Source organism: Hevea brasiliensis, chromosome 14 (genome assembly GCF_030052815.1).
Source record: "Hevea brasiliensis isolate MT/VB/25A 57/8 chromosome 14, ASM3005281v1, whole genome shotgun sequence".
NCBI lineage: Eukaryota > Viridiplantae > Streptophyta > Magnoliopsida > Malpighiales > Euphorbiaceae > Hevea > Hevea brasiliensis.
This window is the reverse complement of record NC_079506.1, coordinates 41993159-42065247: the sequence shown is the minus strand read 5'-3', so window position 1 is coordinate 42065247 and position 72089 is coordinate 41993159.

The following is a 72089-nucleotide window of genomic DNA, read 5'->3' as shown; positions in this document are numbered from 1 at the left end:
ATGGGTATGAAAAGAGATATGACAGAATTTCTTTCCAAATGCCTAATTTGTCAGCAAGTGAAGGCAGAACACCAAGTACCAACTGGACTGTTACATCCACTACCAGTACCAGAATGGAAATGGGAGAGAATAACAATGGATTTTGTGATGGGACTTCCGAGGACACAGAAGAGTCATGATGCAGTATGGGTCATTGTTGACAGACTGACCAAGTCTGCTCATTTTCTGCCAGTTCGGATGGACTACAGTTTAGAAAGATTGGCCTAGTTATATACAGATGAGATTATGAGATTGCATGGAGTGCCAGTATCCATCGTATCAGACAGAGATCCTAGATTCACTTCTAGATTTTGGGGTAGTCTTCAGAGAGCCCTAGAAACTACATTGAACTTTAGTACGGCATTCCACCCACAGATAGATGGCCAATCTAAGAGGGTAATTCAGATATTGGAGGACATGCTACTGGCTTGTGTGATTGAGTTTGGGGGCAGTTGGGACACATACTTGCCTTTGATTGAGTTTGCTTACAACAATAGCTACCAATCAAGCATTGGGATGCCTCCATATGAAGCTTTGTATGGCAGAAAATGTAGAACCCCATTGTGTTGGGATGATGGTGAAAGAAAGATGATTGGGCCCGAAATTGTTCAGCAGACTGAAGAGAAGATCAGGGTGATCAGAGATCGACTTAAGACTGCATCAGACGGTTAAAAGTCCTATATTGATATGAAGATAAGGGATATTGAATATGCGGTGGGTGATAAAGTATTTCTCAAGATTTCCCATTAGAAGAAAATTATGAGATTAGCGAAGGGGAAAGCGAGTCCTCGTTTCATTGGGCCTTATGAGGTTCTGGAAAGAGTGGGTCCTTTGGCATATCGATTGGCACTACCTCCAGAGTTAGAGAAGATACATAATGTCTTCCATGTTTCCATGTTGAGGAGGTATAGATTAGACCCATCTCATGTACTACCGGTAGAAGAAATTGAAGTGAATCGGACCTCACATATGAGGAGAACCCATAGAGATTACGGCATGAGGTGAAGCGACTGAACAAGCAAATACCATTGGTGAAAGTGCTATGGAACCATCATTCGGGCTAAGACGCTTGTAACGCCCCTAAGTTCGGTAGTGCATTCTACTGTCCTGGACAAAGGAAAAATAATAGCAAAGAAATGTAACCAAGTTAAACGAGCTGAGAACCCTAGCGATGGGTGACTGCACTGGGAAGTCGCGGTGGGGAACCCTAGAAAATATTTTTAGGACTTAAATAGAAACCTATTGAAGTATAAATACCATTAGAAATATCAAGGAAAAATTAATTAATTAGTACAAGGAAAAGTGAGAAATCGAAAAATGGACAAAACCCAGTGTTACCGAAAAATCGAGAATGCAACCCGAACATGGGCATTATAGTCATTTGACACCTCGAGTTGTCTTTTGACCTAAATGTCCATTAAAAATACATGATATTACACTTGGAAAATATAATGAAAAATTAAATTAGTGGTACCTAATGTAAATAGCAAAAATAGGGAGTTAAATGCGGGAATAAGGAAAGTTAAGGTTAAACTAATATTAAATTAAGCTTAGTGCGCCACTCACCCATCAAAGTAGACCACTAACTCACCATTTGGACAGATTTCATCTTCTTCCTCACATTGCCAAGGAACCAGCCGAAATGCTCTCAAGGGAAACCACCATTGCCGTCCACCTTGGAGCTCCATGCATGTGAGATTTAAGCTCCTTTCTTAGCACTTCCCTTCATTAAAAGTTGTCCATACACCTTGGGCAGTAGATAGGCAACAAGAAGACCAAGTTTTGGAGAGATTTTAAAGAGTTTCCAAAGTGGTAAGTTTGTGTTTTTGAGTTATGGCTTCATTGAAGTTAGTAAGAATGTTATGGGTACTTGAATTATGGAGAGATTTTTGAGGTTTGATGTTTAAAGGGAGAGGTGTATTTTTTACAGCCATGGAAACTCCTTAAGGACAGTTTATTCTTGCTTGTAAATGGTTGATTGAAGGGTTGATTAAGTGTTTATGTGTAGGAATTTATTTGGGTGATGTATATTAAGTATATGTAAATGTGTACTTGAATTTGAAGCTTGAAATTAATGGAGTGTGATATATGAATCGGCAGCTTGATTTGGTGAACCATAAAAATGTTATTTCATATTTGGTTTATGGAATATTAATGTTGAATTGTGGTACTTGTTATGGCAGCTTGTGTATATGTATGATGGTGTGAGGTTGGACATGTAAATGAGCTAGGTTAGATGATTGAATTATTGTAATTTGAGCTTGAAAAATTTTGTACTAAATGGTGCATATTGAGTGTGATTATAAGCTGCTAAAATGACCAACAACATGTTGTGAATTGTGTTTAGGTTATGGTACAAACCAGAATTGGCATGAATGTTTTGTTTAGTAAATGTTAAAAGTGTCCTTTGATGAGTAATGAATAAAATACAATAGGGCAGTTTATGTTTAGGGCCTAGAACCATAAGTGTGTGGCTCCAATTGGTATGAGACCAATTGGAGGTAAAACTAGGCACGAAATGTGCCAACTTTCATGAAGGAAGCTTACCAAAATTCTGCTTGTAAGGTAACTTGAAAAGTGACCAAATCCGGATGAGTGCAATTAAGGCCTGAAAATTGACCATTTGGGCAGCAGTTAGTGTTTACGCCATAACTCACTCAAAACAGGTCCAATTGACCTGAAATTTTGATCATGAATAGTTAAGACCTATATCTACAAGTCTTATGAAGACACCAAAGCCCAGAAATGACCATAGGCAAGTCAAAAAGCTTGCACAAGTTCGGATCCAAAAACTAGCCGAACCTAAATTGACCTAAAATGACCTAAAGCGACCAATTTTAATGCATTTTGACCAGCAATAGTAAAATCACCATAACTTGGTTTAGTAAACTCAGAATGACCTGAAATTTTGCCCTGCGTGCAATAAGACATAGATCTACAAGTTTGTAGTTTCGACCAAAACCCGAAAACTGAGAGAACTAGGTCGTCCGGCTAGGTCAAACTAGTATCCCAGAATCCAGCAAATTGCAATAAAACGCAATATACATGGAAATGAATTGGGTAACATGTACCAAGCCTAAAAGGCTACAAATGTGATATATTAGTAACATTAAAACCTAATTTACCTAAAATGCATCGAAGGTCGACATATTAGGTTGACTAAGCAAATAATAGAATTCAGTGAATTAATTATCAAGCATTATCGTTAGAGACAGCTTAAATGAGTACTGAAACACTTCAGATTGTGTTTCTCAGTTAGCAAGGACTCAGGGAAAGGGAAGGAAACACTGAGTCAAGGCCAGGAGACAGTTATCAGAGGGTTGTGCACAATAAACCTTATTTGAGCCTTTTGTCATTGAAAAATTGATTTAGTGTGATTTATGGAAATTTGAAGTTAATTATGAATTGTGTTGCCATCTTGTGAATGAAATTATGACTTTAGAAATTATTGGATTTCTCAAGAATCATTTGAATAAAATGTTTGGAATTGATTTTGTGTTCACACTTAGCATGATAGTATCACGTTATTCCTCCTCTATTTATGGGGTTGAGATCGTTTATTTTCCTCCCTCTCTGGTTTACCAGTTGAGGTTGTAGATCAGATGAGTACTCATTAGCTAGCTAGCCACCTCCCTCATTGATTTCGATTAGTCGGGTTGTAGATTGCTTTGTCGTGGTATACAACGCGGCATTGATCGGAAACTTTGTGTCATGGCTTAAGTTGTGTATGAATTGGCAACACTGTGTTCTTAATTTATTTGACTAAAATGTGCTATTATGAGCTTTAGTAATTTGTAAAATGGAGTTTAAATTCTTATTGACATTCACTGTCTTTTGAATTTAACCATGTTTTGACTATTGAGATTTATTGTGATAATGTGGAATGGAGTTCAAATTCTTTATGACATTCATTGTCTTGAATTTAACTATGGTTTAAGTATCAACTATTTATATAACTTATGATTTGTGATTTAAAGTTGTATTTGGTTAATATTGTGCACCACTGAGACATTGTCTCAGCGATAGCTTTTCATTGCTATCGCAGTAGATGACGAATAGAGGCGTGAGACTAAATTGCTAGTACATTCAGCGAGAGATCATCGGGTATATTGAGTATACCACATTTTGCATTTTGTACTGTAATGTATGTTCACTGTATATATATATTGTTCTTGGTTTTGAGCAGTTATGAACTAAAATGGTACATTGAAGTGTAAAATAAATTGTTAGTTATTTTTGCTTGCAAAATTTGTACTGTATTTCTTTTATCTCAGCCTTTGAAAAATTATTGTGGATTTGAGTTGAGAAATATACTGTGTTGATTAAATGTTAGAGTTTGAGATTGAGAAATATATTTGAAGTGCTTTTTATAGGTTTTCTGAAGAACTGTTTTGTTCAAAATACAGAGGGCACTCTGCCAAAATTTTTACAAAAATTCCTAACAATTCAAATGTGTTAACTCTTTCACTTAAGTTCCAAAAGTGTTTAACACCTATAAATAGTGCTCACCACTGTAAAAAGAAGTAAGAAAAGTTTTAACTAATCCGGATTTGGTCATTTTTCAAGTCACCTTCTAGGCAGAATTTTGGTAAGCTTCCTTCATGAAAGTTGGCACATTTTGTGCCTAGTTTTGCCTCCAATTGGTCTCATACCAATTGGAGTCATTACTAAGGTTCTAAGCTAAAAAACACACTGCCCTACTACACACTTCTCATCACTTACCAATTACATATTCAACACTTACCAAACTACTTCCTTCATGCCAATTCTGATTTGTACCTTACCATTAACACATTTAACAACACATTTTTGGTCATTTTGGATAGCTTGTAACTATTCTCAATATGTACACTATAATACAGAATTTTCCAAGGTCCATTTACATCATTTAACCACATGAACATACCCTATTTACATACCCTATTCCAAACCATTATACACATATCTATGCTGCCATCAATAACAACATCTTAAACAACCATGAACAAGTAAAAACAAGCTACATATACTGAATTTTCATGGCTGCTAAAATGTACATCTCTATTAAAACATCAAACTTCAAAAATTCTTCCATAAATCAACTACTCACAACCTTGGTTACACTTTTAATGAAACAAGAATTGAAAACACTCATTTACCACTTTTGAAGTTCTTCAAAACCTTACCCAAACTTCTTCTTTTTGCTGCCAATGTTTTCCCCAAGCTGAGTATGCAAGGTTTAGTGAAGAATTTATGGTGAAAGGAAGCTTGAATCATGGATGCATGGATATGGATATGAGTTTGGCCATGGAGTCTCCCATGGAGTTCATTTCGGCAACTCTTACAAAGGTTGAAGATGATAGAATTTTCTGTCCCAAAGGTTGATTAAAGGTCCACTTAAGTGATGTTAGTGAAGCACTAATTGATTAAAAATATATTTTAATGTTAAACTTTCCATTTTTTGCAATTTGGCCACCACACTTTCACTATTTACATAATGTATCTCATTTTAATTTTTCATGGTATTTTCAAATTTTAATATCATTTATTTTTAATGGGCATTTAGGTCAAAAGACAACTCAGGGTGTCAAATGACTACAATGCCCCTATTCGGGTTGCATTCCTAATTTTTGGATAACACTGAGTTTTGTCATTTTCTCGATTTCTCGTTTTTCTTTGTACTAATTAATTAATTTTTCTTTGTTATTTTTAATGATATTTATACTTCAATAGATGTTTATTTAAGTCTTAAAAATATTTTCTAGGGTTCCCCGCAGTCCAGGGCTAGTCAACGGTCTACACCATAACTTCCCGGTGCGGTCACCCATCGCTATGGTTCTCGGCTCGTTTAACTTGGTTACATTTCATTGCTATTATTTTTCAATTGTTTTTCTTGTATTTTCTTTTCTTGTATTTCATTATTTTATGTCTCCTCACTAATATTTAAGTGTAGATTTAGGCATCCTAGCTGTCTGGACCACACTGGTCATCGGAACACTAGAGCACTCTAGAACATAGGGTGTTCTGAGAAAAGCTATCATTGAGCCAATGTCTCAGTGGTGCACAACATTAACAAAATGCAACTTTAAATCATAAATCATAAATCATTATAAATAGTGGATTCTTAAAATCATAGTTAAATTCAAAGGCGATGAATGTCATAAAGAATTTAAACTCTATTTCAAAATATCACAATAAATATCAATAAATCACACATACAGCTTAATCATGGTTCCATAGTCCAATTCGTCCCAAAAGCCGATGGCTAGTGAGGAATAATATAGCTAGCTAGCAAAAATATGAGTACTCATTCCATTCGTCCTCAACAGGCACACACCTCAACACTTGACGGAGAATTCAAAGTCAATTCATCCCACTAGACAAGCTAGCGAATTCAATCAATATACATGATATGTGGTTTCAAACCACTTGCAATATTTTCAAACAATAAGTATCCATCAAATTTCCATTCAAACAAATTTTCACAATTCAAAACAATAACATATAAAATTCTCATAATTTATTTCAATTGAAAAGTCAAAAGAAATAACTGTTGTGCACAAACCTCTGATAAATGTCTCTTAGCCCTGACTCAGTGTTTCCTTCCGCTTTCCTTAGTCTTTGCTAACTGAAACGCACAATTTGAAGTGTTTCAGTACTCATTTAATGTCTCTAACAATAAGGCTTAATAATTAATTTATTGAATTCTATTATTTTCCTTAGTCAACCTAAAATGTTGACCCTCGATGCACTCTAGGTGAATTAGGTTTAATGTTACCAATATGTCACATTTTATAGCCCTTTAGTGTTGGTATATGTTACCAATTTCATTTCCAAGTGTATTTCATTTTATTGCAATTTACCGAATTTCGGTGTACTATTTTCACTTAGTCAGACGACCTAGTTCGCTCAGTTTTCGGGTTTCGGTCCAAACTACAAACTTGTAAGTCTATGTCTTATTGCACAGGGGCAAAATTTTAGGTCATTTTGAGTTGTGTAGACCAAGTTATGGTCAATTTACCAATGCTGGACAGAATGCACCAAAATGGTAACTTTAGGTCATTTTTAGGTCACTTTTGGTTCGGCCAGTTTTGGTACCTGAACTTGTGCAAGCTATTTGGCTTAGTTCTGGCCATTTCTGGGCTTTTGTGTCTTCATAAGAATTGTAGATCTATGTCTGAAATATTCATGGTAAGAATTTCAGGTCATTTAGACCTGTTTTGAGTGAGTTATGGTTAAAACACTAACTACTGCCCAAATGGTCAATTTTCAGGCTTTCAAGTCACTAATCCGGATTTGGTCATTTTTCAAGTCACCTTTTAGGTAGAATTTAAGTAAGCTTCCTTCATGGAAATTGGCACATTTTGTGCCTAGTTTCACCTCCAATTGGTCTCATACCAATTGGAGTCACACACTTAAGGTTCTAAGCTAAAACATACACTGCCCTGCTACACATTCTTCATCACATACCAATTACACATTCTATACTTACCAAGCTAATCCTTTCATGCCAATTCTGGTTTGTACCATAACATTAACACACTTTACATTACATTTTGGTCACTTTGGGCAGCTTGTATCCACTCTCAACGTACACATTATAACTCAGAATTTTCAAAGTCCAATTATAATAATTTAACCACATGAACATACCTCATTTACATGTCCAAATCCAAACAATTATTCACATACACATGCTGCCACCATAAGCAACATAATTCAACAAACCAAACCATGAAACAACACATTTCTAACTAAACTTTAAGGTTGCTAAAACACCTCATGAACACATCTCCTTTAAATTTGCCTTTAAGCTTCTAAAAACTAGTGCACTATCACACATACACTTAGTACACATTGTCTAAATCATTTCTATACACATAAACACTTACATCAACATCTTAACAACCATTTACATGGAAGGACAAGCTGTTCATGGTGAATTCCATAGCTACGAAATGGTGTACCACCATTAAAACATCAAACTTAAAAAATTCTACCTTTAATCAACTACCCTCAGCATTCACTCAAAGTTTTATGAAGCAAGATTGAAAAATACTCACTTACCACTTTTGAAGCTTGATCAAAACCTCACCAAACTTATCCTTCTTGCTCTAGTATGCTGCCAAAGGTGTGTACTTTAACTCTAATGAAGGAACTTAAGGCTTCTATGGCTAGATCATGGTGTACTTGAGCTTGGAGTGTGGACGGTAATGGAGTTTACTGTCAAGTTGATTTCGTCTAGATGTCCCAAGGTTGAAGATGATAGAATTTTCTATCCAAAGGCTGATTAAAAGTCCACTTAGGTGATGTTAGTGGAGCACTAATGAGGTTTATGATTTATTTAATCCAAGTTTTCAATAATTCCCACATTTAACCTCTTTTCTTTCACTATTTAAATTATGGACCACCATTTTAATTTTCATGATATTTTCAAAGTTTAATATCATTTATTTTAATGTACATTTAGGTCAAAAGGCAACTCGGGATGTCAAATGACCACAATGCTCCTATTCGGGTTACATTCCCGATTTTTCGGTAACACCGAGTTTTGTCATTTTCTCTATTTCTAGTTTTTCTTTGTACTAATTAATTAATTTTTCTTTGATATTTCTAATGTCATTTATACTTCAATAGATGTTTATTTAAGTCTTAAAAATATTTTCCAGGGTTTCTCGTGGTCCAGGGCAAGTCAACGGTCCACACCGCAACTTCCCAGTGCGGTCACCCATCGCTATGGTTCTCGGCTCGTTTAACTTGGTTACATTTCATTGCTATTATTTTTCCTTTGTTTTTCTTGTATTTTCTTTTCTTGTATTTCATTATTTTATGTCTCCTGACTAACTTTTAAATGTAGTTCTAGGCATTCTAGCTGTCCGCACAAACACTGGTCACCGGAACAGTAGAATGCACTACCGAACATATGGGTATTACAACACAACTATAATTTAAAATATAATACCATATATATGTTGACAAAATTATAACAAATAATTTGAAAATCTTGAACTTCATAAAAATTCCAAAGGTCAAAATAATCTTTGCCAATAATATAATCATTTGTTAAAATAACCTTGATGAAGAATTTCAATTTGTCAAATCACAACTAAACAATTGAAGTAATTCCAGCAATTTATGGAAATAAATATTAATTTCAATAAAATCAAGTATGCATAAATCCTATTTGAAATCTAAATTCTTTACTATTCAAAAATCATTCTTTATCTCACTAACTATGCAAGACTAATCCGAAAGGGCCATCTCCGGGGTGATTCTAACTGGCTATGATCGGGGAGATCGAATCGGGATTCTAACTCCTTATGGTCGGGGAGGTCGAATCATTGTGCACAGTACACACCACAATAATGAAACTTCTGAAAGGGCCATAACAAAAAACTTTGATCTATCCTCTAATAAGAGGAGAATCTAAGCCTGTGCATGTACCATGGTAATCAAAACAAAGCTAACTCCATTATCTCCTCAACAAATGAGAGAGATGGGTAATAACCTAGTCAAGCATCTATAGTGAGATATAAAACAATATCATAAATCTCTTCGTACGTTTTGTGAGCATAAATCACAACATAATTCAATTCAAAGTCAATTCCAATATCCAATAATTTTTATGCTCATCATAATTCAAAACATAAATTTGTATTTTTCCATGCAAATTGCCCATTACAATTCAAAACATATTCTAGCACAATTTTCTAAAACATAATTTATTCAATCTACAACAATACTTAATACTTGTTGAAATACCATCTCACAAAGCTAAATTCATACATACTATGACAATTTCAATAACCATTGAATTAAATCCAATACTTGATAACCATAATACATAAGGAAAATACGTCATTTAGTCATAGGAAATTTTCAGAACAAAATTAATTAAAAACTAATTGTGCACAAACCTCTGATGAGTCGCCTCTTGGCCTTGACTCAGAGGGTCTTTTCCCTTCCCAGTGTCTCTTCTAACTGAAACACACAATTTAAAATGTTTCAGTACTCATTTAAATTGTTTCTAGTAATAAGGTTCAATAATTAAATTTTATTGATACTATTCCTTTCATTAGTCAATCAATAATGTTGACCTTTAATGCATACTAGGTGAATTAGTTTTAATGTTACTAATATGTTCCATTTTATATTCCTCACATGTTGACATATGTTGCCAATTTCATTTCAAAGCTTATTACATTTTATTGCAATTATTCAGATTTCATAGCCAATGTTTACTGTCTATTGGACCAAGCTACAATGTAAATTTAGCAGATTTCTCTTCATTAAATTGTTTTTCATTGTGTCTTCTTTAATTTCCTTCTTGAATCACTCCATTTGGAGTTGTATAGCTCAAGTTATGGTCAATTAACCATAACTAGGTCAAATCTAAATTTTAGTTTCCTATTTATGCATTTTCAGTTCTGAATTTACTAATTTATTTGGACTCTTTGTAATCACATTGAGGTCTTTCATTCTTCATAAGTATTGTTGCTCTATGTCTTAGGGATAACTAGAAATTTTGTTTACCATTTTTCAACTCTTATAGAATTCTTTACAGATAAATTGTTAACTTAAACTCAAAGGTCCTATATTAGCATGGTCCTTAATTAGGTTATGGCTTTGACCTTAAATTTTGACCTTATACATTTATAATTTGAGGAAGTCATCTAAAAAAAAGTTTTAGGTCTCTTTCTTAGCTTTCCAAATTCGTATGGCTCATTTAAATTGGACACTTCTTGTGGGAGATATGCTTATTTGAATTTTCTAGATTTTATGGTCAAATGTGCCAATTCCAGATTTAGTATGCCAAATTAATCAAGTTAATTGATCTAGTTCCCTTGATTTTTGGGTTTTGGTGAAATTACCAATATTGTATATCTATGTCTTATTGAAATTTTGGGACTAATTTCATGTCATTTGAAGTTTTATGGACTAAGTTATGGTCATTTCTTTATTCTTTGGTCAAGTTGCACTTATATTGCAAAGTTTAGGTCATTTTTAGGTCAAAGTCAATTCGGCTAGTTTTTGTAATCCAACTTTGGCGATCATTTTGACTTGGTAATTGGCATTTCTAGGCTTGGTGGTCTTCACCAAAGTTGTAGCCCTATGTCTATGCTTTCCAACGGTATAAATTTCAGTCATTTGGACTGTTTTGTATGATTATGGCCAAAAGACTGATTACTGTTGATATAGTCAAATTCTGGGTTCTTATGTTATGCTAATCCGGATTCGGTCATTCTTTTAGATCACTTCTAGGCAGAATTTCGGCATGAACTATGCATGAAAGTTGGCCAATTTTATGTCTACTTTTTCTTTCAATTGGCCTCACACGAATTGGGGTCACACAATTAGGTTTATAAGCTCAATTACATACTACCCTTAAACACATTGCTCAAACACCAACCACATGCATTTTTACTTGCTAAATCTCATACCAATTCTGATTTGGTATAGTACCAAATCCATTCCTCACTTCTCATTATAGTTAATTTGGGCAGTATATAACTAATTGACAATACACTAATCACAATTCCAATTCTCCAAATCCAATTCTAACAATATATATACATAATCACTCCTACCCATAACATATAACTTCACCACTAATTTACATACACATTTAGCAATCTTTAAGACCACAATTCATCAAACAACTTCATGAATTCTAGCATTCTTCAAGAAGTTAACAAGCTACCGAATTGTAAAACCTCCCATAATTGCTTTCAAGTTCTAATTTTCACTTGGTCGATCATCACATAGACATAAAGTTAACTTACTAACACCTTAAATCACATTAATCAACATTAATTCTCCACAATACATGTAAGAATAGTTCATTTAATATAAAATTCCATGGCTGTCCATTTAAGCAATTACATAGAAAATTTCAAACTCAAAATCAATTTCCAATTCAAGTACTCAACTTCAACATACACCAATAATTAACCTACTAGAACTTTTATTTACTTCAATCAACATCAATACCCATCAAATTCATATGAAAACAATTCAAAGCTCTTTAATCACCATGGCTGCTGAAAATAGTACAAAATAATAACTCATCAAAACCTCAAAATTTCCGATCAATTTACTTATCTCAAGCTTCCACAAACTTTACTTAAGAAGGAAGGGAATTTAAACACTTACCTATTGTTGGAGCTTGTTAAATCTTCACCAAAATCTTATAAATTTAGTATCAACTTCTTCCTTGAAAAGTGAGGATTAAATTTGATGAAGACCATTTATGCAAATCATGGCTTGAACATTGACCTTAGAAGCTTCCAAAAAGGGGCAATGGTGATTTTGGGAGAGAAATAATTTAGGTAAAATAGAATGAAGAATATGAAGATGATGGATGAAGTGGCTGGTTCATTGTCCTTAGTGCTTATATATCCCACTAAATCCTCCACTAACTCTTTAAACATTATAATAAGTTAAAGTTTTCATAATTGCACTAATGCCCTCATAATTCTTTTAATTGCATTATGTGTAATATTTCTTATTTTCATGGCATTTTCAAAATTTAATACTACTTATTTTTAATGGACATTTAGGTCAAAAGTCAACTTTAGGTATCAAATGACCAAAATGCTCTTCTTCAGGTTGTATTTCCAATTTTTCGGTACTCTGGATTAATTCCTTTACCCAATTTCTTCAATTTTTGTTTTCATTTATACTAATTCATTATTTTTTTTTTGACATTTCTAATGTCAATTACATCTCCATAGTCCTTTAATTATGTCCCAAAAATTATTTCCTAGGGTTCCCCGTGGTCTTGGGGTCGACAATTGCCTTTGCCTTAACTTCCCGGTGCGGTCACCCATCGCTATGGTGCCAGCTCATTTAACCTAGTTTCATTTCCTCTTTTTTATTTTTTCTTAATTTTTCTTGTATTTTCTTTTTATTTATTTCATCATTTTATGCCTGTTTATTATCACTGAAGTGTAGTTCCAGACATCCTAACTTGTTTGGACTGACATTAGGTCACTAGAGTAGTCGAATGTAAAAGTTAAGTTGTGGAATGAAAAAAGAAACAAATATAACAGTAAAAAATGAGAAAAACACTAGATGAGGAATTGCCACCAGGGCAAACAACCTACTTAAGATGCGTAACGATATACCAAACTATTTTATCAAGAAAGAAATAAGTTAAACAAAAGCAAACAAGATAGTGCAAAATGGCACATAGGCCTTAGTCATAAATGGAGATGGTAAGATAATGGTTATGGACCTATAGCCAATAAAGAGATAAGCAGTTCATATATGACCAACAAGGTCATTTAAAAAAAAAAAAAAAACTACAAAGGAAAATAATTGTTAAAACAACAAGAAAAGGCTAAAATATTCCAAACTAAACTGAAGGTTGCATCAAATGATCAAGAGATTTGATAAGAAAAGAGTAAAACTAAGTTCTCACCCATAGGGTCATACGAGGTCCTAGAAAAAAGTGGATCCACTAGCACACAAATTTGCTTACCTCTAAAATTAAAATGATATTGAATCTAACTTATGACAGAAGCTCATAAGAAATTTGGCACACGAGGTGAGCAATCGATGAGTAAATATTATTGGTTAAAGTGCTGTGGAACCATCGTTCAGGCTAGGAAGCTACTTGGGAGGATGAAGAGGACATGAGGAGACAGCACCCATAGCTGCTCAGAGACTGATACCGGGTAAAATTTCAACACGAAATTTATTTTAAGGAGGGGGGGAGAATTGTAACACCCTTATTTGCATAGCCTGGTATATTTTACTGTTCTAGTGATCGGTATCGGTCCGGGTAATTAAGAGAATTAGAACCACATCTAAGATACCTAGATAAGCCTTGAATACAAATAATTAGTAATTGCCAAATAGTTAAGTTTAAAGAAGAAAAATAAAGTATAAAAAGTTAAATGAGCCAGGAGTCATAGCGATGGATGACCTTCTCTGGAAATGACTGTGAGGTCAGTATTAACTCAAATTTCAAATCGAAAAATGTGATGCCGCGGTCCTTAGGACTATTGCAAACACAGTGAAAAAGAGAAAATCATGAAAAAGAGTTGTTAAGTAGGTCAAATAATTAGGTCAGGTATCCGGAAGAAATATCGAACAACTTACAAACCGGATTAAACAAGCGAGGAGTAATTTGGTCAATTCACCCCTAGAGCTGACTCCTGACCTAACTGTCCAATAAAATCGGAGAAGAAAAAATTTTGGGATCAAGAATTAAATTAAAGAACTAATAAAAAATAAATACAAAAGAAAAAGACAAAGGAAAAAGTTTATTTACATCATGCTTACCTCATTGGATGACATCATCATGATGTCAAAACTCATTTTAATTTTCCTACCTAAATTGACTAGGTCAAAAGCATTTTTAAAGACATAAAATACATAAAATTGAAAAAATTAAACCATTCTTCTTCTTCTTCCAATTTGGCTGCCCCACTCCTCTCTTTCTCCACCATTGTCACCACCATGAAAGCATGAATCCAAGCTTTCTTCCAACCATTTAACTCTACTTTGACCCCAAACTAATCCATAAAAGCTTGTTTGATCAACTTGAAAAAGCTTTAGGAGAAGTAAAGAAAAGAAGAAAAGGAAGAAATTGAGGAGCTGAACATCGAAGAAAGGTTAGCGGTATTGAAAATTTATGCTTAATACTTATGTTTTTAGTGTAAGTAGCTTAGATCTTAACTTAAAATCAAAGAAAATAATTATTGGGGACCAAAAGGAAAATTTTGGCCAGCTTAGTTAGGGTTTGAAATAAATGATTTTGATGTGTATGACCCTCACCCATCTATAGTATAGTAGAGCAAGGCGTGCTACACGGCGTCTTAGAACACCTAGTCTGTGATTATCTCATTTCTGAACTCAATTTGATTTTAAGAAGTCTTTTATGTAATATTCATATCATCACGATACTATTTTCATACTTTGATAAAATCAATGTTTCAAAAATAGTAATAAAAATTTGGCAAGTCTTTATGCGTATTTGGACAAACATCCTTCAAACTGTTGAAAATAGTTTAATATGATAATATCAAAATCTCAAATATTTCAGATCTCTATTTCTCGATAAAGTTAATAGACTTTTATAGTCATTAAACAATTCCATATCTGATCCATAATAATTTAAATATATCCAAAAAATCTCCATGTTATTTAATATGTACAAAATATTACAAACTTTAAAGCTTTCATAACATTACAAAATACAGGGCCGAATTTCAAATATATAACAAAAGTACAAAATACAAGATATCCTAAGTCCTACCATGTATGCAATGCAGTGCAGATGACTCTAGACTCCTGTGCATATCTGATGTCTCACCCGATCGTAGGTTTGCTGGGCTCCCCAGCTGTGTCTCCAATACCTACGCGTTACAAAAGCAATGCGCTAAGCAATTTTGCTTAGTGGTTCCAAATATAAAGAAATATACACTAAAATAAAGTAAATAAAGTGTTTACGAATTTATAACATTGATATACTTTGCAGTTGCTGATTTTACTTTTATTTGCTAACATTTCAATAGTTGCTAATTTTTGGTAGTGTTGTATGTCAGTAGACTGGATTTAGCTATTTGAATTGAATAGTACTTGAATTACTGCCCGTATAGCCTATATACTGACCAGACTGGATAAACGGATATACTAGCACTGGGTACCTGGTACCTCAGGCCGTCACACCATCGGTCACAAAATGTCTCCCGGTGTGCAAATAGTATGGCTAAAAAGCCATATAGTCAATCTGGCGATAAGCCAAGAATAAATACATAATATGTATAACCGTAGGCTATTAAAGTCACAGTGCGGCACAATAAGCCGTAAAAACACAGTATGGCATGAAGCCATTTACAGAACAGTTGTCAGAATCCTATTTGCATGCCAACCTATCCAAACTAGTCAACTAGGCAAACTAGGGCACATTATAAATTAATTGTTTAATTCATCAATTTTTTTTGAGTTTACTAGCTATTATGTAATTCATAAGTCAATGCATATGTTGACTTTTTTAGGTACTATGGATAAGTTGTTTCTAGCATCAACATGTCACATATTGTAATTCAATATGCTGCCAATATAGTGCAATTTACCATTTTGATAAGTTGGCATTCATTGCCAAATTGCTTCAAGCATCATTGTATGTAAATGCCAAATTCTCAATTTTTTGGTGTGCTAGATTGGTCTAGCTTAAAGTCCTATTTCTCTTGGTTTTTAGCTTCAAGCCAAAGAAGCAAAATTATAGCTCTATGTCTTATTGCACTCGGGGCAAAATTTCAAGTCATTTTGAGTTGTATAGACCAAGATATGTTCAATTTACTAATGCTAGACAGATTGCACCTTTAGTGTAAAATTTGGTCAATTTTAGGTCACTTTTAGTCCTCGCAGTTTTGGTATCTGAACTTTTGCAAGCTATTTTACTTGGTTCTGGTCATTTCTGGGCTTTGGTGTGTTCATAAGAAATGTAGCTCTATATCTAAGATATCCATGGTAAAAATTACAGGTCAATTGGACCTATTTTGAGTGAGTTATGGTCATCCTAATGATTACTGTTCATATGATCAAAATCTGGGTTACAAGGTTGCTATTACGGATTTGATCATTTTTAAGGTCAGTTTCTAGGCAGAATTTTGGCAACATTTCTACATGAAAGTTGGCCTATTTGGTGTCTAGTTTCACTCCCCATTGGCCTCATACCAATTGGGTTCATAGTTTGGCACTTATGACCTAATTTAAGTACTGCCATCAATACACAACCTGCACAAAACACATACACTTCCAATTTAATATTCCTTCTCCTCCTCATTACTTCAATATTCAATCAATGGCACTTCCATATATATATATATATATATATATATATATATATATATATATATATATATATATATATATATATATATATTATTTTCTTGGAATTGTGTACAATATATATATATATATATATATATATATATATATATATATATAAAAATTGTTTAATCGAATTGTTTAAAATATATATATATATATATATATTGTACACAATTCCAGTAAACAATTTTGGGCAGAACATTCAAGTGCTTAATGCACACAATTCACCATTAAGTTCAACATTCACTTCCACCAAAATTCAACATATCTCCATATCAATATTACACATACACTTCAATATACTCATACTTCAATATCAATTGCACATGCTGCCCACAATTTAACACTATCATATTTTATTAATAAACTTCATATTCACACACAAATTCATGATATTATGGGCTACCAAACATGGCAGTTTGCCAAAGCATCAAGGTTCCATTTCAAACCCTTAATTCAAGCATTACATACACATACTTAGATTTTAACTTACTACATCTTCCATTTGAGTTAATCAACCATAATTCCCATCCATTAGAGGTAAGAAAAACTGAAATACAACAAATATTCATGGCTGCCAAAAATGGACAATTACATATCTCAATGTTTTCTTAATTTCTCTTCACCAAAATACTCACCTCAACCTAAACACAAGGTTTACTAAAGCAAGGGAGAGGTTTTGGACACTTACCACATTTGAAGCTTATCAAAACTTCACCAAATCTTGTTTTTCTTATTGCCAATATCTTCCCCAAGGTAAGTATGCAAGCTTTAATGAAGGAACCAAGTGAAAATGGTGGCTTGATCATGCACCAATGAAGGTTGCATGTGGGGCGGCAATGGTGGTTTCCATGGTGAGACTTTCAGTTGGTTTATGGAACAAGGTTGAAGATGATGATTCAGCTGTCCCAAAGCTTAGATAAGTGTCCCATGGCTAGAGTTAGTGGAGCACTAGGTAATAGTTTAATTGTTAATTAGTTAAAGTTTCTTTATTTGCTCATTTAGCTCCATTCTTTTACTATTTACACATTGTATCCTATTTTAATTTTTTATGACATTTTCTAAAAGCAATATCATTTATTCCTAGTGGACATTGAGGTCAAAAGGAAGCTCTTGGTGTCAAATGACCAAAATGCCCTACTTCGGGTTATATTCCTGATTTTTCGGTAACACCGATTTTTGTCTGTTTCTTGATTTTTCATTTTTTTCTTTGTACTAATTTATTAATTTTTCTTTAATATTTATAGTGTCAATTACATTTCAATAGACCTTTACTTACATCCCAAAATTAAATTCCGAGGGTTCTCCATGGTCCTGGGATCGGCAACGACCTTCCTAGTGCGGTCACCCATCGCTGCAGTGCCGGCTCGTTTAACTTAGCTTCATTTTCTCTCTTTCATTTTTCTTTAATTTTTCTTGTATTTTCTTTTTATTTATTTCATCATTATATGTCTGTTCACTATCACCGAAGTGTAGTTCCAGACATTTTGACTTGCCCGAACTGACATTAGGTCACCTGAACAATAGAACATACAGAGCACGTACAGTGGGGATGTTACTTTATGTGTTTAATTGGTTGTTTAGGGTGAGTGAAGTATGTAGACATTGAATGTGCACTTTGAATGTATTAGATTTGAACTTTATGTAATTAGGGTTTTGAGCATTTTGAAAAAATTAGAGAAAAAGTTGAGAATTGGTTAATTGATGTAAATGACCATATTTGAGTTGAGAAATGGTCAATTGTGACCATTTGTGGTGTGTGTGAATTGCTAGAACCAAGTTTCAATTCGGATTGGTTAAGGTCAATATGCAGACAGCTTGACCTAGGTCCCTTTTAGGGACCAAAACTAAAAATTTACCAGCCCAATTGGTGTGATGTCAATTGACAATGAAAGTAGACACAAAATGGACCATTTTTCATTCATGAATCATGCCCAGAAAATGACCATAACTTAGTGAACAATTAGGCCAAATCCGGATTAGGGCACACTGCCCTGTATAAAAATAACTAAATGAATAGTAGTTATGTAAATGACCATAACTTGATCTAGAAAGGTCCAAATAACTTGAATTTTATACTGATGGAAAGCTGAGACATAGCCCTACAACTTTCATGAAGAAAATAAATCCAAATTTTGACCATACCCTATCTGAAAAATCACCTGTAGTCAATACACTAAAAATTGCCAATATCCAGAAAATGCCCAGAATTCTGGGTAACACCAAATCTGGCCTGACTTAGGAAAATAGGCACAACTTGGGCTACAAAACTTCAAATGGAGTGATTTAAATAGGAAATTAAAGCTAAGACAATAAGAAACAAACTCTTAGCCAAATTCTCACAGTAACCAGACCAATGGAATAGTAGAATATAGGAGACCAAAACTGAAAAATTGTAATTTCTCTTAGAAGACTTAGGAATTGAATTGGCAATCAATGCCAACAAAATTGACACCCAAAATGTGGTATATGGACGCAATTAGAACTAATAAACCTATTAAGTATAGAAAAGTCAACATTTTGACTTGATAATGCCATGAATAGTGCCACCATACACAAAAATGTGAAAGACCCAAAATTTATAAACTGTAATAGGTAGGATAAGTCTGTAAAGAAATTGTTGGAATTTAAGTATTAGAAATGGATACTGAAGCACTTTAAATTTATGTGTTTCAGTTGGAAAAGGATCCTAGAAGGAGAAATGAAAGTTTGAGTAAACTGAGTCGACAAAAGAGGTTTGTGCACAACTAGTTTTTGATTGAATTTGTTTTGAATATTTGACGTAATTAAATGATTTTATTCTTCCTTATGCACTATGTTTATCAATTATGGAATTTATTTCAATGATTATTGAAATTGGTATAGCAAGCATGATTTTAGTTTTGTGAAATATTATTTCAATAATTATTGAATATTGTTTTAGACTGGATAAATTATGTTTAGAAAATTGTGTTGGAATTATGTTTTGAATTGTGATGGGCAATTTGCATGAATAAAATACAAAATTTTGTTTTGGATTGTGATGAGCATAAAAAAATTATGGAATATTGGAATTGATCTTGAATTAATATAGTGTTGTGATTTATGCTCACAAAAAGGACAAAGAAATGCATGATATGGTTTTATATCTCACTATAGATGCTTGACTAGATTATTACCCGTCTCTATATCTTTTGTTGATGAGACAATGGAGTTAGCTTTGTTTTGTTTTGAATACCATGGTATGTGTACAGGCTTAGATCCTCCTCTTATTAGATGTTAGATCTAAGTATTTGTTATTGGCCCATCAGAAGTTTCATTATTGTATTGTGTACTATGCACGATGATTCGACCTCCTCGACCATAGGGAGTTACAATCACCCTGAAGATGGCCCTTTCGGATTAGTCTTGCATAGTTAGTGAGATAAAGAATGGGTTTTGATTGATAAGAAATTATGATTTTAAATAAGATTGTGCACAAATGATTTTGTTAAAATAATTGTTTATTTTCATGATTACAGGAATTATTTTTATTGTTCAATTGTGATTTGACAAATTGAAATTTTTATCAAGGTTATTTTAATAAGTGACTATTATTATTAGCAATGCAAATTTTGACATTTGGAAATTGGTTAAGTTTTGAGATTCCAAAATTTTTTATATAATTATTGTCAATGTATATTGTATTACATTTTAAATTATAGTTGTGCACCACTGAGTTCACCACTCAGCGATAGCTTTGTATGTTGTCGCGGGTGAAAGTAATGATAGAGCAGTTGAGTGAGATTCCAACAGCTGCACCTTGAAGACTGCTTGTGACTAGCCTCGGGTATATTATAGGTATACCCTTGTAAATTAGATTTTGATTATGCATATAAATATATGTGTGTAAATTATTTGAGCAGTTGTACAAAAACTCTTGTAATATTATTTTGGTATGTAATGAAATGTAAATTATTGTAATGTTCAAACTTATTTTTGAGTTTTGTAATGAATGTAAATTAATTTTTCTTTAATGGAATATGAATGAAGTTATTTAATATTATTTCTGAAGACAATTGAATTGAGTATTATTTTGAATTATGGAGTTGGGAGAAATGATGTTGATTTATGTTGTGGAAGTGGTTGATTTTGGGGAAATGAATTATTGGAAGTGTTTTTACAGGTATTTGAAGAATTGTTTTCCCCAAATATAGACGGCACTCTACCGAAAATTTTCTTAAATTTGCATAAAATAAAAATGTACAAAAATTTTAACTAGTTTTAAACTTCAAGTAAAAGTTTTAATTCCTACCAAGCGAAATCACGGTAATTCATTAGATGTACTACGGCATAATGTTACATCTTACTGAGGGGTAGGGTGTGACATCCCAATTCCAGAATATAAAAACTACTCAATCATGAGTTCAGCAAACATCATGATAAAAAGGTAAAAATAGTAAAAAGAAATCATATAGAAGAAATAAAACAATAAAAATCCATTTAAGGCCATGGAATGAAGGAACCGAAGAGAGTTCGCAGCTTTGATCTTGTGGGACTTTGGCTGGAGAACTCCCTTTAATACTGATATTCTTCTCCTCAAGACGGCTAGAGAGAGTGCAGAATGCTAGTCTCTCTAAAACTCCTAAAAGTGCTATCAAAGGATCCTCTCCCTTTTGGATGTTTTCTCTTTCTATTTATAATGGCTCTTCTAGGGTTCGGTCATTTTGAGTCCCAAAAGCCTTAGGAGTCTGATTTGAATCTGTAAACAAGAGCGGGAATTTGGGTTTGAAAACTGGCTACTGCAAGGTACACGTCCCTTGTGTCACTACACGGCTTGTAACAACCTCACTTTATGTAGTCCGTACATTCGACTGCTCCGGTGACCTAATATTTGTTCAGATAAGTCAGGATGTCTGGAATTACACTTCAGTGATAATAAACAGACATAAAATGATGAAATATAAGGTAAGAAAATACAAGAAAAAAATTAAGGAAAAATAAAAGAGAGGAAATGAAACTAGGTTAAGTGAGTTGGCACCGAAGCGATAGGTGACCGCACCGGGAAGTTACGGCGCAGGTAATAGTCGACCTCAGGACTGCGGGGAACCCTCGAAATTAAAATTCGAGACATAATTAAAGGCCTATAGAGGTGTAATTGACATTAGAAATGTCAAAGAAAAATTAATAAATTAGTACAAATAAAAATGAAAAATCAAGAAACCGACAAAAATCGGTGTTACCAAAAAATAGGAAATGCAACCCGAAGAGGGGCATTTTGGTCATTTGACACCTAGAGTGGACTTTTGACCTAAATGTCCATGAAAAATAAATAGTATTAAATTTTGGGAACCCCATGAAAAAGGAAATTTAATATGTAATGAAATTAAGAGAAATTATGGGGTATGAATTAGAATAATTAAAAGTTGATTAATTAAATAATTAACCTATGGTTAGTGGGGTTAGGTGGCACTATATAAAGGCCAACTGGACAGCATATCGCACTAACACACTCATCTTCATCTTCCTCACCTCATAGTAGAATTCCATTTCTCTCAAATTCTTTAAGGTTCCTCCATAGCCAGCCATGAAAGAAGCTTCAATCTACCCATGATCAAGTCACTTTCTCCCTAAGTGTCATCACTAAATCTTATCTACACACCATGGGCAACATAAAGACAGCAAAAAGGAGAGGAAATTCCATGGATTTGTGAAGCACAAGTTGAGGTAAGTGCCCATTTTCTTCCCTTGTTTAAGTAAAGTTTATGTTTAGCTTGAGATGAGTTGATTGGTGATGAAAATTGATGGAATTGCTGAGTTATTGGACTGCCCAATTTTAGGCAGCCATGGGAGCCTATATTACTTGAGTATTTTGCCTAATTTACTTTGCTAGAATTGTGTTGAATAAATATAAAAGTGCCAAGAATGAAAATTGAAGTATTGGGAGGAGGAGGATTGCCAAATTAGGAGTGTAAATTCTCTTATGCAGGTTGTGATTGTTAGTAGTGTATAAATTAGGTTATAAGTGCAAAGTTGTGACTCCAATTGGTATGAAGCTAATTGGAGGTGAAACTAGACATAAAATAGGCCAACTTTCATGTAGAAGTGTTGCCCAAATTCTGCCTAGAAGTGACCTAAAAGAATGACCAAATCCGGATTGCCTAAAATGTGAACCTAGAATTTGACCATATAAACAGTAATTAGTCTTTTGGCCATAACTCACTCAAAATAGGTCCAAATGACCTGAAATTTATACCATGGAAAGCTTAGACATAGAGCTACAACTCTTATGAAGGCACCAAAGCCCAGAAATGACCAGAACGAAGTCAAAATGCTTGCATAAGTTGGGTTACAAAAACTGGCCGAATTGACTTTGACCTAAAAATAACCTAAACTTTGCAATATAAGTGCAACTTGACCAGCAATAGTAAAATGACTATAACTTGGTCCATAGAACTCCAAATGACATGAAATCAGTCCCAAAATTTTAATAAGACATAAATCTACAATATTGGTAATTTGACAAAAACCCAAAAGTCAAGGGAACTAGGTCAATTCACTTGATTAAGTTGGCACACTAAATCTAGAATTAGCACATTTGACTACAAAATCTAGAAAATTCATATAAGCATATCTCCCAACAGAAGTGTCCAATTTAAGTGAGCCATACCAATATGGAAAGATAAGAAAGAAACCTAAAACATTGTTTTAGACAACTTCCTCAAATTATAAATGTATAAGGTTAGAATTTAAGGTCAAGCCATTGACCTAATTGAGGACCATGCCAATATAGGACCTTTGAGTCCAAGTTAACAATTTTTCTATAAAGAATTCTATAAGACTTGAAAAATGGTAAGCAAAATTTCTGGTTGTCCCTAAGACATAGGGCAACAATACTTATGAAGAATGCTAGACCTCAATGTGATTACAAAAAGTCCAAATAAATTAGTAAAATCAGAACCAAAAATGCTTAAAAAGGAAACTAAAATTTAGATTTGACCTAGTTATGGTTAATTGACTATAACTTGAGCTATATAACTCCAAATGGAGTAATTCAAAAAGGAAAATGAGAATCAATTTAATGAAGAGAAATCTGTTAAATTTATATTGTAGCTTGGTACAATAGACAATAAACATTAGCTATGAAATCTGAATAATTACAATAATGCCATAAGCTTCAAAATGTAATTGGCAACACATATATCAACATGTGAGGAATGAAAAATGGAACATATTAGTGACATTAAAACTAATTCACCTAGTGTACATTAAAGGTCAACATTATAGGTTGACTAATGAAAGAAATAGTATTAATAAAATTTAATTATTGAACCTTATTATTAGAAACAATTTAAATGGGTACTAAAACACTTTAAATTGTGTGTTTCAGTTAGAAAAGACACTGGAAAGGGAAAAGACCCACTAAGTAAAGTCCAAGAGGTGACTCATCAGAGGTTTGTGCATAACTAGTTTTTAATTGATTTTGTTCTGAATATTTCATATGATTAAATGACGTTATTTTCCTTATGTATTATGTTTATCAGGTATTGGATTTAATTAAATGATTATTTAAATGGTTATAGTATGTATGAATTTAGCCTTGTAAAATGGTATTTCAACAAGTATTAAGCATTGTTGTGGATTGAATAAATTATGTTTTGGAAAATTGTGATAGAATATGTTTTGAATTGTGATGGGCAATTTGCATGGAAAAATACAAATTTATGTTTGAATTGTGATGAGCATAAAAATTATTGGATATTGGAATTGACTTTGAATCGAATTGTATTGCGATTTATGCTCACAAAAAAGACAAAGAGATTTATGATATTGTTTTGTATCTCACTATAGATGCTTGACTAGGTTATTACCAGTCTCTCTCATATGTTGAGGAGACAATGGAGTTAGCTTTGTTTCTATTACCATGGTACGTGCACAGGCTTAGATTCTCCTCTGATTAGAGGTTAGATCTAAGTTTTTATATGTTATGGCCCTTTCAGAAGTTTCATTATTGTGATGTGTACTGTGCACGATGATTCGACCTCCCCGACTATAGGGAGTTAGAATCCGATTCGACCTCCCCGACCATAGGGAGTTAGAATCACCCTGTAGATAGCCCTTACGGATTAGTCTTGCATAGTTAGTGAGATAAAGAATGGTTTTTGAATACTAAAGAATTTCGATTTCAAATGGGATTTATGCATAATTGATTTTGTTAGAATTAATCTTTATTTCCATGATTTCTGGAATTTATTTATATGTCCAGTTGTGATTTGATAAATTGAATTTCTTGCTCAAAGTCATTTAACTAATTATTTATATTATGGGCAATGAAGATTTTGACTTTTGGAATTTTATTGAATTTCGAGACTTTCAAATTAATTCTTATAATTTTGTCAATGTATATTGTACTATGTTTTAAATTATAATTGTGCACTGCGAGTTCACTACTCATAATAGCTTTGTATCTTTGTCATGGTGAAAAGAGAATAGAGCAGTTGAGTAAGCTTCTTTGAAGACACATTCAGATCAGCTCCAGGTATATCATAGGTATACCCATGTACATAGGTTTCGATGTATGCATTTAAATATATGTATGAAAATTATTTGAGCAGTTGTATAAAACTCTTGTAAAATATTTTGGTATGTAATTAAATGAAAATTCTTTTATAATGAGGTTGATTTGAAAATGAAATGATTTGATTATTGAGATAGAATTATGAGATGAAATGAAGTTTATTGGAGTTGTGTTTGAGAAAACATATTGGGAGTGTTTTCCTTTTCAGATTTGAAGAACTGTTTTCTCAAAATACAGTCGGCACATTGTCAAAATTTTGAAAAATTTTTATAACAGTAGATTTTAATCGATGATTTAAATTTCACGAAAATTGATTTAAAATCCCTTGTAGTATATTTAATGGGTTACCTATAGGCGAAGGACGATAATTCATTAGGTGTACTACAAGATCATGTTACATCTTACAGAGGAGCAGGGTGTGACATGTTTAGTGATATCAAACCAATGGTTTTAAAGTAAATTTTGAACTATGAATTTGAAATCTTTTTGTCGGTAAATGCAACTGCTCAAATGTTTGATACATATAGTACATTTGCATCATAAATATGAACTAATGGAGAGAAATCTCCTTATATTGGTTGTATAGGAAATAGAAAATCCTGTGAAAAGATATGGAAGAGAAGAATGAGACAATAGAACAGTCTGTAATGGCGAAAGTACAAGGTAAGGTCCCAACTCCGCAGAGTGTCAAAGGCCCGACTGTACCAGTTTCAACTATACAAATTACCGCACAAATGGCCGAGCAAATGGTCACTTTTTTTCAATAAATGGCTAACACACTGTCAGCTTAAGCTCAAGCACAAACCCAACCCCCACAAGGGCAGTGTGAAATAGAGAAAAGGGAGAAACCTATGGGTCAGAGCTCGAGCAGTAATTTGGGGAAGAGAAAAGAATTTGAGGAGCCTCAAGCTCAGGGATATGATAGAGGCAGATCATCAGGGTAGAGACCACCAACGTCGAACTACCAGAAGTGCCTATTCTGCCCGTATCTGCCATGTTTGTGGCAAGTTACACGGGGTATTTATCATAAGGCCACTGGAGCCTACTACAATTGTGGAAAACATGGACATTTTGTTAGAGATTGTACTAGAGCACCTCGATCTGCTCTCCAAAGTTCACAGACAGTCAGTAGAGGTCGAGACAGAAATAGAGTTGGTGCTCCTCGTAATCATAGCACAGCAAATCATCCCAAACATAGTAGCGCACCAGTCAGAGCATCCACCATGCACCAAGGGGAAAGAGTAAAAACTTTGGATGTAACTACTGGTAAGTTCTTAATTTTTTGAAAGAAACAACTAGTTATTATTTGATCCCAGCACTACTTATTTGTATGTTATTGTTAGAATTATATGTTTTGTTGCTATTCCTTTACATGGGAATAAATTTTGATGTATTAGTGTCCTTTAGGATCAAAACTACGATAACAAGTATGATTGACATTAATTTTGGATATTAGTGAATTCGAAAAGGATAAAATATAGGAAAGTATGATCTATTGGAATATATCGTAGTAACTATGTAATATTCTTGATGTTTGTACTATAAGCTACAAATTACAGTATTGACTTGAGATTATTATGTAGAGCTACGTACTACTTGATAGTACACCAAGATGAGAATAGTTGCCAATGGCATCTATTTTGGTATAGTTATGCCAGGACATAATTTTATTATTAGAAATGAGTTTGGAAATCCTACTTAGGGATTTAAAACTCAAAAGTTAGAATATCGAAAGGTTATAGTTTAGTACAAAATGAAGTAAGTTATAGAATATTGATAGGTAAAAGAGTTGTAAAAGTGAAAATTTGAATAGCTGGTTCAAATGTAACAAAGAAATGTTACGAATATTAGTAAAAGGGTTTACTAGAATAGTTAGAGGGCCAAATCAGAGTAACACCGAAGTATAGTGGATTTCTTAAGGGTGATAAGTAGTACTAAATTTTGACTCGATAATCGAGTCAAGAAATTGAGTCAAGCAGGAAGATAAGATTAAGGAATGAAATAATTAAAGTTAAGTTGTGGAATGAAAAGAGAAGTAAATAGGAAAGTAAGTATGAGAATTGGTCAGAATAGAACCTAATGGGTGCTATGTCTCTACTACAAGATGATGCGTATCAATGGTGGTGCACAGTATCCAGTGAGGTGCAGTCAAAGCAGAGATGACTGATATTTCATAGAAGGCTATTTCTGAGACAGTCGAATAGCCCCAAAGTCAGGGTGACACCATGGGTGTATGCTATGAAGGCTAAAGAGAACCCGAACCTAGATATTGATGAAACAACACAAAGAAATGAAGAAGCAAGAAAGTAACAGATACATCAGATAAATTTCGAGGACAAAATTTTTATTTAGAGGGGAAGAATTGTAACGCCTTTACTTTACGTAGTCCGTACATTCGATTGCTTCGGTGACCTAATGTCTGTCCGGACAAGCCAGGATGTCTGGAATTACACTTCATTGATAATAAACAGACATAAAATGATGAAATATAAGGTAAGAAAATACAAGAAAAAAAATTAAGCAAAAATAAAAGAGAAGAAATGAAACTAGGTTAAGTGAGCTGGCATCGAAGCGATGGGTGACCACACCGGGAAGTTGCGGCGCAAGCAATAGCCGACCCGAGGACTGCGGGGGACCCTCGGAATTAAAATTTGAGACATAATTAAAGGCCTATAGAGGTGTAATTGACATTACAAATGTCAAAGAAAAATTAATGAATTAGTACAAATAAAAACGAAAAATCAAGAAACTGACAAAAATCAGTGTTGTCGAAGAAATTGGAAATGCAATCCGAAAAGGGGCATTTTGCTCATTTGACACCTAGAGTGGACTTTTGACCTAAATGTCCATGAAAAATAAATAGTATTAAATTTTGGAAACCCCATGAAAAAGGAAATTTCATATGTAATGAAATTAAGAGAAATTATGGGGTATGAATTAGAATAATTAAAAGTTGATTAATTAAATAATTAACCTATGGTTAGTGGGGTTAGGTGGCACTATATAAAGGCTAAGTGGACAACATATCCCACTAACACACTCATCTTCATCTTCCTCACCTCATAGCAGAATTCCATTTCTCTCAAATTCTTTAAGGTTCCTCCATAGCCGACCATGAAAGAAGCTTCAATCTACCCATGGTCAAGTCACTTTCTCCCTAAGTGTCTTCACTAAATCTTGTCTACACACCATGGGCAACACAAAGACAGCAAAAAGGAGAGGAAATTCCATGGATTTGTGAAGCACAAGTTGAGGTAAGTGCCCATTTTCTTCCCTTGTTTAAGTAAAGTTTATGCTTAGCTTGAGATGAGTTGATTGGTGATGAAAATTGATGGAATTGTTGAGTTATTGGACTGCGCAATTTTAAGCAGCCATGGGAGCCTATATTACTTGAGTATTCTGCCCAATTTACTTTGCTAGAATTATGTTGAATAAATATAGAAGTGCCAAGAATGAATATTGAAGTATTGGGAGGAGGAGGATTGCCAAATTGGGAGTGTAAATTCTCTTATGCAGGTTGTGATTATTGGCAGTGTATAAATTAGGTTATAAGTGCAAAGTTATGACTCCAATTGGTATGACACCAATTGGAGGTGAAACTAGACATAAAATAGGCCAACTTTTATGTAGAAGTGTTACCCAAATTCTTCCTAGAAGTGACCAAAAAGAATGACCAAAGCCAGATTGCCTAAAATGTGAACCTAGAATTTGACCATATGAACAGTAATAAGTCTTTTTGCCACAACTCACTCAAAGCAGGTCCAAATAACCTGAAATTTATACCATGGAAAGATTAGACATAGAGCTTCAACTCTTATGAAGACACCAAAGCCCATAAATGACCAAAATCAAGTCAAAATGCTTGCACAGATTGGGTTACAAAAATTGGCCGAATTGACTTTGACCTAAAAATGACCTAAACTTTGCAATATAAGTGCAACTTGATCAGCAATAGTAAAATGACAATAACTTGGTCCATAGAACTCCAAATGACATGAAATTAGTCCCAAAATTTCAATAAGACACAAATATACAATATTGGTAATTTGACCAAAGCCCAAAAATCAAGGGAACTAGGTCAATTAACTTGATTAAGTTGCACACTAAATCTGGAATTAGCACATTTAACCATAAAATCCAGAAAATTCAAATAAGCATATCTCCCACCAGAAGTGTCCAATTTAAGTGAGCCATACCAATCTGGAATGCTAAGAAAGAGACCTAAAACATTGTTTTAGACAACTTCCTCAAATTATAAATGTATAAGGTCATAATTTAAGGTCAAGCCATTGACCTAATTGAGGACCATGCCAATATAGGACCTTTGAGTCCAAGTTAACAATTTGTCTATAAAGAATTCTTTAAGACTTGAAAAATGGTAAGCAAAATTTTTGGTTGTCCCTAAGACATAGGGCAATAATACTTATGAAGAATGCTACACCTCAATGTGATTACAAACAGTCCAAATAAATTAGTAAAGTCAGAATGGAAAATGCCTAAAAAGGAAACTAAAATTTAGATTTGACCTAGTTATGGTTAATTGACCATAACTTGAGCTATACAACTCCAAATAGAGTGATTCGAAAAGAAAATTAAAGACGACAAAATGAGAAACAATTTAATGAAGAGAAATCTGTTAAATTTATACTGTAGCTTGGTACAATAGACAGTAAACATTAGCCATGAAATCTGAATAATTACAATAATTCAATAAGCTTTGAAATGTAATTGGCAATACATATATGAATATGTGAGGAATGAAAAATGAAACATATTAGTGACATTAAAACTAATTCACCTAGTGTACATTAAAGGTCAACATTATAGGTTGACTAATGAAAGGAATAGTATTAATAAAATTTAATTATTGAACCTTATTATTAGAAACAATTTAAATGGGTACTAAAACACCTTAAATTGTGTGTTTCAGTTAGAAAAGACACTGGAAAGGGAAAAAGACCCAATAAGTCAAGGCCAAGAGGTGACTCATCAGAGGTTTGTGCACAACTAGTTTTTAATTGATTTTGTTCTGAATATTTCATATGATTAAATGACGTTATTTTCCTTATGTATTATGTTTATCAGGTATTGGATTTAATTAAATGATTATTTAAATGGTTATAGTATGTATGAATTTAGCCTTGTGAAATGGTATTTCAACAAGTATTAAGCATTGTTGGGGATTGAATAAATTATGTTTCTGAAAATTGTGATAGAATATGTTTTGAATTGTGATGGGCAATTTGCATGGAAAAATACAAATTTATGTTTTGAATTGTGATGAGCATAAAATTATTAGATATTGGAATTGACTTTGAATCAAATTGTGTTGTGATTTATGCTTACAAAAAGGACAAAGAGATTTATGATATTATTTTGTATCTCATTATAGATGCTTGACTAGGTTATTACCCATCTCTCTCATATGTTGAGGAGACAATGGAGTTAGCTTTGTTTCGATAACCATGGTACGTGCACAGGCTTAGATTCTCCTCTGATTAGAGGTTAGATCTAAGTTTTTATATGTTATGGCCCTTTAGGAAGTTTCATTATTGTGATGTGTACTGTGCATGATGATTCGACATCCCCGACTATTGGGAGTTAGAATCCAATTCGACCTCCCCAACTAAAGGGAGTTAGAATCACCCTGTAGATGGCCCTTACGGATTAGTCTTGCGTAGTTAGTGAGATAAAGAATGGTTTTTGAATACTAAAGAATTTCGATTTCAAATGGGATGTATGCATAATTGATTTTGTTGGAATTAATCTTTATTTCCATGATTGCTGGAATTACTTTAAATGTCCAGTTGTGATTTGATAAATTGAATTTCTTGCTCAAAGTCATTTTAACTAATTATTTATATTATTGGCAATGAAGATTTTGACTTTTGGAATTTTATTGAATTTCCAGACTTTCAAATTAATTCTTATAATTTTGTTAATGTATATTGTACTATATTTTAAATTATAATTGTGCGCCACTGAGTTCACTACTCAGCGATAGCTTTGTATGCTGTCGCAGGTGAAAAGAGAACAGAGTAGTTGAGTAAGCTTCTTTGAAGACACATTGGATCGACTCGGGTATATCATAGGTATACCCATGTACATAGGTTTTAATGTATGCATGTAAATATATGTATGTAAATTATTTGAGCAGTTATATAAAAACTCTTGTAAAATATTTTGGTATGGAATTAAATGAAAATTATTGTAATGTAAATTTGTGATTTCATTTACCTATATAGTTTTGTAATATTAGTTTTTGAGTTTTGTAATCAATGAAATGTTTCTTTTATGATGAGGTTGGTTTAAAAATAAAATGATTTGATTATTGAGATTGAATTATGAGATGAAATGAAGTTTATTGGAGTTGTGTTTGAGAAAACATATTGGGAGTGTTTTCTTTTTCATGTTTGAAGAACTGTTTTCTCAAAATACAGCTAGCACTCTATCGATATTTTGAAAAATTTTTATAATACCAGATTTTAATTGATAATTTAAATTTCATGAAAATTGATTTAAAATCCCTTGTAGTATATTTAATGGGTTACCGGTAGGCGAAGTACGGTAATTCATTAGGTGTACCATAGGATCATGTTACATCTTACAAAGGAGTAGGGTGTGACATGGCCTAGGGCCGTGTAACTTACTGGAGCGGAATTGCAGAGTCTTGCATTGGCACAAAGACTTACATTGGTCTAAGCTGGCTACATGGGCCTGGTTACACAGGCTATGTACTTTTGTTCTCAGAAAGTTCTTTAAGCTTGTGCCCGGCAGAGACTTACACGGATCCCTATAAATTACACGGGTCCCTATAAATTACACGGGTCCAATTACACGACCCGTGTACTTTTGTTTGTCCATTGGCTCTCTGGCTTTCGTCTGGCAGAAGGTTACACGGGTCTGTAGCTTGGCTTACATGGCCTGTGTACTTTGTATCAGCAGAAATTCTAAGCCTTTTGACTTCCCCAAGCTTCCCTTTTGCACTCCTATACTCTGGGGCTTCACCCAAACACCTGAAATGATGCAGAAAATATGGAATTAAGGGCTTGATAATAGAAATTACAAAAACTAATGAAATCAACTACTATGCATGAGATTACTTACCTAATTGCTATGAGATAGTATACAATTGTGCTTAAAAATATCTATACAATTCAAGTGCATCAAATACCCCCAAACTCAAACTTTTGCTTGTCCTCAAGTAAAACAAAACTCTATTTTAAAACACATTACAGGGGATACTTAGGAATATAACCAATTAACCTATTTCAAGGCATAAGGGTTCTAATAGCTGCCTGTTTAAAACTTCACCTCCTTTTTGGTGCTTCAACTAATTATTTCTCTTTGCAAGGCCATTAATAAGTCACAAATAACCTATTTTATCAGGGTAAACTTGTGAAACACTTACTCTCTCAAATTTGCCCCTTTTGTGAGTAATTGTGATGAAGTAAGTCAATTCCAACTCCATAGGCATATCTCAATTTCCTATCTACACTGATATAGTATACACTTTTCAAAAGATCAAAAGGTCTTTAAAATAGTTGTAATGGGGCTAAAGGGATAATGACTTGGTTGCCAATGAAAGGTTTATAGGGAATGCAAATATAAGGATAGCATGTATATATAAAATATCAAGTATCCTAAGTTTATTATACTGATTTTGTATGGAGAGGAGGGGCTTTTAGTTTTTATATAGCCAAGCATGCTTCCATGATTCTTGAGACTTCCTTTTTCTCTTCTTTATTTATTTATTTATTTATTTAAGTCCCTTTTGTCTTCTCCCCCAAACTCATTGCTTTTGTTGGGTTAAGAAGGCAGATTTTTCTTTGGTTTCAATTTCACACTTGCACTCTTTCTCAAGTTCTTCATCCTCTCTCCATTTCCTTTTTGCACTTTAATATACTTTTTACTTACGCATTTAGCTTCCTTAAAAGGGTAGGTATGTGTTTAGGCTAGGGGCTAGGTAAATAATATAGGTAAGCAAGGAAAATCTAAGGGATAAATATAGGCTTCAAGTTGGCTACAAGGGATATACATTTTAATTAAGGGTGGCTAAGGCTTAATGAGGTTATAGCAAAGAATGCCTTAATCATTTCTTCATCAAGCATATGCTAGGATTTTGCCTTGATGGGTCCAAGAGACATGTTCTAAAGTTGCTGAAGCATTCTTAGGTTTGCTTGTATTTCAAAAAAATTTCTCCTAATCTCACAAGTTCAATGTGGCAGATTAATGGCTATGAAGGGGTTTAGCAAGTCTAGTTCCACTAAAGAGATTAGGTTTTTCACAGACAACATGTTAGAATCCCTTTTTGCCTATCCAGATACATTCATTCCTCTATCCCGTGGAGTCTAATTATTAGCTTACTAGAAATTGGTTATAGTTCTAAGTTTTACAATTCAAAGTTCAAAATTTTCAAAAAATTTCAACATTTTTCTGGTTTTTGGAATTTTGATACACAAGAATATTATAGCTGAATTTAAATAATGTAATGATATGCATGTAATGATATGCACTGCACTTGTACCCCTCCACCCCCCCTCCCTCCCAAAAAAAAAAAAAAATAATAAAAACTCAAACCGGACATTGTCCTCAATGTTAACATAATATGCAAAATTAGAAAAAACGTACACAAATTATAAGAAAGCATATTATTTATTAAGTATTGAAAAGTTTGGACATAAAGCAAATAAAAGAGACCTATGATTGCAATCTAGGACTAAGGTATTGAAGATTTTATAATAAAGAACCTATCCTATAGTCCTAGGTCTAAAAGGTCTCTGATGGTGATAATGGTGATGATGGTGATGTTGGTGATGCTGGCTCCTCTTCATCGACCCTCTCCATTAGCATGTCCAACTTGTTGTGGGCTTCCTAGAGGCTGTCCTCAATTGGTTGCATCCTGTTATTGATTATGGTCTCCATGCACGGTAGGTATACGAGTACTGGATCTGTGAGTGGTGGTGTGTATGGAGGCACTCGAGCGGGGGACTCTAGAAATATGGGCTCTTGAGTTTTTTCTTGTGGCTGTGAAGTCTCGCCAGGTCCTTCTTGTGCTTCGTCTCTAAGAGGGATGGCATTCCCTTTGGCATCCAGCAGGTAGCAGGTGTTGCCCACCTTCTTACATATCCCCATAGATATGCAGATGGTTTGATCTATTCTTGATGTTTCAGTGACAGAACGCAGCCTGTGATGTCCTAGAACGAATCCGAAGTGGAGCACGATGGTTGCGACAAGGCCACCAAGCACGATTTGCCTAGTAGGCTGATGACAGAGGCGGTAGAGGTGGTTCCACAAAAAGAAACCAGTGTTGCAATGTTGCCGGGTGACCATACACCACAAAAAGAATAGCTCATTTACGTTTACCACTCCAAAGCTGTCACCATGGCCCATGATGATGTGGGCTGCGAACCGATGCATGTAGCGCAGGACTGGACTTATGATGCCCATAGATTTAGACTTGCTGGAGTTATATGGCTCAGTGTTCGGGGCAATGGAACTCCAAAAGTTGATGTTATTATTGTTAGTAGTATGCCCTAGAGCATATCATTTAGTATGTATCTTGTATATATTTTATTAATAAAAGGCATTTCCACTTTTTCGTTTACATAATATATTTATGTGTAATAGAAAAGGTCCATTGATATTTTGTTAGAAATATTATTCTTAAGTTGTTAAGAATATGAGTGACAATATTTCTAGCACAAAGTATCATAAATAGGTTCACAATCAAGGATACTTCATAATAAGGACATGACTTATCCAGAAAGATTGTATTCATGTTTGTTCCCAAGTTATTTATATGAGATATAAATAAGATGGAATGGTGAGTCTCATGCCATATAACAAACATGATAGGCACTTATACATGATAAGTAGGCCGAACCAGTGACACTTATGACAAGCACATGGAGTTTACTCTTGTCAATGTTTTGTCATAAATCATATTAGTGCATATAATCTTTAGACCTGAGATAGCACAGTTATCTTATTTATAGGTAGTTTGAGTTTGATACTGCTTTCATACTTGTACTGTGTATGGGTATATGGGCATCTGTTGGCTACTACTAGTTATATATGGAGGTAGGTGTTGATCAAGATGGAATATGTTCCTCTAAGTAAATAGAGATAAAATCCTATGTTCATTTAATTGTTCTTGATGTTTCAAGTTCCTGGCCAGGACAGATAGATTTATTCAGAAAAGAGTTTATGATGAGAAAATCTTTTAATCAAGAACTGGAATTAAAAGAGAACATAATATTCATAGCAAATGGAGTTTGACATAAACCATGACTCCAGCTTGAGTTGGGATTTTGTAACAGAGAGATTCTAGTGCATGGTAACATATGATTATAGGTTCATTTAAGGTAAACCTTATTACTAATTGGGTGGCCATGGCATGCTATGCTAGGTGTTAACCATGGTCTATGAGGTTCATAAAATGATTTAGAGAAATCATTTATGGTAAGAAAGACTTCTGATGATATTAAGAGTTAATATCATTTCTCATTGCCAATTAGTGATGAGCCTAGTAAGTCACACACATACACAAGTTATCACCTAATTAAATATGATTTAATTAATTAATTAAAGAGTTTAATTGATTAATTAAATAGGTTTGGTTTGCAATTAGATTGCAAAGTCCCTAGCATGACTTGAAACCAAATCTAGATTATTGGATGTATAATATAAGTTAAATTTATATTTAAAGTTTTTAAATATGAATTTAATTAATGAGAAATTAATTAATAGAGATTAATTAATTAATTTATATTTGATATAAATTAATTAGAAGAAGAAAAATAATTATTTTGGGTTGAGAACTCAAAATTAAGACACAGGGGCATTTTGATCATTTTGCAGTGTGACACATGGCACCATGAGATGGTGACACATGGGATTACACATAAGCTTGCCAAATGTTTTTTTTAATCATGTAAGATGATTAAAATCAAGATTAAATATAGGTTTGACACTTGGCACAATTTGATTGGGTCACTTAAACCTAGAGCTAATCAAAGGGTGACATGTGGCAAGGGTTTAATGTGTTAACCTAGCTATTTAAGTGTGGTTATGAAAAGAAAAAATAACCAGCAGCCTCTCCTCTCATTTGTCACGCCACTTTGAGCCTCTCCAGCTATTCTTCTTCATCTCTCATTAATTCAAAGAGATTAGCCATCAATCTCTTGAATTAAGAACACTAGAAATTGTTTCTAGTGTCCTGTTTACATCTCTAATCTCTTAAAAGGCAGAACTTGAATTTCTAATTAATAGAAAAGGCTTTAGAAGCTGTTCAAGGGCTGCCATAGGTGTTCTTGGTGTGGACAAGCTAGAGGGACAACATTTGGTGTCCTGAAGACGAATCTCAAAGGCGCAGACACGCTGCAGCACATCAAGAGGTTAGTGTAATCGTTCTTGATTTAATCTAGGGTTCTAAAATTAATCTGATTAATTTTAAAATCTTAAATGGCAAATACAGATCAAAAAACATATTAAAAGAGTTTTAATATGTTGTTTATCATTGAAATCAAATAGATAAAAATAAATCTTGCATGATGCATGTGACCCTAGGTGAAAATTTTTGAATTCAATGGTATAAACTTGTGTTTTTCACGTTTCCGTTCCTTCAATTATAAAGCATATTGTTCTTAGGGATTTCTTGGTGGCCGACATTGTCAAAGCTGAAGATGGCATTGAACTCATCTATGTTCATTACTCAGTCAACACCCAGGAGGTGAAATTCAATTCTGCCTCTGTCTTCCCTGTAGGTAGGCCATAAGATGGCCTTAAAATTGCCCAAAAACTCCAATGTGGTGTCCTGGTATGCTGGGAACTGGAGTTGGGCGAACCTTGTCCACCCGATGCTATCGAGTAGCCCGTTGATCTCATTCTGCAGCCCGATTTGCTCCATTAGCACAAAATCCATGTATTTTGTGGAGCTTATTTTCCGGGTGTGAAACCAGGTGCACATTGCCTTATGGGCATCATCACAGAATCCCCAAGGAATGGAAATTTTTGGTTGGGGAATGGCTTATGGTTAGTGTTGCGGTGGAGGATGGGCTGGTTGAGAGGGTTGAGGAGAGGCTACCCTTGTTCTTGGGCATTGGGCTGCCAGCTGAGGGGGAGAAGGTGAGGATTCCCCTTCGTGCCTTGACGAAGAGGCCATTCTTCATGTAGATCTCTTTGCATGGGCCATTGATGAGTTTTTGGGAAGGAAAAGAGTAGGGTTTGGTGAAGGGAGAAGAGATTTGAGGGGTTTTTATAGACTAGGAGGGGTGGAGATGAAGGGTTTTGCCTTTATGAACGGGTTTAATGCAAGGGGTGCATTTAAAGAGCTGTTAGGACTCTTCGTTTCACCTGTTTCGTGCCCTAAGAGTCGCATCTGCAACATGATACACGGGTCGTGTATCACTACACGAGTCTCGACATGTAGGGCCGTGTAAATTTCTACTCGAAAATTTCAAATTCTATCATAGTACACGGCCCGTGTAAATAAAGCTCTGGAACCCGTGTAACTTACTGCCTATCGAGTTGCTTTGCTGGACATATTACATGGCCCGTGTCAAGTACAAAGAGGACCCGTGTAACTTTCTGTCTTCAAGTTATTCTGCTAGCAACATTACACGGTCCGTGTAAATTGGGCTATGGACCCACGTAAATTTATGTCTCCTTCAGAGCTAAAATTACAAGAAATTTACAGACTTCCAAAAAGTTACGCGAGCGTGTGAAACTAGTACACGACCCGTGTACTTTCTAATTTTCTAATTTTTTCCCAAATGAAAATTTTTGTTATCACAATACATGAAATGAATGCAAAGATTAGCAAATAGAGCTACTTCCCCAGTTTTGTTCAATTTTCTCTTTTGTGATTCTAAGTTGGTGATTCCTCTCCTCTCTTGTTCTATATTCCCATTTTTTTTTTCTTTTTCCAGAAGGTCCTACAAAATGAAATACTAATGAGTATGAAGCAGAAAATCAATATGAAAAAGGAAAAGAAGAAAAATTCAGAAAAAATTTTGGGTTGCCTCTCAAAAAGTGCTTGTTTATAGTCTTTAGCTGGACTTTTCTTGTTTATGGTCTGTTAGTAGGATGGTCGAGGGTGTAATTGACTCCCATTTCTATGGGTTCTCCCTAAAAGTAAGGCTTTAGCCTCTGCCCATTGACCTTAAATGCTCCTGAGGTTTCGCTCCACACTTCTACTGCTCCATGTGGAAAGACTTGAGTGACCTTAAAAGGCCAAGACCATCTTGATTTCAGCTTTCCTGGAAAGAGTTTCAATCTAGAGTTGAATAATAGGACAAGATCTCCTTCTTTTATTTCTTTCCTTACTATGCGCTTGTCATGCCATCTTTTGGTTTTATCCTTGAAGATTTTGGCATTTTCGTATGCATCCTGTTGGATTTCTTCCAACTCATTTAGTTGTAGGAGCCTTTTTTCACCAGTAGCCTTGAGGTCAAAGTTTAGGATCTGAATTGCCTAGTAAGCTTTATGCTTAAGTTCGACAGAGAGATGGCATATTTTCCATAAACCAGTCGGAAGGGTGTTGTGCCAATTGGGGTTTTATATGCAGTGTGATATGCCCACAGTGCATCATCTAACTTCATGCACCAGTCCTTCCTGGATCTGTTTACAGTTTTCTCTAAAATCTGCTTCAGTTCCCTATTTGAGATTTCTACTTGGCCGCTAGTTTGAGAATGATAAGGTGTGGTGTCACACCCTACCCCTCAGTAAGATGTAACATGATCCCATAGTACATCTAATGAATTACCGTATTTCGCCTACTTGTAAGCCATTAAATATACTATAAGGGATTTTAAAATAATTTTCTTACTTTTTGAAAGTGGTGAGCTTTTATAGCAGGTATTAAAAACATTTACTTAAAGTTTAAAGACTAGTTAAAATTTTTATACATTTTTATTTTTACGCAAATTTTGGAAAATTTTTGGCAGAGTGCCATCTATATTTGAGAAAAACATTTCTTGAAAACCTATGACAAAACACTTCCAATAATTTATTTCATCAAAATCAACTACAACCACAACACAAATCAACATCATTTCACAAAACTCCATAATTCAAAACAATTCTCAATTCAATTGTCTTTAGAAATAATATTAAATAACTTCATTCATATTCCTCTAAAGAAAAAATTAATTTACATTCATTACAAAACTCAAAAATAAGTTTGAACATTACAATAATTTGCACTCCCATTACACACCCAAAATAACATTTCAAAAGTTTTATACATCTGCTCAAATAATTTATACACATATATTTACATGCATAATCAAAATCTAATATACAAGGGTATAACTAAATACCCGTACAAAAACCTCAGTGTAGTCCCAGCAATCAGCAGCTCACTCTGGTGCCCTTTTCCTTGTTTCGATTTGTGACAGCAAAGAAAGCTATCGCTGAATATAAAAATACTCAGTGGTGCACAATAAAATATAAAATGCATAATATAAAACATTTATTATTAATTCATAGTTCAAATATTTCACATTCACATTTATCACAAATCACAATTTCAATATTTCACAATTTTCAAAGCTTAATATAACACAAATTTGATCAAACAATTTAATTAACACAGTGTTGTCAATCAATAACACAACTTAGACCATGAAAAAAAAATTTCGAACATATCGTGTGTACATCACGATAAGACATACTCACCCCACTAATCGAAATCAATGAGGGAGATGGCTAGCTAGCTAATGAGTACTCATTCAAACTCACCTCAGACTGGCAAGCCAGAGAGGGAGGAATATAGTCATGTTCACCCCATAAATGGAGGGGGAACATAGCGATATTGCCATGCTAAGTGTGAATAAAAAACAATTTAAATCAAGTTATTCAAACATTTCACGCAAAGCACAAATCAATTTTCAATTCAAATTTCCATTCATAAAATGGCAACACAGCATTTCTCGAAACCCATAATTAGCATAACTAATTCACAATGCATAGCTAAATAAGTTTTCACTTAGAAAATGATAAATTAAAGTTTATTGTGCACAAACACAATTTAAAACTATAATGTGCAATTATAATTTAGGTAGCAATCAAACAAATCTCATTTCAAATCTCCATTTCTAAAATAGGCAATAAACTTTTCTCCAAATAAATTTCTAGTAAAAGCAGTGAATATAAAAAGTATTGTGCACAGACCTCTTTTGTCGACTCAATTTACTCAAACTTTCATTCCTCCTTCCAAGATCCCTTTCCAACTGAAACACATAAATTTAAAGTGCTTCAGTATCCATTTCTAATACTTAAATTCCAACAATTTCTTTACAAACTTATCCTTCCTATTATGGTTTATAAATTTCGGATCTTTCATATTTTTGTGTTTGGTGGCACTATTCATATCAAAACATTGACTTTTCTATACTTTATAGGTTTATTAGTTCTAATTGTACCCATATACCACATTTTGGGTGTCAATTTTGTTGGCATTGATTGCCAATTCAATTTCTAAGTCTCCTAAGAGAAATTAAAATTTTTTAGTTTTGGTCCCCTATATTCTACTGTTCCATTGGTCTGGTTACTATGGGAATTTGGCTAAGTGTCCTTCATTAAAGTTGTTCCTTATTGTCTTAGCTTTAATTCCCTTTTTGAATCACTCCATTTGAAGTTTTGTAGCCCAAGTTGTGGATATTTGAACATGGCTGGCCGTATTTGGTGTTACCCAAAATTCTGGGCATTTTATGGATATTGGTGGTTTTTATACGCTGACTGCAGGTGACTTTTTGGATAGGTTATGGTCAAAATATGAGTTTGTTTTATTCATGGAAGTTGTAGGGCTATGTCTCAGCCTTCTATCAATATAAAATTAAGGTCATTTGGACCTTCATTTAAGTAACTACTGTTCATTTGGTCATTTTTGTACATGTCAATGTGCCCTAATCCGGATTTGGACTAATTGATCACTAAGTTATGGTCATTTTCTGGGCATGATTCCTAAATGAAAAATGGTCCATTTTGTGTCTAGCTTCATTTCCAATTATCCTAACACCAATTGGGTTGGTAAATTTTCAATTTTGGTCCCTGAAAGGGACCTAGGTCAAGCTGTCTGCATAATGACCCTAACCAATCCGAATTGAAACTTATTTCTAATAATTCATGCACACCACAAATGGTCACAATTAACCATTTCTCAACTCAAATAAGCTCAACTGCATCAATTGACTAATTCTTAACTTTTTCTCCAATTTTTCAAAATGCTCAAAACCCTAATTACATAGAATTCAAATCTAATGCATTCAAAACATATATCCATACTTCACATACACAACTCAACCTAAACAACCATTCAAACACCTCAAACTCACTCATTTCAAACCCTAACTAAGGCTGGCCAAAATTCATCTTTGGTCTCTCAATAATTGTTTTCTTTTAATTTTAAGTTAAGATCTTAGTTACTTACACTAAAAACATAAATATTAAACATAAATCTTAAATTCAAACAACTAACCTTAAACTTTGAAGTTCAACTCTTCAATTTCCTCCCTTTTTCCTTTTTTTTCCTTCCTCAAAAGCTTTCTCAAGTTGAATTAACAAGTCTTTATGGAGTAGTTTGGGGTCAAAGTAGGGTTAAGTGGTTGGAAGAAAGCTTGGTTTCAAGCTTTCATGGAGTTCTTCAATGGAGAGAAAGAGAGAGGAGCCGGCACACTTGGGTGGAAAAGACAAAAATGATTTTTCTTTTCCTTTTTAGTGTATTTTAAGGCTTTAATATTGCTTTTGACTTAGTCGATATTGATGGGCAAAAATAAAATTATTTATGATATCATAATAGTGATGTAAGCATGATGTAACTAAACTTTTTCTTTTTTTTCTTTTTCTTTTGCATTTATTTTTTTATTAGTTCTTTAATTCAATTCCTGATTCCCAAAGATTCGTTTCTCTGATTTTGTTAGACAGTTAGGTCAGGAGTCAGCTCTAGGGGTGAATTGACTAAATCGCCCCTCGCTGGTTCAATCCGGTTTCCAAGTTATTCGGTATTTCTTTCGTATCCCTGACCTAATTATTTAACCTTCTTAACAACTCTTTTTTGAGATTTTCTCTTTTCCACTGTGTTCACAATAGTCCTAAGGACCGTGGCGTCACATTTTCAGGTTTAGAATTTGGGTTTCGATTGCCCTCGCAGTCATTTCCCGGGAAGGTCACCCATCGCTATGACTCCCAGCTCATTTAACTTTTTATGCTTGTTTTTCTTCTTTATTCTCAACTATTTAGTAATTACTAATTATTTATATTCAGGGCTTATCTAAGTGTCTTAGATGTGGTTCTAATTCTCTTAATTGTCCAAACCTATACCGATCACCGGAACAGTATAATTTATCAGGCTATGCAAATAGGGGTGTTATAATTCTCCCCCCCCCCCCCTTTTAAAATAAATTTTGTCCTCGAAATTGTGTCCACTATCTATCCTCAAATAGTCATACGTGTTGTTTTCTCATGTTTTTCTCACATTTCTATGTAGCTTCATAATCGAAATAATGGTCCGTAGCACTTTAACCAATATTATTTACTCATCGATTGCTCACCTCGTATGCCAAGTTTCTTATGAGCTTCTGTCATAAGTTAGTTTTGAATTCGTTTCAATTCTAGAGGTAAGAAAATTTGTGTGCTAACGGATCCACTCTTTCTAGGACCTTGTATGATCCTATGGGTGAGAACTTAGTTTTATTCTTTTCTTATCAAATCTCTTGATCATTTGATGCAACCTTCAGTTTAGTTTGGAATATTTTAGTCTTTTCTTATTATTGTTTTAGCAATTATTTTTCTTTGTAGTCTTTTTTTTTTTAAATGACCTTATTGGTCATATATGAACTGTTTATCTCTTTATAGGCCATAGGTCCATAACCGTTATCTTACCATCTCCATTTATGACCAAGGCCTATGTACATTTTTGCACTATCTTGTTTGCTTTTGTTTAACTTATTTATTTCTTGATAAAATAGTTCGGGATATCGTTACGCATCTTAAATAGGTTGTTTGTCTTGGTGGCAATTCCTCATCTAGTGTTTCTCTCATTTCTTACTGTTCTATTTGTTTCTTTTTTTTTTTTTTCATTCTACAACTTAACTTTAATTATTTTACTCTTCAATCTTATCTTCTTCCTTAACTTGATTGTCGAGTCATGATTTAGCACCTCTTATCATCCCTAATAAATCAGCTATACTTCAATATTACTTTGATTTGGTCCTCTGACCATTCTAGTCAACACTTTAACTAATATTCATAACATTTCTTTATTACATTTGTACCAACTATTCTAATTTTTACTTCCACAACTCTTTTATCTATCGATATTCTATAGCTTATTTTGCACTAATGTGTAGTCATTACTTCCTTTTGTACTGTACTATAACCTTTCTATATTCCAACTTTAGAGTTTTAAATCCCGAGTTAGGATTTTCAAACTCCCTTCCAATAATAAAATTCTGTCCCGGTAGAATTTTACCAAAACAGATGCCATTTGCAACTATTCTTATCTTGATACACTATCGAGTAGTACATAGCTCTACACAATAAATCCCAAGTCAATACTGTAATCTGCAGCTTACAGCACAGACATCAAGAATATTGTATAGTTACTACGATACATCCTAATGGATCAAACTTCCCTATATCTTATTTCTTTCAAATCCACTAATATCTTAAACTTATTTTTATTATGGTACCCTCTGACATCTTTCAGCAGTAATACCCTTACCCGTATCTAAGGTAGTTATATTACTATAACTTACTTTTAGGTCCTCTTGCTTTACTTAATTAGGCTTAGTAATTAACTTTATAATTTATCATAGTCTAGGAGATGTCTCTCACTAGAAACTTTTCCAAAATTAATTCCAATCACGCTTATTATCGCAATTCTTATCTTAAAAGACTAATCACTAACACATCAAAATTTATCTTCATGCACGGGAATAGTAGTAGAACATATAATTTTAGCATTAGCATATAAATAAGTAGAGCCGAAATTAAATAGCACATAATTATTCCTTTTAAAAGTTAAGAACGTACCGACAACTACATCTGAAGTCTCTACTTATTCCCCTCGATGCATGGCATTTCATCTTTCTAGTGTATTCCCCTACTCGAGTTGGTCCATTGTGCTAGGATTACCCGAAGTGCTATCTCTACTTCTACCTCTGCCTCTGCTGACTATTAATGAGCCTCTAAAATAAGAACCTTAGACTGATTCCTCTGGTATAGTATGTGGCATAGATCGACGTGCACTAGTACAATCTCGGGTGTAATGCCCAATTCCACCATAATTAAAGCAGGCTCCAGTAACCTTATAGCAAATACCCTCGTGTAACTTGCCACATACTTCACAGACACGGATAGGGTAGGAACTTCGAATTCTTTGCCAACGGGTTCCACCCTGAAGATCCGCCTCTGTCATATCTACAAATTCGGGGTTCCTCAAATTCTTTTCTTTTCCCCAATTGCCTATTCGAGTTCTGACCCATAGATTTCTCACTCTTTTCTATTTCAGACTGCCCTTGTAGGTGTTGAGTCTGCACTTGGGCTTGAGCTTGGGTTTGAGCTTGGGCTGACAAACTATCAGCCATTTGTTAGAAGAAGGTGGCCATTTGTTGTGCCACTTGTGCGGTGATTTGTACAGGTGGAGTTGGTAAAGTCGAGCCTTCGACACTCCGAGGAGTTGAGGCCTCCTCGTGTGCCTCAATCGTATCTAATTGTTCTGTTGGTTTATTCCCCTCTTCCATTTCTATTCCGAAAATTTTCTTTTCTCGGGACAACCTACACAAGGAGATTTCTCTCCATTAATTTATATTTATGATGCAATTGTACTATATGTATCAAATATTTGAGCAGTTGTATGTACCGACAAAATATTTCAAATTCATAGTTTAAAATTTACTTTAAAACCTTTGCTCTGATACCACTAAACATGTCACACCCTACCCCTCAGTAAGATGTAATATGAGCCCGTAGTACATCTAATGAATTATTATACTTCACCTACCGATAACCCATTAAATATACTACAAGGGATTTTAAAACAATTTTCTTACTTTTTGAAAGTGGTGAGCTTTTATAGCAGGTATTAAAAACATTTACTTAAAGTTTAAAAACTAGTTAAAATTTTTGTACATTTTTATTTTTACGCAAATTTTGGAAAATTTTCGACAAAGTGCCATCTATATTTGGGAAAAACAGTTCTTCAAAACTTATGATAAAACACTTCCAATAATTTATTTCATCAAAATCAACTACAACCACAATACAAATCAACATTATTTCTCCAAACTCCATAATTCAAAACAATTCTCAATTCAGTTGTCTTCAGAAATAATGTAAAATAACTTCATTCATATTCCACTAAAGAAAAATTAATTCACATTCATTACAAAACTCAAAAATAAGTTTGAACATTGCAATAATTTGCACTCCCATTACACACCCAAAATAACATTTCAAAAGTTTTATAAATCTACTCAAATAATTTACACACATATTTACATGCATAATCAAAATCTAATATACAATGGTATAACTAAATACCCATACAAAAATATCAGTATAGTCCCAACAATCAGCAGCTCACTCTGCTACCTTTTTCTTTATTTTTTATCTGTGACAGCAAAGAAAGCTATCGCTGAGTATAAAAATACTCAGTGGTGCACAATAAAATATAAAATGCACAATATAAAACATTTGTTATTAATTCACAGTTCAAATATTTCACAATCACATTTCAATTTTCAAATCACATTTATCACAAATCACAATTTGAATATTTCACAATTTTCAAAGCTTAATATAACATAAATTTGATCAAACAATTTAATTAACACAGTGTTGCCAATCAATAACACAACTTAGGCCATGATATAAAATTTCTGAACATGCCGTGTGTACATCACGACAAGGCATACTCACCACACTAATCGAAATCAATGAGGGAGGTGGCTAGCTAGCTAATGAGTACTTATCCAAACTCACCTCAGACTGGCAAGCCAGAGAGGGAAGAATATAGTAATACTCACCCCATAAATGGAGGGGGAACATAGCGATATTGCCATGCTAAGTGTGAATAAAAAACAATTTAAATCAAGTTATTCAAACATTTCAGGCAAAACACAAATCAATTTTCAATTCAAATTTCCAATCATAAAATGGTAACATAGCATTTCTCGAAACCCATAATTAGTACAACTAATTCACAATGCATAGCTAAATAAATTTTCAATTAGAAAACGATAAATTAAAGTTTATTGTGCACAAACACAATTTAAAACTATAATGTTCAATTGTAATTTAGGCAGCAATCAAACAAATCTCATTTCAAATCTCCATTTCTAAAATAGTTAATAAACTTTTCTCAAATAAATTTTCTAAAGCCATAAATTCACAACTCATTTCTCTAAATAAATTTCTAGTAAAAGCAGTGAATGTAAAAAGTATTGTGCACAGACCTCTTTTGTCAACTCAATTTAGTCAAACATTCGTTTCTCCTTCCAAGATCCCTTTCCAACTGAAACACATAAATTTAAAGTGCTTCAGTATCCATTTCTAATACTTAAATTCCAACAATTTCTTTACAAACTTATCCTTCCTATTATGGTTTATAAATTTCGAGTCTTTCACATTTTTATATTTGGTGGCACTGTTCATATCAAAACATTGACTTTTCTATACTTAATAGGTTTATTAGTTCTAATTGTACCCATATACCACATTTTGGGTGTCAATTTTGTTGGCATTGATTGTCAATTCAATTTCTAAGTCTCCTAAGAGAAATTACAATTTTTCAGTTATGGTCCCCTATTTTTTACTATTCTATTGGTCTGGTTACTATGGGAATTTGGCTAAGTGTCCTTCATCAAAGTTGTTCCTTATTGTCTTAGCTTTAATTCTCTTTTTGAATCACTCCATTTGGAGTTTTGTAGCCCAAGTTGTGGCCATTTGAACATAGCTGCCGGATTTGGTGTTACCCAGAATTCTGGGCATTTTCTGGATATTGGCAGTTTTTGTACACTGACTGTAGGTGACTTTTTGAACAGGTTATGGTCAAAATATGGATTTGTTTTCTTCATGGAAGTTGTAGGGCTATGTCTCAGCTTTCTATCGGTATAAAATTCAGGTCATTTGGACCTTCCTAGAACAAGTTATGGTCATTTAAATAACTACTGTTCATTTTGGTCATTTTTGTATAGGTCAATGAGCCCTAATCCGGATTTGGCCTAATTGATCACTAAGTTATGGTTATTTTCTGGGTATGATTCCTAAATGAAAAATGGTCCATTTTGTGTCTAGTTTCATTCTCAATTGCCCTCACACCAATTGGGTTGGTAAATTTTTAATTTTGGTTCTTGAAAAGGACCTAGGCTAAGCTATCTGCATAATGACCCTAACCAATCCAAATTGAAACTTATTTCTAATAATTCACACACACGGCAAATGGTCACAATTGACCATTTCTCAACTCAAATAAGCTCAACTGCATCAATTGACTAATTCTCAACTTTTTCTCCAATTTTTCAAAATGCTCAAAACCCTAATTATGTAGAACTCAAATATAATGCATTCAAAACATATATCCATACTTCACATACACAACTCAACCTAAACAATCATTCAAACACCTCAAACTCACTCATTTCAAACCCTAACTAAGGCTGGCTGAAATTCATCTTTGGTCCCTTAACAATTGTTTTCTTTTAATTTTAAGTTAAGATCTAAGTTACTTACACTAAAAACATAAATATTAAACATAAATCTTCAATTCAAACCACTAACCTTAAATTTTGAAGTTCAACTCTTCAATTTCCTCCCTTTTTCTTTTTCTTTCCTTCCTCAAAAGCTTTCTCAAGTTGAATTAACAAGTCTTTATGGAGTAGTTTGGGGTCAAAGTAGGGTTAAGTGGTTAGAAGAAAGCTTGGTTTCAAGCTTTCATGGAGTTCTTCAATGGAGAGAAAGAGAGAGAAGCCGGCATACTTGGGTGGAGAAGACAAAAATGATTTTTCTTTTCCTTTTTCATGTATTTTTAAGTCTTTAAAATTGCTTTTGACTTAGTCAATATTGATGGGCAAAAATAAAATTATTTATGATGTCATAATAGTGATGTAAGCATGATGTAACTAAACTTTTTCTTTTTTTCTTTTTCTTTTGCATTTATTTTTCCATTAGTTCTTTAATTTAATTCTCGATTCCTAAAGATATGTTTCTCCGCTTTTATTGGACAGTTAGGTCAGGAGTCAGCTATAGGGGTGAATTGACCAAGTCGCCCCTCACTGGTTCAATCCGAATTATAAGTTATTTGGTATTTCTTTCGGATCCTTGACCTAATTATTTGACTTGCTTAACAACTCTTTTTCGTGATTTTCTCTTTTTCACTGTGTTCGCAATAGTTCTAAGGACTATGGTGTAACATTTTCCTGTTTAGAATTTAGGTTTCGATTGACCTCGCAGTCATTTCCTGGAAAGGTCACCATCGCTGTGACTCCCGGCTCATTTAAATTTTTATGCTTATTTTTACTATTTGGCAATTACTAATTATTTATATCCAGGGCTTATCTAGGTGTCTTAGATGTGGTTCTAATTCTCTTAATTGTTAGGATCGACACCGGTCACCGAAACAGTATAATTTACCAGGCTATGCAAATAGGGATGTTACATATGGCTACCTTGTGAGTCACTCCATACTTTTTCATTAGTGTTTCAAATTGTTGGTTGTAGAAGTGACTTCCACCATTGCTAATTATTGCTCGAGGTGTGCCAAACCTTGTGATGATATTTTTCTTAAGGAACCTTGTGACCACTCTAGCATCGTTGGTTGGTGTGGCTATTGCTTCTACCCATTTTGACACATAATCAACACTAACCAGAATATACATATTTCCATGGGAAGAGGGGAATGGGCCCATGAAGTCTATCCCTCATATATCAAACAAATCTACCTTAAGTATACCATACAGTGACATTTCATTCCTACTTGAAGTGTTACATGTTCTTTGGCATTGATCACAAGCTAGGACAAAGGATCTCACATCTTTAAACAAATGTGGCCAGTAAAATCCTGCTTGTAAGATCTTGGCTACTGTTTTTGAGGTGCCAAAATGTCCTCTATATAGTGATGAATGGCAGTGATGAAGGATACTTTCCATATCTTCCTCTGGTATGCATCTTCTTGTCAACCCATCATTACATCTCTTATACAGTAGAGGTTCCTCCCATATGTAATATCTCATATCATGTAGAAATTTCTTCCTTTACTGATAAGTCATGTTTGGAGGCAGTACCCTGCATACAAGAAAATTAACAAAGTCAGCGTACCATGGAGCCTCGGAGAATGCAAGTAATTGCTCATCAAGAAATAAGTCATCAATTGGCAAATCCTCGAAGTCTCCTGTGTACTCCAATTTCAGATTGGAAAGATGGCCAGCCACTACATTTTCAAATCCCTTTTTATCCTTGATTTCAAGGTCAAATTCTTGCAAGAGTATAATCCATCGAATCAGCCTTGGTTTTGCTTCTTTCTTATTCAAAAGGTACCGGATTGCAGCATGATCTGTGAATACAATGACTTTTGACCCAATTAAGTAAGATCTGAATTTATCCATTGCAAATACTACTGCTCAGAATTCCTTCTTTGTGGTAGCATAATTGATTTACGCGTCATCGAGTGTCTTACTAGCATAATAAATGGCATAAAGCATTTTATCTTTTCTTTGCCTGAGCACTGCTCCAACTGCAAAGTCACTCGCATCGCACATCACCTCGAATGGTAGCTCCCAATCTGGTAGCTGCATTATTGGTGCTTAGATTAGGGCTTTTTTGATCCTGTTAAAAGAAAAAAGGCAATTTTTATCAAAATGAAAGGGAACATCTTGGCTTAACAGGTTGGTAAGTGGCTTAGCTATTTTGGAAAAATCTTTAATGAATCTTCTGTAGAACCCTGCATGTCCCAAAAAGCTTCGCACTCCCTTGACTGATGTTGGTGGTGGCATGTTTACAATGATCTCAATTTTTGCCTTATCAACCTCAATTCCTCTTTCTGATATCAAATGTCCCAGAACTATACCTTCCCCTACCATGAAGTGGCATTTTTCTCAATTTAGGACTAGGTTTGATTCTTCACATCTTTGCAATACCTTAGATAAATTAGCTAGGCAATCATCAAAAGTAGTTCCATACACAGAAAAATCATCTATAAAAACTTCCATGATATTTTCAATATAATCAGAAAAAATAGCCATCATGCATCTTTGAAAGGTAGCAAGGGCATTAAAAAGACCAAAAGGCATTCTCCTATATACAAATGTTCTGTAAGGACAAGTAAATGTGGTCTTTTCTTGGTCTTCTAGGCGAATGGAAATTTGGAAAAATCCCAAATACCCATCTAAATAACAGAAATAAGAGTGCTTTGCTAACCTTTCTAACATTTAGCCGATGAAAGGGAGAGGAAAATGGTCTTTTTTGGTAGCATTGCTCAATTTCCTATAATCTATGCACATTCGCCAACCAGTTAGTTAATTGTTTGCATTTTGGATAACATGTCACACCTTACCCCTCCATAAGGCATAACATGATTCCGTAGTATACCTAATAAATTACCGAACTTCACCTACCGATAACCCATTTAATACACTACAAGGGATTTTAAAATAATTTTCTTACTTTTCGAAGGTGGTGAGCACTTTTGGTAGGAATTAAAAACTTTTATTTGAAGATAAACCACATATCAAATTTTCAATCAACTTAAAGTTCCCGCAAATTTTATAAAAATTTCGGCAGAGTACCGTCTATAATTGGGAAAAATCAGTTCTTCAAAACCAGTGAAAACACTCTCAGTAATTTCATTTCTCAACCCCAACCGCCAATATATTCTCAAATCAATACAATTCAACCAAATTTCAATTCAAAATTCACAACTCAAAAATTTTTCAAAATAATTTGATAAACTCATAAACATTGCATTAAATTAAATTTATATACACAAATCTTAATTTACAAAAGAAAAATAAAAAATAATATTATTACAACTTTAATGTACAACTGCTCATCTAACTACTTAGATACATATGAACAAAGTCAAATTTACAAGGGTATAAATAAATACCCGTAGAAAAAGTCAGTGTAGTCTTATCAATAGCAGCGCACTCTGTTGCTTTCTCCTTGCTCCTATCTACGACAACAAAAGAAGCTATCGCTGAGTATAAAAATACTCAGTAGTGCACAATAAAATATAAAATACATAATATAAAATATTTTTTATGAATTCACAATTCAAATATTTCACAATCATATTTCAATTTTCAAATCACATTTATCACAAATCACAATTTAAATATTTCACAATTTTCAAAGCTTAATGTAACACAAATTTGATTAAACAATTTAATAAACACAGTGTTTCCAATCAAGAACACAACTTAGGCCATGACACAAAATTTCCAAACATGCCGTGTTGTACACCACAACAAGGCAAACTCACCCTACTAATTGAAATCAATGAGAGAGATGGCTAGCTAGCTAATGAGTACTTATCCAAACTCACCTCAGACTGGTAAGCCAGAAAGGGAGGAAAATGATCAAATATCAAACTCAACCCCACAAGTGGAGGAGGAACATATTAAGGGACTGCCATGCCAAGTGTGAATCAAAAACAATTTCAAAATCATATTATTCAACATTTCATGAAAAACATTAATCAATTTTCATTTCAAATTTCTATTTACAAAGTAGGCAACACAATATTTCTCAAAGCATTGTTTAGCATAAATTGTTCCAAAATGTATTCAAATAAATTTTCTAATAGCAAATTGAAAGTGAAAAGTTATTATGCACAAACCTGATGTGAGTCGCCTCTAGGCCTTGACTCAGTTTGCCCTATCCTTTTCTAGGTCTTTTTTAGCTTAAACACACAATTTATAGTGCTTCAGTATCTTATCTCACAATAAATCCAATAATTAATTCATATATACTTAATTCTAGCCCCAATATACTTAAACTAACGTTCTTGGAAATTTTCATTTCAGAGTTACTATTCATGATACAATTCAAGTCAATTTGTTGACTTTCTTATGCTTAATAGGTATAGGGATTTCAATTTCACCCACATACCATATTTTGGTTACCAATTTTCTTAATTTTAGTTGCTCCTTAGATTAGGCACAATTTCCAAATTTCAGATTTGGTGTCCTATTTTGCACTATTCTATTGGTCAAGTTGCTGTTGAAATTTGGCTAAGTTTTCTCCATAGAAGTTGTTCCTTATTGTCTTAACTTTATTCCTATTTTTAAATCACTCCATTTGGAGTTTTGTAGCCCAAGATATGACTATTTGAATGGGACTGGCCGGATTTAGTGTTACCCAGAATTTTGGGCATTTTTTGGATACTGGCAGTTTTGGTGTGCTTACTGCAGGTGACTTTTCGGATAGCTTATGGTCAAAATTTGGGTTTATTTTCTTCATGAAAGTTGTAGGGCTATGTCTCAGATTTCCATCGGTATAAGATTCAGGTCATTTGGACCTTCCTAGACCAAGTTATGGTCATTTAAGTAACTACTATTCATTTGGTCATTTTTGCATAGGGTAGTGTGCCCAAATCCGGATTTGGCCTAATTGTTTACTATCCTAATGTCATTTTCTGGGCATGATTCCTAAATGAAAAATGGTCCATTTTGTGTCTAGTTTCATTCTCAATTAGTCTCACATCAATTAGGTTAGTAAATTTTCAGTTTTGGTACCTAAAAGACCTAGGTCAAGCTGTTAGCATACTGACCCTAATCAATTCGAATTAAAACTTGGTTCTAACAATTCACACACATCACAAATGGTCACAATTGATCATTTCTCAGCTCAAGTAAGGTCAATGGCATCAATTGACCAATTCTCAACTTTTTTCTCTAATTTTTCAAAATGCTAAAAACCCTAGTTATATAAAGTTCAAATTTAATACATTCAAAATGCACATTCAATGTCTACATACTTCATTCAACCTAAACAACCAATCAATTGCATCAAAATTATTCATTTCAAACCCTAACATAAGCTGGCTAAAAATCCTCTTTGATCCCCCAATAATTATTTTCTTTTGATTTTAAGTTAATTTCTAAGTTACTTACACCAAGAACACATGTAATAAACTAAAATTTTTCAATTCAAACTACTAACCTTTCTTTTATGTTCAATTCTTCAATTCCACTCCTCTTTTCTTCTTTCTTTCTTGCTCAATCCTCTTCTCAAGTGAGGTTATCAAGTTCTAATGGAGAAATTTGGGGTCAAAGTAGGGTTAAGTGGTTGGAATCAAGCTTGGATTTAAGCTTTCATGGTGGGTCTTCAATGGTAGTGAAAGACAGGAGCAAGCCGGCCACACTTGGGGAGAAGACAAGAAATAGTTTTTCTTTTCTTTTTTAGGTATTTTATGTATATTTTTACTTAGTTGACTTTAATTATGGTGGAGAAAATAAAATTGCATTTTTACATCATTCATGATGTCATCCAATGATGTAAGCATGATGTAATTAAACTTTTTCTTTTGTATTTATTTTTCCATTAGTTCTTTAATTTAATTTCCAATTCTGAAATTTTCTTTTTTCTAATTTTATTGGATAGTTAGGTCAGGAGTTAGCTCTAGGGGAGAATTGACCAAATTGCCCCTCGCTGGTTCAATTTAGTTTGCAAGTTATTCGATATTTCTTCCGGATCCCTAACCTTATTATTTGACCTGCTTAACAACTTTTTTTCATGTTTTTCTCTTTTCCACTGTGTTCGCAATAGTCCTAAGGACTGCGGCGTCACATTTTCCTATTCGAGATTTGAGTTAAGACTGACCTCGCAGTCATTTCCCATAAAGGTTACCCATCGCTGTGACTCCCGACTAATTTAACCTTTTTTATTCTATTTTTTCTTCTTTATATTTAACTATTTGGCAATTACTAATTATTTGTATTTAGGGCTTATCTAGGTGTCTTAAATATAGTTCTAGTCCTCTTAATTATCCGGACCAACCCCGGTCATCGGAATAGTATAATTTACCAGGCTCTGCAAATAGGGGTGTTACATAACAGTTGTCCCACCCTTCTTAGGAACTACATATACTGGACTAACCCATTTACTATTAGAAATTGGGTATATGATACCTACATCTAATAGTTTTACAATTTCTTTCTTGACTACTTTAATGTTTGGGTTAAGTCTTCTTTGGTGCTCGATAATGTGTTTATTGTAACACTCCTATTTGCATAGCCTGGTACATTTCATTGTTTCAGTGACCGGTGTCCGTCTAGACAAGTAAAAGAAGTAGAACCACGTCTAAGACACTTAGTTAAGCTCTGAACAAAAATAATTAGCAATTGCCAAATAGTTAAGCATAAAGAAGAAAAACAAAACACAAAAAGTTAAATGAGCTGGGAGTTACAGTGATGGGTGACCTTCTTGGGAAATGACTGCGAGGTCAGTCTAAACTCAAATTTTGAACAGTAAAATGTGATGCCACGGTCCTTCGCACTATTGCAAACACAGTGAAAAAGAGAAAATCACATAAAAGAGTTGTTAAGCAGGTCAAATAATTAGGTCAGGGATCTAGAAGAAATATCGAATAACTTGCAAATCGGATTGAACCAGCGAGAGGCAATTTAGTCAATTCACCCCTAGAGCTGACTCCTGACCTAACTGTCGAATAAAATCAGAGAAAGGAAAATTTTGGGATCAAGAATTAAATTAAAGAAGTAAATGGAAAAGAAATGAAAAAGAAATGAAAAATCCAAAAATCAAAAAGTTTATGACATCATGCATGGCATAAGCATGATCTCATTAAAACTATAATTTTAACTTATGAAAATATAAGGATAATTACACATTAATAAAGATAAAAACTTACAAAGAAAATACACTTTCTTCTTCCCATACAATCAGCCGTCCCTCTCTCTCACTCTCTCTCTCTTGCTTTCTCTCTCAACCACCATTAACAACTAAAGCATCAAGCTTCCAAATACTTGATTTCTACCATAAATCTTAGTAAAAAGCCCTAGAAACCTTCTAAGTGCCATTGGAAGAGAAGATTTGAAGTGGAAGAAAGAGGAAAGAAGTGGAGTTTAAGAAGTTAGAAAAGCTCTAATTGAGGTAAGTGATTGAATTTGAAAATCTTAGTTTATTTATTGTGTATGTAGCTCAATTAACTTAGAATTGTGTAAAATTAAACAAAAATAATTATTGAGGGACCAAATAAGAAATTTGGCCAGCTAGGGTTAGGGTTTGATATGAATGAGTTTGATGGTTTTGAATGGTTATTTGAAGTGAATTAGGTGTATAGATCATGAATGTACACTTTAAAATGCATTAAAATTGAAATTTAGGTAATTAGGGTTTGAACATTTTGAAGAAATTGGAGAAAATTTTGAGAATTGGCCAAATGATGTAGTTAACCTTATTTGAGTTGAGTAATGGTCAATTGTGACCATTTGTGGTGTGTATAAATTGTTGGAACCAAGTTCCAATTCGGATTGGTGAAGGACAATCTGCAGGCAGCTTGACCTAGGTCCCTTTTAGGGACCAAAACTAAAAATTTACCAACCTAATTGGTGTAAGGCCAATTGGGAATGAAAATAGACACAAAATGGCACATTTTTTATTCATGAATCATGCCCAAAAAGTGACCATAACTTAGTGAACAATTAGGCCAAATCTAGAATTAGGCACACTACTCTGTACAAAAATGACCAAATGAATAGTAGTTACTTAAATGGCCATAACTTGGTCTAGGAAGGTCCAAATGACCTGAATTTTATACCGATAGAAATCTAAGACATAGCCCTACAACTTTCATGAAGAAAATAAACCCAAATTGTGATCATAACCTATCCAAAAATTCACCTGCAGTCAATGTACAAAAACTGCCATTATCCAATAAATGCCCAGAATTCTGGGTAACACCAAGTCTGGCCAGCCATATTCAAGTGGCCATAACTTAGGCTACAAAACTCCAAATGGAGTGATTCAAAAAGGGGAATAAAGTTCAGACAATAAGGAATAACTTCTATGAAGAAATCTTAGCCAAATTACCACAGCAACTTAACCAATGGAATAGTATAAAACAGGACACCAAATCTAAAATTTTAGAAGTTTCACCTAAGAAACTTAAAGTTTGAGAAAACAACTAAAACCAATAAATTAGATAACCAAAATGTGATATGTGGATGAAATTGAAATTCCCATACCTATTAAGCATTAGAAAGTTAATAATTTGACTTGAATAGTATCATAAATAGATTTAAAATTATTTTTGGATTTATAATAAATTATGATACTGAAACACAATGAAATTGTGTGTTTCAGTTGAAAAGAATACAAGAAAAGAACCCGAAGCATCGAGTCAAGGCCAAGAGGTGACTCGTATAAGAATTGTGCACAACATAGAAATTTCTAAAAATTTTCTTCTATAAATTATTTTGAATGAATTGTGATATTAAATTGTGACTTAATTGTATTGAAATGTTTATTATGCTTTTGACTTAAATTGTTGAAAGTTTACTTGTATGTGTTTGAAATGGCAATAAATGTTTAGTAAATTGCTGAGACAGTTTTGAAACCACAGTGTCATGACCATATATTTGAATGCCTCACTAGCATGACTAGTGGGAGGAATTAGTTTTGAATTTTGATTCCCTTTCTGATTGAAGTGTTGAGGTGTGTGCCAATAGAGGAAGAAATTTGAATGGGTACCCATAGTTTGAGCTAGCTAGCCTTGTGATTTCTCATAAGCCTCTAGCTATTGAGATGAATATTATTCTGAATGGCATGATATAACTATGTGTTTTTATGAAATTCATTTTGAGACTTCCTAAATGAAATTGTTTGGACTAAAAGTTTATAAATCATGTTTTGTATCTGTCTTTCATTTTCAGTACTGTATTTGAATAAATGTGATTTTAATTATGCATAAATGTTATTTTAGTATGTTGTGCACCACTGAGTCATAGTACTCAACGATAGCTGTTGTTACTGTCGCAAATGTAGAGACTAGAGGAGCAGCAAAGTGAGCTACTAAGGATCTTGGAGCCACATCCCTAAAGTTTTGTCGGGTATATTTTACTGATTGTAATATTTAGTTTGATGTATGTAAATGTATGTACATGTAATAACTGGTCATGAGCAGTTGTATAGAGTTTGTAATAATATTATTTTGGTTTTGCTAATGTAAAGTTTGGTTGATGAATGTAAATTGTTTTTACTTTAATGACAAATGAATGGAATTATTGAGTATTACTTTTGATGACAATTGAAATATTGATTTGAATTCTAGAGTTAGATGAGATGATGTTGATTGTGTTGGGGTAGTGGTGGATTTGATGAAATGATTATAGGAAGTGTTTTAACAGGTTTTTAAAGAACTGTTTTCTTAAAATACAGACAGCACTCTGTCAAAATTTTTCCAAAAATTTGCGTAAAAATAAAACAAACAAAAATTTAAACTAGTTTTTAAACTTCTATTAAATGTATGAAAATGCTCAACACTTCTAAAAAGTAATAAAATGGTTTTAAAATCCTTTGTAGGGTACTTAATGAGTTATCGGTAGGTGAAATTCGGTAATTCATTAGGTATTCTACGGGATCATGTTATACCTCACAGAGGGGTAAGGTGTGACATTTACTGTTTTCTTCCATGGGTATCCTATGCATGCAAATCAAGGGGTTGATTCCTTTCAGGTCTTTTATTTTATACCCTATGGCCTTGTTATGGATCCTAAGTTCTCTTAACAATTTTTCTTCTTCTAACTTAGACAAGCTAGCATTAATTATAACAGGATATTTACAGTTTGAATCCAGAAATGCGTACCTTAGCGAAGGCGGGAGAGGTTTAAGCTCTACCTGCTTAGCGTTTTCCTAGAGCTTGATCTTGGGCTATTCCTCCTTTAACTCCTCCATCTCTGAGGCTTTAGCTAGGGGTGGTAGGGGTGGATGAGCTGCTAACTGTTGTACACAAGCTGTTATTTTTGTGTTTTCATCATTCACTGTGTAGCTATGCACAATACATGCTTCAAGAGGATCTTTAAGATATGTCTTATGAAATTTCTCTTCAACTTGTTTGTCAATTATATCAATCTTGAAGCATTCATCAGGTTCGAATTTGTGTTTCATTGTGTCGAACAAGTTGAATTCCACTTCTTATTCTCCTACCTTGAGGGTTAGTTGCCCATTTTTTACTTCTATGATGGCTCCAACGCTTGCCAAGAATGGTCTCCCCAAAATGATAGGGATCTGAACATCTTCTTCCATTTCAAGGACAACAAAGTCTACTGGAATGAAGAATTTGCCCACTTTGATAGGGATGTTCTCAAGTATGCCCATTGGATATTTAACAGATCGATCAGCCAATTGCAATGAGATTGTCGTGGGCTTCAGTTCTCCGATCTCCAGCTTTTTGCATATTGGTAGAGGCATTAGACTCACGCTTGCCCCAAGATCGCAGAGGGTCTTGTCTATTTTCTTATTGCCAATGAGGCAGGGTATGGAGAAGCTTCCTAGATCTTTCAACTTTGGAGGCAGTTTATTTTGCAGTATGGCACTGCATTCCTCTATTAGAGCTACCGTCCCATAGTCTTCCAACTTTCTTTTCTTTGACAAAATTTCCTTAAGAAATTTGGCATAGGATGGCATCTGAGAGAGTGCTTCAGTGAAGGGGGATGTAACACCCTCACTTTAGCCAATCCATGCATTCGATTGTTCCCGTGATTACTGTCAGTTTGGATAGTCAGAATTCCTAGAACAATATGTAAACTAAAGTGAGGGGCCATAAATAATTCAAATAAGTGTAAGAAAAATTAAGGAAAAATTTTAGAAATGAAATACAACAAAGTTAAATGAGCCGATGCCCCAGTGATGGGTGACCTTAATGGGAAGTTGTTGTATTCACAGCTAGTAGCCCTAAATCCGAGGGAAACCCAGTGAAATAATTTCTGGAATGGCAGAGAAAAGTCACGGCGCCCTAGGTAGCATTAGAATGTCAAGAAAATGTTAGGAGAATTTTTAAGATCGGTACAGATAATTTTAGCCCATTAAGCAAAAATGAAGGGCATTTTGGTCATTTCGACTTCAGAGATGATTTTTGACCAACATCTCCATTTAAGTAAGTGAATTATATGACATAAAATATGAATAAAAATTAATGAAAATTTATTTAAAAATGAGTAGAGAGGGAAAGAAGAGAAAATAAAATTAAACTCAATTATTACACAAGCATGATGTAGGCATGAGGTAATTAAAATGTCCTTAACCAATCAAATTATAACAAATAATTATAAACTAAATTAAAAAGAGTTAAATGACAAAAATAAATCTTCACTTTTCTTCCACCTCTAATTTGGCCGAAACCCTCTCTTCCACCATTCCTCCATAGCCATTCTTCCAAGCTTCAATCTCCCTTGAAAACTCACTCTATTTTCCTAGCCATCTTCATTAAAATCTATTATCTAACTTTAATTAAGAGCTTGGAAGCAAAAAGAAAGGGAGAAATAGAAGAATTAGAATTCTTGGAGTTAACTCAATTAAGGTTAGTGCTAAATCTCTTACTTCTCTCTTTATATTTTTTATTTGAACTTTGAGTTAAGTTAGAAAATGGAGAAAATTTCAATAAAATATGCATGTTAGGAACATTCTAATTTTTGGCAGCCATGGGGAAAGGTTGAGAATATTTGATTTGATTGAATTAAATTGCTTGGAAATGATGTTTGATAATTATATTAGAGTTAGATGTTGATTTGTATATGTTAGATGAAGTGATGGATTGTTAGGGTTAGGGTTTTGAGACTAAATTGAGGATTTAATTCTTAGATATTTAATTGAAGTTCTAATGGTCAGTTAGTGACCATTTGATGAATTTTGACCCTAAATTGGAGACCGTTGTGACATTGGAATTGAAATGGTATGCTACCCAATTGTGATAGAATTTCTGGACCTTGAGTCCAGTGTGTTTGGGCAGCTCTAATTTGATTTGTGTAACTCCAATTGGTGCAAGGCCAATTGGAGGTGAAACTACACACATAATGACACAACTTTGATGGAGAAACCTTGCCCAGAAAACAAACTTAGGATACCTTAAAAATTGACCAAATTCGGGTAACAAATTATGGACCTGGTAAAAGTGACCAAATAGTTCATTTGCCCATAACTCAGTGTAGAAAAGTCCAATTGGCTTGAATTTTATGTCAATAGAAAGCTTAGACAATTTTGAACAACATTCATGAAGAATAGAACTCAAATTTTGAACACAACTTAATGGAATTGTCCACCAAAGTTAAGACACCAAATCTGGCAGAACCAATTCTGCCCAGAAATTCTGGGTACAAACATAATGACACAACTTTGATGGAGAAACCTTGCCCAGAAAACAAACTTAGGATACCTTAAAAATTGACCAAATTCGGGTAACAAATTATGGACCTGGTAAAAGTGACCAAATAGTTCATTTGCCCATAACTCAGTGTAGAAAAGTCCAATTGGCTTGAATTTTATGTCAATAGAAAGCTTAGACAATTTTGAACAACATTCATGAAGAATAGAACTCAAATTTTGAACACAACTTAATGGAATTGTCCACCAAAGTTAAGACACCAAATCGCGAGAACCAATTACGCCTGTAAATTCTGATCAATCCGCCGATTATGGTAAAATGGCCATAACTTGAGCTAAAAAACTCCAAATGGAGTGATTCAAAAAGGGAATTAAAGAAGACACATAAAGGAACAACTTTGATGAGAAAAGTTTGCCAAATTCTCAATGTATAATTGCCTAATGGAACAGTAAACTCTAGCATTCAAAACTGAAATTTTTTATTTATTTTCTATTGGTTAGAAGTATTGATTGGCAACCAATGCCAATACTTTTGTGAACGAAAATGTGATAATTTCATGTGGTTAGAACTCATGTAATTATTATGTATGAGAAAGTCAATCTTTGAAGGGAAATGGTAATGTGAATAGTAACCCCAATGATATAGGAAATGGCATAATAAATTAGAAAAACTATTAAGATGGTTAATATAGATAATGTGATTAACGAAATAATTATTATAAATTGTGATATATATGAATGATATAATGAATGAATAAATGAATCATATTAATGTATGAATGAGACATTAGTTCTCATTATTGTAGAAAGGACGAATACTTTGAGTACAATGGTATAGAAGGATAATTGATGTGGATTGCGATTATATGAATGATCAAATGAATGTATAAATTATAATTGGAATTTGTCATGAAATAATGAAGTCATAAAACACAATATATTAACATTTAATGGTACTATGTGCCAATGTATTGCCTAGACACGTGTGTCAGATTGGATAGATTAGCATGCCAATAGGGTATTGTTTTAGCAGTACTGCGTAAGGCTTTATTCCTATATTCATGGCTTTATACCCGCACTCATGGCTTTTATGCCCGATTATATGTTATCATGACTTTTAGCTATACTGATATGTTATCATGGCTTTTTAGCCATTTTGATTGCATGAGTGGTTTGTCACACCCTATCCCTCTGTAAGGCATGACATGATCCCATAGTATACCTAATGAATTACCAAACTTCATCTACTGATAACCCATTAAATATACTACAAGGGATTTTAAACCTTTTCTTACTTCTTTTTTTTTACAGTGGTGAGCACTATTGACAGGTGTTAAAAATTTTCTTTTATTAAAGTGAAATCAAATAACAGATTTGAAGTATTAACAATTTCTGTAAAAATTTTGGCAGAGTGCCATCTGTATTTTGAATAAAACAGTTCTTCAAAAACCTGTAAAAAGCACTTCAAATATATAATTCCTCAATCCCAAACTCCAATAATTTTTTCAACACAATAAATTTCTCAACATTATCAACTCAGTTCAACAATCAATTTTCCAGTGTTTCCAAAAAAACTGAGATAAGATAAATTTATCACAATACTTTTACAAGCCAAATAGTTTACAGTTTTAGTTTACAACTGCTCGAGACCAAGTACAATATATACATACAGTGCACATACATTACAACAAAAACTACACAATATGGTATACTTGATATACCCGGCGAAATCTCAAAATGTGGTACAAGCAGCCTGCTCTGTTGCTTTGTCTGTCTGTCTACCTGCGACAGCAATGAAAAAGCTATCGCTGAGTAAAATTTACTCAGCGGTACACAATAACAATTTAAAATGCGGTATGTAAAACTTTTGTTGACAATTTACAATCCAAACAATTCACAATTTTTCAAAGCTCATGTAACACAAATTTGATCAAACAATTGAATAACACAGTGTTGCCAATCGATAACACAATTTAAGTCATGACACAAACTTTTCCGAACATGCCGTGTGTATCACGACAAGGCACACTCACCCTAATAATCGAAATCAATGAGGGAGGAAGCTAGCTAGATAATGAATACTCATCCACACTCACCTCAAATTGACAAGTCAAAGAAGGAGGAATATAATCACACTCACCCCATAAATGGAGGAGGAACATAGTAATATTGTCATGCTAAGTGTGAATCAAAACAATTCCAAATCACAATATTTAAATATTTCATATAAACCACAATTCATATTTTATCTCAAAATTTCCATTTACAAAGTAGGTAATACAATAATTTCCAATTAAGATTCCTAAAGCAAAAACAATAAAAAATTATTCATAACTCATTTCTCCAAATAAATTTTTTGGTAAAAGCAGTGAATATAAAAGGTATTGTGTACAAACCTCTGATATATGCCTCTTGCCCCTGACTCAGTGTTCCTTATGCTTCTCAGTATCCTTTTCAACTGAAACACACAATTTAAAGTGTTTCAGTACTCAATGAATTTATTTCTAACAATAAAATCTAATATTTAAATTTTCTTGCTACTATTCCCTTCAATTCATTTCATTAGTTAACCTATAATGTTGACCCTTGATGCACTCTAGGTGAGTCAATTCTAATGTTACCAATATGTCACATTTTATAGCCCTTTAGTGTTGGTATATGTTATCAATTTCGTTTCCAAGTGTATTGCATTTTATTACAATTTATCAGATTTCGATTTACTATTTTGACCTAGCCGAACGACCTAGTTCCCTTAGTTTTCAGATTTCGGTCTAAACTACAAACTTGTAGGTCTATGTCTTATTGCATGCGGGGCGAAATTTCAGGTCATTCGGAGTTGTGTAGACCAAGATATGGTCAATTTACCAAATACTGGACAGAATGCACTAAAATGGTAGGCTTAGGTCATTTTTAGGTCACTTTTGGTTTGGCCAGTTTTGGTACCTGAACTTGTGCAAGTATTTGGCTTGGTTCTGGCCATTTCTGAGCTTTGGTGTCTTCATAAGAATTGTAGATCTATGTCTAAACTATTCATGGTAAAACTTTCAGGTCATTTGGACCTGTTTTGAGTAAGTTATGGTCAAAACACTAACTACTGCTCAAATGGTCAATTTTCAGGCTTTCAAGTCACTAATCCGGATTTAGTCATTTTTTCAAGTCACCTTCTAGGCAGAATTTAGGCAAGCTTCCCACATAAAAGTTCGCACATTTTGTGCCTAGTTTCACCTCCAATTGGTCTCATACCAATTGGAGTCACACACTTAAGGTTCTAAGCTAAAGTGTACATTGCCCTATTACACATTACTCAACACTTACCAATTACACATTCAATACTTACCAAGTTTACCTTTCATGCCAATTCTGATTTGGTACCATAACATTAACACACTTTACGTCACATTTTGTTCATTTCGGGCAGCTTGTAACCACTCTAAACATACACATTATAACTCAGAATTTTCAAAGTCCGATTACAATAATTTAACCACATGAACATACTTCATTTACATGTCCAAATCCAAACAATTATTCACATACACATCCTGCCACCATAAGAAACATAATTCAACAATATTTCATGAACTTAAATACTTCAATCTTCTTTATAAGGCTGCCACAAGTTTACACATACCCATCAACTTCCATTTTCACTTTTCAAGCTTACAAATCAAACTTTACACATGGAATTCAACTTCAATACAATTAAACATTTAAATTAACATCCAAACAACCATTTACATGCAAGGACAAGCTGCTCATGGTGAGGTTTCATGGATGCCGAAATGGCTCAACTCCAATAATTCATCAAACATAAAAAATTCTTCCATAAATCAACTACCCACAACCTTAGTTACACTTTTAATGAAACAAGAATTGAAAATAACCACTTACCTCTTTTGGACTTCTTCAAAACTCCACCAAAACTTATATTTCTTCCTCCCTTATTGCTGCCCAAGGTTTGTAGGCAAAGATTAATGAAGGAAGTTCAAGAATTTAGCTTGGAATGAAGCTGATCTCAAGCTTCCATGGGTGGTTTCCATGGAGGGAAGTTGGGATGCCATTTTCGGCCATGGGAGAGCTCGGTGAGGATGATGAAGTGAGTGGAAGATTCTACCCTCATTTTAAGTATTAATGTATCCACTTAGTGCTGCACTAAACCTAGATTAATGATATTATAATCTAAGGTTTCAAAAATTACAATTTTAACTTTAATTTCTCTTAATTTACATTTTATCTTTAATTTCATTTTTCATTTGATTTTCGCAAATGTAATACCATTTATTTTTCATTGACATTTAGGTCAAAAGCCAACTCTAAGTGTCAAATGACCACAATACCCCTATTCGGGTTGTATTCTCGATTTTTCAGTAACACCGAGTTTTGTCATTTTCTAAATTTCTCTTTTTTCTTTGTACTACTAATTAATTAATTTTTTCTTGATATTTCTAATGACATTTATACTTCAATAAGTCTTTAATTTTGTCTCGAAACTAAATTCTGAGGGTTCTCTACAGTCCTGGGGTCGGCTATTGCCTGTGTCGTAACTTCCCCATGCGGTCATCCATCGCTGCGGTGCTGGCTCGTTTAACTTGGTTACCTTTCATTGTTATTATTTTCCTTTCTTATATTTCATTATTTTATGTCTCATCACTAATATTTAAATTTAGTTCTAGGCATCCTAACTGTCTGGACAGAAACTAGTCATTGGAACAGTAGAACGCACTACCGAACATAGGGGTGTTATATGGTTGACATTCCGCATTTCACGCCCCATGGTATGACGGCCCGAGGCACCGCGGTGTTCAGTGCCAATGACCCGTTTTCTAGTTTAATCAGCCTATCATAGGTTACCTGGGCGGTATAAATTATTGAAATTATTTAAGAATATTAGTAATTAAAAATATTAGAAAGTTTTGAATGAAATGAGAAAAAATATTAGCAATAGAAACATAACTAAATCAAGTAGTACAAATGAAATTTTCAGAATTGTAGGAACCAAAATACAATACTCCTAGAATTAATCTGTATATGGAATATTATTACTGTATAAACTCAGCACTTCTAACGAAGGACAAAATAGAATATAAGATAGTTGATATTAGAAATATCATACAAAATTTAATTGATACCCGAAGAGCTAAATTATATTTTAGAATTATACATCAGTCATTCTTTATTTGTATATATTATTTTCTTTGTTATATTATCGCACCACTAAGCAGCAATGCTTAGCGCGATAGATTTGTTTCCCTCGCGCAGGTACTGAATGTCACACCCTACTCCTCCGTAAGATGTAACATGATCCCGTAATACACCTAATAAATTACCGTACTTCACCTACCGGTAACCCATTAAATATACTACAAGGGATTTTAAATCAATTTTCGTGAAATTTAAATCATTGATTAAAATCTAGTGTTATAAATATTTTTTTAAAATTTTGGCAGAGTTCCGGCGTTATTTTGAGAAAACAGTTCTTCAAACCTGAAAAGGAAAACACTCCCAATATGATTTCTCAAATACAACTCCAATAAACTTCATTTCATCTCACAATTCAAATCTCAATAATCAAATCAATTCATTTTTAAACCAACCTCATCATAAAAGAAATATTTCATTGATTACAGGACTCAACAATTAATTTTACAAAACTATACAGGTAAATGAAATATCAAATTTACATTACAATAATTTACATTTAATTACATACCAAAATATTTTATAAGAGTTTTTATACAACAGCTCAAATAATTTACATACATATTATTACATGCATACATCAAACCTATGTACATGGGTATACCTATGATATACCTGGAGCTGATCTGAATGTGCCTTCAAGGAAGCTTACTCACCTGCTCTATGCTCTTTTCACCTGCGACAGCATGCAAAGCTATCGCTAAGTAGTGAACTCAATGGTGCACAACTATAATTTAAAATATAATACCGTATATATGTTGACAAAATTATAACAAATAATTTGGAAATCTTGAACTTCATAAAAATTCCAAAGGTCAAAATAATCATTGCTAATACTATAATCATTTGTTAAAACAACCTTGATCAAGAATTTCAATTTGTTAAATCACAACTGAACAATTAAAGTAATTCTAGAAATTTATAGAAATAAATATTAATTTCAATAAAATCAAGTACGCATAAATCCTATTTGAAATCAAAATTCTTTACTATTCAAAAATCATTCTTTCTCTCACTAACTATGCAAGACTAATCCTAAAAGGCCATCTTCGGGGTGATTCTAACTCCCTATGGTCGAGGAGGTCGAATCGGGATTCTAACTCCCTATGGTCGGGGAGGTCGAATCATCGTGCACAGTACACACCACAATAATGAAACTTCCAAAAGAGCCATAATAAAAAACTTAGATTTATCCTCTAATAAGAAGAGAATCTAAGCCTGTGCACGTACCATGATAATCAAAACAAAGCTAACTCCATTGTCTCCTCAACAAATGAGAGAGATGGGTAATAACCTAATCAAGCATCTATAGTGAGATATAAAATAATATCATAAATCTTTTAGTCCTTTTTGTGAGCATAAATCACAACACAATTCGATTCAAAGTCAATTCCAATATCCAATAATTTTTATGCTCATCACAATTCAAAACATAAATTTGTATTTTTCCATGCAAATTGCCCATCACAATTCAAAACATATTCTATCACAATTTTCCAAAATATAATTTATTCAATCCACAACAATGCTTAATATTTGTTGAAATACCATTTCACAAAGCTAAATTCATACATACTATGACAATTTCAATAATCATTTAATTAAATCCAATACTTGATAAACATAATACAAAAGGAAAATACGTCATTTAGTCATATGAAAATTTCAGAACAAAATCAATTAAAAACTAGTTGTGTGCAAACCTCTAATGAGTCACCTCTTGGCCTTGACTCTGTGGGTCTTTTCCCTTTCCAGTGTCTCTTCTAACTGAAACACACAATTTCAAGTGTTTCAGTACTCATTTAAATTTTTTCTAGTAATAAGGTTCAATAATTAAATTTTATTAATACTATTCCTTTCATTAGTGTAACATCCTCACTTTAGCTAGTCCGTACAGTCTACTGTTCCGGTGACCAATGTCGATCCGGGTAGCTAAAATATTTGAAATTATAAATAAACTAGAGTGAGGAGTTATAAATAAACAAAATAATGCTCATAAAAATCAAGAAAAATTTTTAGGAATGAAATGCACTAAGGTTAAACGAGCCGAAACCCCAGTGATGAGTAACCCGAAAAGGAAGTGACGGTGAAGGCCGCTAGCAACCGTAGACCTAGGGAAAACTTCATGAAATAATTTTGGAGACTCCAGAAAAGAGTCATTGAGGATTCTATGGCATTAGAATGCCAAGAAAAGGCTTTAAAATTTTTTTCAATCGGTACACACAATTTTGGCTCGTTAAGCCAAACGAAGGGCATTTTGGTCATTTCGTCTTCAGGATGATTTTTGACCACCTTGTCCATTTATGTAAGTGAATTATATGACATAAAATATGAACAAACATTGATGAAAAATTAATTAAAAATGAATAGCAAAGAAAAGAAAAGAAAATGAAAATAAATTGGATTTATTACCTAATCTTTAAGTAAGCATGAGGTCATTAAAATCTTTGGCCAATAAAAATTCAAGAAATACAATTATAAAACATAAAAAAATAAAGAAAAGAAGTCAAAAATTATGGAACAACCCATTTGCCCTCATTCCCTCTTCAAGTCGCACCACTTCCCTCTTCCCTCTCCTCCATTGTCAAGCTTACCAAAGCTTGATTTCTTTAGTTTTTCATTAACTAAAGCCTAAGTTCCCAATACAAAACCTTATTCTTTCATCTTAGTGAAGCTTTCGGGAGCAAAAAGAAGTAACAAGAAAGAGTTCTTACCAGCTTGGAAGTGACTCCATTAGAGGTTAGTGACCAAACTTGTTTTGTCTCTTTCAATTTATGTTGAAGGAGTGGTATTTAATGCAAATTTGCAAGAAAATTGAGGAAACATCGTGCGTATGTCTTGCTTAAAATTTCAGCAGCCTTGAACTTGGTAGGGTTTTGAAGATTTCTAAGAATTAAAATGGTATTGTGGCTGCCCTTAACATTAATCTATTATTTAGGATAGTGAAAGGTAAGTGAATGCAAGTTTTGAGATGGTTGAGCTAGGGTTTGGGTATAAAATTGAGACTTTGATCATGCAATGGTGAAAGTAAGTTTTAATGGTCAATTAGTGACCATTTGGTTATGTGTGAATGAGAATTGAAGTGGTTTGTTTAGTGGGAATTGAAGTTACTGTTGCTGCCCTTGGTGACCTGCAGGACTGGGCATGAGTCTAGCAGGTTTGGGCAGCAATAACTGGAGTTGTAGAGGTTCAATTAGTGCAAGGACAATTAGAGATGAAACTAGACACATAATGGCATAACTTTGGTGAAGAAATAATGCCCAGAAAACCAAACCAAGTTGACCTAAAGATTGCCCTAATCCGGGTGACCTGCATTCTGCCTGGGCAAAATGACCAAATTATAGTATTTATTCATTTGGTCATAACTTAGTATAGAAAGGTCCAATTGACCTGAAAATTTACCAAAAAATATTTGAGACATAGACCTACAACTTTCATGAAGAAACCTAACCCAAATTTTGACCATAACATGTTCAAAAGGTAACGTGCAGTTACTGTACAAAACACTGTAGATTTGGTCAGTCCAGAAAATCTGGGAAGTTGGCAATCCAGCCAGTCATGGTATTTAGGCCATAACTTGAGCTAAAAAACCCCAAATGGAGTGATTCAAAAAAAGAAATGTAACTAGACAAATAAAGAATAACTTTCATGTTGATAACTTTGCCAAATTCTCACTGCAAAAATGACTAATGGAACAGTAAATACAAGGCTTGAAATTTGAAAATTTTGAACAATTAACATTAAGCTTAGAAATGGTATTGGCAACCAATACCAACAATTTTGGAATGCAAAATGTGGTATGTTGGGAGTATTAAAATCAATGTACCTATTGTCTATGCAAAATTCAACATTTTTGTTGACTAATGGAATGAATAGTAACACCTAAACTTAAATTTCAAGAATTGTACAATTTAAGAGTGCAATATGCCCTAGTATACCTAACAAGATTGGTTTGGATAGGTTGGCATGCCAATAGGGTTCTGTTAGCAGTACTACATATGGCTTCATGCCATTCTGTGTTTTATGGCCTCACGTGCCATTCTGTGATAAAATAGCCTTTGACTATGTTAATTGAGTTATTATACTTGAATTTTATCCCTGATGATTATTACAGCTTATTAGCTATTTTGTTGCACACCAGGAGATACAATGTGACTGATGGTGTGATGGTCTGAGGTAATTAATACCCAATGCCAGTTTACCCGTTTATCCAGTCCAGTCGACTAGTATGGGTTACTCAGGCAATGATAATGAATCTTACAAAATTTTAATCGAATAATACTGCAATAAATGCCAGAAATTAAGTCTAACTAAAATATAAACATACATTCTGCATATTTATGTTATTTTAGTTATTTTATTTTATATTGTTACCACTAAGCAGAACTGCTTAGCGCATCACTATTGCCACGCGCAGGTACTGGAGACATAGCTGGAGAGTCTAGCAGACCTTATACTGGGTGAGCTTTCAGATCTGCACACAGAGTCTAGAGTCACCTCACATTTACAGTGCATTGGAAAGATATTAGGCTACTTTTGGTCTCTCATATTTGTAAACTTTTGTTATGTATATTTTAAACTCATGTAATTATACTTTTGATGTAATTATTTATGAACCATGTTCAGTAATAATTTGAGTTTTTCTTATGGAGTTGAGTATGATATTAATGAATTGAATTTTTGAAATATTGATGTCATTTGAGAAATTGTGGAAAGATGTTGGTGGTTGACTGAGATTGAAATTATGATATTATTGGAAGTGTTTTTAATAGATTCAGAAGAACTGTTTTTCCAATTTACAGCCCGCACTCTGCCGAATTTTTCATAAAATTTGAGAAAAATTCAGATTAATAAAAAATTGTGAATAAATGAATTAAAAAGGGTAAATTGTAATAGAAATATGAATTGCTGCTCTGGCACACTGTGTGGCATGTCTTACTCGACTACACTGTAGACGGGTAAGGGGTGTCACAATTAGTCAACCTATAATGTTGACCTTTAATGCACACTAGGTGAATTAGTTTTAATGTCACTAATATGTTCCATTTTACATTCCTCACATGTTGACATATGTTGCCAATTTCATTTCAAAACTTATTACATTTTATTGCAATTATTCAGATTTCATGGCCAATGTTTACTGTCTATTGGACCAAGCTACAGTGTAAATTTAGTTGTTTTCTCTTTAGTAAATTGTTTCTCATTATTTCTTCTTTAATTTCTTTTTTGAATCACTCCATTTGGAGTTGTATATCTCAAGTTATGGTCAATTAATCATAACTAAGTCAAATCTAAATTTTAGTTTCCTTTTTATGCATTTTCGGTTTTGAATTTACTAATTTATTTGGACTATCTGTAATCACATTGAGGTCTAGCATTCTTCATAAGTATTGTTGCTCTATGTCTTAGGGACAATTAAAAATTTTTCTTACCATTTTTCAAGTCTTATAGAATTCGTTATAGTTAAATTGTTAACATGGACTCAAAGGTCCTATATTGGCATGGTCCTCAATTAGGTCAATGGCTTTGACCTTAAATTCTGACCTTATACATTCATAATTTGAGGAAGTTGTCTGAAACAAAGTTTTAGGTCTCTTTCTTAGCTTTCCAAATTGGTATGACTCATTTAAATTGGACACTTCTTGTGGGAGATATACTTATTTGAATTTTATAGATTTTATGGTCAAATGTGCCAATTCCAGATTTAGTGTGCCAAATTAATCAAGTTAATTGACCTAGTTCCTTTGATTTCTGGGTTTTGGTCAAATTACCAGTATTGTAGATCTATGTCTTATTGAAATTTTGGGACTGATTTCATATCATTTGAAGTTCTATGGACCAAGTTATGATCATTTTACTATTGCTGGTCAAGTTGTACTTAAATTGCAAAGTTTAGGTCATTTTTAGGTCAAAGTCAATTCGGCCAGTTTTTGTAACTCAAATTCGGCGATCATTTTGACTTGGTAATTGGCATTTCTGGGCTTGGTGGTATTCACCAAAGTTGTAGCCCTATGTCTAAGCTTTCCAATGGTATAATTTCAGGTCATTTGGACCTGTTTTGGGTGAGTTATGGCTAAAAGACTGATTGCTATTCATATGGTCAAATTCTAGGTTCTTATGTTATGCTAATCCTTATTTGGTCATTCTTTTA